This window comes from Borostomias antarcticus, assembly GCF_949987555.1.
Source record: "Borostomias antarcticus genome assembly, chromosome: 22".
Classification (NCBI taxonomy): Eukaryota; Metazoa; Chordata; class Actinopteri; order Stomiiformes; family Stomiidae; genus Borostomias; species Borostomias antarcticus.
The window spans coordinates 8,145,269-8,217,357 of NC_140255.1; the positions used below are offsets into that span (position 1 = coordinate 8,145,269).

General features: G+C 44.3%; 3 protein-coding genes and 1 long non-coding RNA gene across 4 annotated transcripts; 3 read left to right on the plus strand and 1 right to left on the minus strand.

Moving 5' to 3' along the window:
* Positions 1-5,088: 5,088 nt before the first annotated feature.
* On the plus strand, positions 5,089-20,745 carry mss51 (MSS51 mitochondrial translational activator; the record flags this gene model as incomplete). Its single annotated transcript, XM_084456022.1, has 6 exons — positions 5,089-5,246; positions 6,844-6,993; positions 13,522-13,646; positions 13,935-14,498; positions 17,594-17,687; positions 20,535-20,745. 6 exons carry the CDS (start codon positions 5,089-5,091, stop codon positions 20,743-20,745), a joined length of 1,302 nt encoding a protein of 433 aa, XP_084312148.1.
* An 872-nt stretch (positions 20,746-21,617) lies between these two features.
* Positions 21,618-25,089, plus strand: LOC311323992 (putative protein MSS51 homolog, mitochondrial). The gene is made up of 6 exons (XM_084456345.1): positions 21,618-21,745; positions 22,506-22,655; positions 22,784-22,908; positions 23,173-23,736; positions 23,940-24,033; positions 24,585-25,089. The coding sequence occupies exons 1-6, from the start codon at positions 21,729-21,731 to the stop codon at positions 24,787-24,789; spliced, it is 1,155 nt and encodes a 384-aa protein (XP_084312471.1). The 5' UTR covers positions 21,618-21,728; the 3' UTR covers positions 24,790-25,089.
* Positions 25,090-28,458: 3,369 nt separating this feature from the next.
* On the minus strand, positions 28,459-29,343 carry LOC311323725 (myeloid-associated differentiation marker-like protein 2; the record flags this gene model as incomplete). Its single annotated transcript, XM_084456023.1, has 1 exon — positions 28,459-29,343. The coding sequence occupies one exon, from the start codon at positions 29,341-29,343 to the stop codon at positions 28,459-28,461; it is 885 nt and encodes a 294-aa protein (XP_084312149.1).
* A 3,811-nt stretch (positions 29,344-33,154) lies between these two features.
* On the plus strand, positions 33,155-36,761 carry LOC311323994. Its single transcript, XR_014630971.1, has 3 exons — positions 33,155-33,289; positions 36,150-36,230; positions 36,412-36,761. It is a non-coding gene; the product is annotated as an uncharacterized lncRNA (long non-coding RNA).
* The last annotated feature ends 35,328 nt before the right edge of the window (positions 36,762-72,089 follow it).

The window sequence follows — 72,089 nt, forward strand, 5'->3', positions numbered from 1 at the left end:
GTGTGACGACCAAGAGACACGAGGTCATCATGTGACAGACCCCTCCGTCCTTGACTTCACATCCTCCTTCTCTCTCTCACTCCTTCCTCCCGCTCTCTCTCACTCCCTCCTCCCTCTCTCTCTCTCACTCCCTCCTCCCTCTTCTCCCTGGCCTCCCCGCCCTATTCTCCTCCTCAACCTGCCCCCCCGACCCTCTGCCCCCTCACCTCTCCATCCCCCCCCTTCTTCCTGAGTCAGATATTTGGCATCCAGCCTCGGCTCTGGGAAAGATTGGTTTCACTGACCCCACCCCAACCCTCGGGGGGCTGCTGGTCTGGGATCTGTCAGTCACAACACATACCCCCGTCTGTCAGACAAGAGAGAGAGAGAGACAGACAGAGAGGGAGGGAGAGAAAGAGAGAGACAGACAGACAGACAGACAGACATAGAGGGAGAGAGACAGTGGGAGAGACAGAGGGAGACAGTGAGAGAGACAGTGAGAGAAACAGGCAGAGAGAAACCCACTGAAGAACAAGGCTGTGGTCTCCAGAAGACATTTCTTCGCAGCGCCCCTGACCAGGTACTGTGGACAGAAGTTTTACTCATCAGAGTTGCTGAAAGAGATCCAGAGAGAGAGACGCGTTGCTTCGGGAGCGGTTGCCTTAATTTAGAACCGTTGGCAAGCTGCAGAGATGTGATAGCGCTGGAAGGAGACTTCTGATTCCAGACTTGCGTGGCGTATTGCGATCGACCTCTCTGGTCAGAAACTGAAAATTAAAACTTGCCCATCTTGAGGCGGTCTGTTCATTTCTAGTTTTACTCTCCATGTAAAGTTATGGAAGAACTATAAAACAGTCCTTTCACAATGTGTCTCCATTGAAGATGTCAAACTATTCTGAGAAGCTTGACTGAAATGTAAATGAATTATAAGCCTATGGGCTGTTGATCTTTTATCATGGGACTAAACTGACAAATTACTAGTAAGACATGTAGGCGTACTTGTTTTTTCATCGCTTGTCGTGAGCTGCCACCACCTCCATGTTGTATAAAAATAGAGTACTGAAGTTCAGGCTCACTGCATGTTTGGAATTTATATATCGCGGTAACTATAGCACATGCTAAGCACCGGGTGCCTGGGAGTATTTTGTCTTTAGAGCATTTCTGCATGCTTTGGGGGCGACCAGGCCCAGGTGGAGTTTCAGCAGCCCCGGTGCTGGTGCTTGGTGGGCCAAGTGGTCGACTCTCGGCCCTCACCCGAGCAAGGCTGGGAACCCGACGCCGTCGTGATGTTAGCATCCCTTATTCCCAGGTGGAGTGTGTGTGTCATCTAAAAAGCATCATTAACATTAAATCATGTCACTGCTGTACATTGGATCTGACTTGAACCGGCCCCCATCTGCCCCTCATCATCATCGAGGGCAGAGAACCAGACGCCTATTTCGGGAGCTGATGAGCCATCTCTCGCCCTCAATCGCCCCCCGGGCCCACATATCTCCCGCTGTGTCTGTGCCTGACAGCAGTGCTGAGAGGAAAGGCTTGGGATATGGATGTGTGAGACATGCAGGGGGAGACCAGTCAGAGGAAAGGCTTGGGATATGGATGTGTGAGACATGCAGGGGGAGACCAGTCAGAGGAAAGGCTTGGGATATGGATGTGTGAGACATGCAGGGGGAGACCAGTCAGAGGACAGGCTTGGGATATGGATGTGTGAGACATGCAGGGGGAGACCAGTCAGAGGAAAGGCTTGGGATATGGATGTGTGAGACATGCAGGGGGAGACCATGAGGACAGGCTTGGGATATGGATGTGTGAGACATGCAGGGGGAGACCAGTCAGAGGACAGGCTTGGGATATGGATGTGTGACGGTGCAAAGGGAGACCAGTCAGAGGAAAGGCTTGGGATATGGATGCGTGACGGTGCAGGGGGAGACCAGTCAGAGGAAAGGCTTGGGATATGGATGCGTGACGGTGCAGGGGGAGACCAGTCAGAGGACAGGCTTGGGATATGGATGTGTGAGACATGCAAGGGGAGACCAGTCAGAGGACAGGCTTGGGATATGGATGTGTGACGGTGCAAAGGGAGACCAGTCAGAGGACAGGCTTGGGATATGGGTGTGTGACGGTGCAGGGGGAGACCAGTGTCACACTGCTGGCCAGGCTGAGCTGGATCACTGCTGCTTACGCTTCTTGGGGGAGAGAGGAGAGATGTAGACCTTTAGGCTACTGAAAATTGTATTGTTGTGATATTGGAGAACGTCACATCCTGATGGCAAATGTTATATTATAGATTTTGTTACGTCATATTATAGATTTTGTTATGTTATATTATAGATTTTGTTATGTTATATTATAGATTTTGTTACGTCATATTATAGATTTTGTTATGTTATATTATAGATTTTGTTATGTTATATTATAGAGTTTATGTTATGGGTGGGCAAACTTTTTGACTCGCCGGGCCACAATGGGTTCTCAAATTTGACAGAGGGGCTGGGCCAGGAGCATTTGGATGGAGTGTTTGGGCCGGATATACTAAAGCGTTGTGTGTAGCGTGTGCAAACCTCATAGCACAGTAAGTTTACTTACATTGCTCTTAATTAACGCACTTCCAAATTTTCCATATGCATTTTTTTCATAACACAGTAGAAAAACTCATCAATTTCAGTGGGAACAGTGTTGTTGGTCTCCTTTTTTTGCCAGTGCATCAAAGTCTGGAGTTAGTTTTGTTGTGGCAATTCTCAGGATAGATCTGAGATGTTGGTCAGTTAACTTTGATCTGTGACGGGCTTTGTTGATGTTCATGACGCTGAACGTCTGCTCACACGTAGGTCGAGCCAAACAACGCCAGCATCTTCTGTGCCGTCCGCCGGAGGTTTGGAAACGTGGCTTCGTTAAGTGAAGCGTAAAAGTCATTCAGTTTAAGAGACTTGAACTTCTCTTTTGAGACGGAGTCGGACTGAAGATCGATCAGTTCCAATTGCAGCTCCTGCGGTGCTGTTTCGGGGTCTTGTGACAGGGGACAGGACACCAGCTGAAGTGACTTGTCAATTTTTTCAAAATCAGAGAACCGACGGCAGAATTCTCTGTGCAGGTCGTCCAGTGATTTGCAGTATTTCTTCGCGTTTCGGGCGGCCTCTTTCTGCATGGCTAGTGTGGGGAAATGAGCGAAAGATTTGTTTGACATTTGTCTGGAGAATAAAATCAGCTTGGATTTGAAGGCTCTCACATTTGTATACATGTCGTGCACAAACTGATCTTTCCCCTGCAGCTTCACGTTCAGCTCATTCATGTGTGAAAATATGTCCACAGCAAACGCAAAGTCACAAAGCCAGTTCGTGTCGCTCAGCTCAGGGAATTCGTCGGATTTCCCCATTAACTCCAAAAACGCGCGAATCTCCTCTTTGAGCTCCCACACTCGTTGAAACACTTTCCCCAAACTCAACCAGCGGACACGAGAGTGGTAAAGTAAGTCCTGGTGATCCGCATCGGTTTCCTCCAGGAACGTAATGAACTGACGATGATTAAGTCCCCTTGCTCGTATGAAGTTAACAAGTTTTACAACTGGATCCACGACATGATTAAGCTGCAATACAGACTTACACAGAGATTCCTGATGAATGATGCAGTGAAGAAAAATAACATCCTGGTCAGGGTTTTCTTCTTTCACTTTATCCTGGATTCTTTTCAGCAGCCCAACGTTTTTTCCTGTTAAATTTGGCGATCCATCCGTGGTGACATTGGCAAGTTTACTCCAAGGTAGCTTCATTCTGTCGATGACAGCAGACACCTGTTCATATAAGTCCTCTCCTCGCGTTTTCGATTCCATGCTCAAAAGCTCCTCCGTTATCTCAAAACTGTCGTTAATCCCTCGGATAAAAATCAGGAGCTGAGCAGTGTCTTTTATGTCGTTACTTTCATCCAGTGCTAGTGAATATAACTTAAAGCACTCCGCCTTTTTGTTTAACTCGCTGACTATATCTTCGTCAATCAGTTCCACACGGCGAGTCACTGTCCTGCGTGATAAACGGATTTTTTCAAACTTGCCTTTGCTCTCCGGACACAAGAGACCTGCTGTCTCTACCATGCATTCTTTCAAAAACTCGCCGTCGGAGAAAGGCTTGCTAGCCTTTGCTAATTTGAATGCCAGCAAAAAACTAGCCTTGGTACTTGACTCTTGAATCGCAGTTTGTCGGTGAAAAAAATTCTGCTGAGTTTGTAAATTAGCTGTCAACCTCTGAGCAGTAGCCGCCCGTTCTTGTGTTGACTGCTTGCTAGCGTAGTTTGCATGCTTCGTGGCAAAGTGACGGCTGATATTGTACTCTTTGAAAACCGCAACAGCTTCTTGGCAGACATACAGCCGTTGATTGGACTTCAGTGAAAAAATATTTTGTCGTCCACTCCTTATTAAACACTCGGCACTCACTGTCCACTTTCCTTTTCTTTGGTCCGCTCATTTTTACAGAAAGGCTCAAATGGCAACGGGAAAGTGAAAATTAAATAAAGAGTAATACGCTACACTCCAACATGTGTCTGGAGTGCGCCATCTATTGGGGAAACGCGGGCATTGCAGGGAAAAGGGAAAATGAATGAGGTTTTTACTATAATTTGGACAAGTTCGGCGGGCCGGATTAAAAAGCCTAACGGGCCGTATATGGCCCGCGGGCCGTAGTTCGCCCATGTCTGTGTTATACAGTATTACTGATGTTGTTATATTATAGATTTTGTTATGTTATATTATAGATGTTATGTTATATTATAGATGTTATGTTATACAGTATTATAGAGTTTATGTTATACAGTATTATAGATTTTGTTATGTTATATTATATATTTTATGTTATATTATAGATGTTATGTTATATTATAGATTTTGATATGTTATATTATAGATTTTGATATGTTATATTATAGATTGTGTTATGTTATATTATAGAGTTTATGTTATACAGTATTATAGATTTTGTTATGTTATATTATAGATTTTGTTATGTTATGTTATGTTATATATACAGCACATGTGGTTGGACAAAGCATTTCATAAATGACCATAAGTATCCCTCACTTTGTGTTGTTCCCCTGTCAGAACACAACGCAGCATCAACTTCCAAAATGGCTGGACAGATCCCGGAGCTCCCACAATCCTTTGCCCCGGGGACCGATGGCGTGTTCTCGGACCAGTTTGGGTTCTACTCTCTGGACACCCACGTCCCGGGTCTCTCCAGGGTCATCCTCAACAAACTCAACATGAAGGACTATGACGAGTACAGGTACATCAGTAATACCATATTTACACTATGCCTAATACATACAACAACAACAATAATAATAATTAATAATTAATAATTAATAATTAATAATTAATAATTAATAATTAATAATTAATAATTAATAATTATTAATAATAATAATAATAATATGATTAATCTCCAGATGCTCAAAGTGCTACATATTGGAACATCTGTGACCTGATACTGGTGGATGGTTAAACAAACTCCTGTTCAAAGTCAACTAAACCAACTTGTCCAACTCCAACCTGTTTTAGTCTTGTTCTATGTACTTACTCACCTCATCTTGTTCTATGTACTTACTCACCTCATCTTGTTCTATTTACACTTATGGTTAAAGAAGTGGTTCTACTGAGGGTCCATGGGTAAAGAAGTGTGTCTACTGAGGGTCCATGGTTAAAGAAGTGTGTCTACTGAGGGTCCATGGTTAAAGAAGTGGTTCTACTGACTGAGGGTCCATGGTTAAAGAAGTGGTTCTACTGAGGGTTCATGGGTAAAGAAGTGATTCTACTGATGGTCCATGGGTAAAGAAGAGGGTCTACTCTGTATACCTCTGTATACCCTCCACTACACCACTGGTGTTTGGTTACCATTTCATACCGGACATTATGGATGTATTGTGTATAGGCTTGTGTATATTCTTTAGTTCTTACATTTTTATTTGTGTTTTTATTAGGGCTGGGTTTAAAAAATCGTTTAATCGATTCTGTATCATTGATTCAGAATCGATTCATGAATCCCAAAATCGATCTTTTATTTAATGAATGAATGAATGAATACATGAAGGAATGAATAGTTCATTAATTCATGCAATGATTCATTCATTCATTCATTTTTGGAAATCAGTATCAATACCCAGCCCTAGTATTGAGGTGTTGCATAACTTGAAAAAAAATAAATAACATGTTTTAGTCACACAAACCGAATCGATATTGAATCGAATCGAATCGTGATAATCAATTCTGAACCTTGTGAATCGGAATCGAATCCATCCATCCATCTTCATCCGCTTATCCGGGGTCGGGTCGCGGAGGCAGCAGCTCCAGCAGGGGGCCCCAGACATCCCTTTCCCTAGCAGCATCAACCAGCTCTGCGTGGGGAATCTTTAGCCGCTCACAGGCCAGTGCGGAGATGTAGTCCCGCCACCTAGTCCTGGGTCTACCCTGCGGCCTCCTCCCAGCCGATTCGGAATCGAATCGATTCTTGAAATTCGACTCGATACCCAGCCCTAGTTTATATATATATATATGGATATATATCCATCTATCTTTCTCTCTCCTTCCTTCTCTCTCTCTCTCTCTCTCTCTATCTATCTCTCCCGCTATCTCTCTTTCTCCTTCCTTCTCTCTCTCCCTCTATCTATCTTTCTCTCTCTTTCCTTCTATCTCCCTCTATCTCTTTCTCTCTCCTTCCTTCTCTATCTCTCCCTCTCTCCTTCCTTCTCTCTCTTCCTCTATCTATCTTTCTGTCTTTCCTTCTCTCTCTCCCTCTATTTCTCTTTCTCTCTCCTTCCTTCTATCGCTCCCACTCCCTGTCTGTCTGTCTCTCTCTCTCTCTCTCTCTCTCTCTCTCTGACCAGGGCTGCGGTGGAGGGGAAGAACAAGGGGGTGTCTTTCCGGAACTACAAGGAGATGTTCCAGAAGATGGAGGAGACGTTCATGTTCTGTGCCGGTTGTAACAAGCTCCCGGACCACCTCTCCGAGGGACAGACCCTCAAACGCTGTGTCAAGTGAGCACCAATGCATTTCATTTCATGTCAATGAGCATTACATTGTACATGGTACCAGTATCTTGTACAAACTGTATGACAAATAAACATCCTTTGAGTCCTTCAGTATGGCTGATTCAAAGCTAATTTTTGGACACACTTTTTTTGAGTAGATGAAAAGAGTGTTAAGCATGTTGGACTACTGTACGCCACAGCATATTAAAGAAGCCGCTTGCTGCATCCAGACCGTGGTGATAGATGGCCTGTAGGTGCAGACAGACAGACAGGCGCAGGCTGGACCGTGGCCCAGGTCAAATACAGCCAGCTCTGGCTTTGGTAGAGCACCACATGCCCAACTCTAACCTGGAGTTGGGCGATTCTCTGAATTCGATGCACATTGGGTTGTCTGGGTTTGAAAAAAATACCACAAATAATTGTGTTTCTGAACATTGCATCTGATAAAGGACTATTTAAACCTCTGAGAAAATACTTTTCCCCACCTTAGGCATGAAATCCCAAACATTATTAGGCATTTCTTTGTCACCTAAGTTGTTTTAAATTCAACCCCGTAACGGACAACTTGATCCCTGTGTGAATATAATTCTAAAACATATTCAAACTAATTCTTGCAGAATATTGGTAATCATCTGTCCCTTGTTTAAAATGAAGTAGATTTTATTTTATTTTAAATATTAATAATATAATAATAATAATAATAATAATAATAATTACACAGTAGTTAAAAACACTTAATGTAAAGTGTTACCCAGTTCACATAAATCTCTCCAACTGAATTTACTTAAGAACTGTCCAACTTTCAACCACGTAACAATAATTCAACCCCGTAACAGTGTTTTTTGTTATGGTGTTGAATGTTACGGGGTTGAAGATTTTAGCTAAAAGTAGCCATAAGTCCATAATTAGCTAGGGTATGTTGCACCACTTGGCATTAGGAAATCATGAAATTAATATATTTTTCAACACTATTGTTTGTTTTTTCCTAAACAATAGTTAATTATCATTTATTTATGTAACAGTGTTGAAAGGTTGAGCTTGACGATGTCAATCTGGCAGTAAAAACAATGAAATATAGGTAAGAAAATATGCTAACACTTAACTCTCTTTACAGCATGACCTTGAAAAGACTTGAGTGATGTCACTTCCTGAATGCTGAGGATGTTGTACTGAACCATTATTTTTAAAAGGGGGGAAATTGGTATGCTGTTACGGGGTTGAACTAAACTGGGGGACATGATTATATAGTGCTATTTCATAAAGAGTTAATGTATTTTTTTCTGATTTCTTTTATTGTGGTTAAAGTAGACAGCCAAGTGATTATATTACCAGAAAAAACTTGGGTTTAATTGCAATTTTTATTTGTTTTATATTCAATGAAAAAGTAGCTTTGGTCAGTGGGGACATGCACATTTGGCTGTCATCTACTCCTAAGCAACCCATAAAAAAATTTGAAAACATATTTTATTTTTATTTTGTGTGTGTGTTATAATCTAAAGACACATGGATCTATCCATTTATTGCTTTAAAACGCATTTTATGGGTTACATTATTTTAAAACCTTTGAGGTAAACCTGCGGGACATAAAGTGCACCGACTTGATAATGCCATGTCAGCACCATCATATTCCTGGAGTTGATAATTAGCCTGGTATGACCATCCTGATCTAGCGAGCTCACTGCTTCGCTCCACAATATCGGTCTGGCCTTCGTCCCATAGAGAGCGATTATGTGGGAGGGGGTACTTGCCTTGACAGACAAACACCTTCAGCCAATCAGCATTCAGCAAACTTGCCAAATCCAGTCGGAAGAACGGCAAAAACGTCTTTTCCACCGAGAAACTCCGCTAGTGCATACTCTTGTTCTTGTTTAAGTGTTGTGATTAAGTCTATTTCTGCAATAACTGCACTTATAGCTGCGTTTATTCTTCTAACGTTAACGTTACCACTCGTTGCTTCGGGAGCCGCCATGTTTGTTTAGCGAGCGGCAGGGACACGAACCAATCAGGGGCTCTTTTCCAATGTGGGGCGGGACAGCAGTTAAAACGCAGTCCATGATTGGCCCGGTATGGTCTGGATTTTGGCATAATCCCACATAGCAAGCGGATGTGTAATGATTCTGGGCCATATATGGGCTGGAACTAAGCCACAAGGGCCAGATCTGGGGCCTCATTTATCAAAGAGCGTGTAAATTCTGGTGTAAAAGAGGGCGTACGACGAAAACGCGGAAAATGCACAATGTAGCGTACGACGAGAATATTTACACGCTTTTCGGATCTATCAAAAAGGTCGTATGCCCTTTTCTGCACGAGAAATCCAAGACAGGCGGAGAATAGAGCGTACGCGCACGCGCCCCGTGTTCCGCCCTCTCCACGCCCAAATCCAACCATATATGGTCAAAACTATGACAGCGTGTCGGGGATACCCCGGAAGGAACCGACATAATATAGCGTGGAGCATTAGGACAGACAAACGCGGAAAGAAGAGAAACCTTTCGGAGACGGAGGTGCATGTGCTTGTTGGTGAGGTCCACGCGAGGAAAGAAAATCATCTTCGGAAGGTAAGCTATTTGTACGAGCCTACATTTGTCTGATTGCTCCTAGTTTAGGTAGCCTACTGTATGTTCGTGCATCCTGTATGTGGCGTAGGCTACACGGACATGCTGTATTATGTGTGAGGAAAGCAAACATTCCACACATTCTGTGGTAGGCTATGATTGATTTAGGACCAAAAACAGGGAACGATAACACAGATGACAACTTCATAATGTTAGACCACATGAAACATTTTCCCCTCTGGGAAATGTAGACTCTCATCTAAATCACCCGGTAAATCACACTTAAGCATTTATTTGGCTGCCAACAGAAAAACATATCAATTGAATATGGCTACACAATGAAATGTTTAATGCATAATCAAGTTAACAGACAAACTCAAAGAAAATGACTGAAATTGTTTCTCCAGACTCTGACGTGGGGTGGGACTCAGAGGAGGGGGAGTCTGCAGTGGTCCTTGACCTGACGGTCGTGCCCCCGCCGGTTGCAGCCTCTACATCCAGCGCCACGACCTCCAGTGCCTCCACCTCCAGCGCACCGGCCTCCACCTCCAGTGCCATCTCCAGCGCCTCCGTCTCCGTCTCCACCGCCCACGCCTCCACCTCCGGCTGCCAGCGTCCCTGCCTCAAGGTTCCCTGAGGGCTGGGCTTCCTCTCAGACGCTGTGCTGGAGGCTCATGACCCTAGAGGCCCAGAGGGAAATGGCAGAAGGGATTGGGGCAGTTGTGGGGCAGTTGTGCAGCAGTTGGTGGAGGTCACCACACTACACCACCAGAGCCAACAGGACATCCTCACTGCACTTCATTCCCTCACACATGCTGTCACGGACCTCACACAGTCACTCACTACCACACTCACGGACCTCACACATTCACTCACAAACGCACTCACACACCTCACACAGTCACCCACCAACAGACAATTAAATGGTAGAAATGTGAACCTTACTTGTTTGTGTCTTCATAGCTGGCGCATGACCTCAGTGTGGGCCCTTTGGCCCCGCTGGTAAACCTCATGACGGGGAGGGGGCTGAGGGCTTGGGTCCTCATTTTGTGGTGGGGTCTTGACTGGTTCTCATTCTTATCAGCTTTGAATATACATCTTGGCAAACATAACAGAATGATGTACAAGGAGGGGACAGATACCTAGTGAAAGTACTATTGGTTGCTAGTAAAAAGACAATAATGAGGGCTTGGTATAAGGTGGAACCCCCAACCAAGGAGCAGTGGTGGGTGTTGTGGAGGAGATTTATGAGATTTATTTATGCATTGAGGATGCAGGAAGGAAGGTTTGAAGGGAGATGGGAAAAATGGATGGATTATAGAAGGAAGTGTGATGATACCACTAATATTACAATTGTCATATTTGAGTAAGAAAAAAAAGCTGCATGGATGGAAGTACCCATAAGCTGTTATTGTAAGTTTTTATGTTTTATTGTATTGTCGTTGTATGGATGGAAAATGCTAATAAAGATGAAAGTAAATAAGACAAAGAATATGTATCTTGGCTATGCATACACCAACAAGCCAGCCGTCACGCGCAGCGCCTGCCTCCAGTCTAGCCCCTACCCTGCTGTGCGCCAGGATGAATGAGTCATGCGTGGAGCCAGGCCACCGTGCCACTACACTTGTGATGAGCATGTCGGCGTCACATATGATTTGGGTATTTATAGTGTGCACATTTTTGCGATTCACATAGACGTATTCATTCAATGATGGTGCCCTTGTGTGGGTGCAGTCGCCATCGCCGTCACCTCTTTGGAGTTCTATCGAGTAGCGCCGGATTCATTTAGGCTCGCATTACGCACAGGAGGACTGTCATTTATATGCTTACCAAAGAGCAAACAGGTCCACATGATCACATATTAATGACAATCTAATTGGTCAATTATTGCCGTTTGATGGAGTGCCTGCATTAGGTGTGCGCATAGGTTAAGTTTGGGGAACAAATCCATATCGGACCATGAATGAGCCGGTTAGAGGACACGTCTAATCTTGCATTGCGATATATGTTAGTGCTGAATTGGGCTATTAGCCTACATGATTGTGCGTTCATGAACTGTCGCTCTTATTCTCTCCGTCAAACATAGTAATTCACCGACGCACCACCTGCGTCGCCAGTTCCCCCTGTGTTCAAGAAGGGCGTAGAACACCGTGTAAATCGGTACGCCAACTGGAGAGGTGTCCTACAAAAGCGCGGAGAAAGGCGACTAAATTTCCGCCCTTTCGGCTTGATAAATCGCAATGTGGGGGGGGCAAATGGCGTACGCCTGAACTCGCGAAAAAGACCGTGTAAAAGAAGGCGTACCTCAATGATAAATGAGGCCCCTGGCCTGTATATGGCCCAGATCCGCTTGCTATCTGGGATCGCTCTGGAGGAGGCGAAGGCCAGACCGTTCTGCGTTAGTGAAACAGAATGTGAGCTCGCGAGAACGGGATGGTCGTACCAGGCTAGTTGATAATGCCATGTCAGCACCATCATATTCCGGCGGAGGCATATTCAGAATGGAGGGATCTGATATATGTACACACACACACACTTGTCATGCAGGTTCTCTAGTATTGTTCTGTGGAGGGCTGTGGGAAGTTTGGTAGCATGTCTCTCGCTTGTTTTCCCATTTCACTGTAAATACACACATGCACACAACCCCCCCCCCCCCCCCCCCCCTCCCCAACCCACACACATACACCAGAGCAGCAGACAGAGCTGCTGACACTTGGCACCACTCGAATGTCAACCATTTAAGTGAAGAGGCGAGGCCTTTGGCATCTGAGAATTATCACCAGGACACCCTACTCCACGGCTCGTACCACATCCTTAATTGTCACTGCATAAAAGTGGGTTATATGAGCTCTCTAAAGGTTTCATTACTCCTGGGTAAAAAAAAATCATTACACTTTGCCTCACATCTTTCTCTGCTGTATGTATGGGTTTTTAAATGGCTTTAGAGATTTGATTCTCACACAGTCTTCCATATCATTACATCGAGGGAAGTACTTCACAGGGCTCTCTCTCTCCTCTGCCACTAGCTTGTTGTCTGATTTTGTCCAGTTCTGAGTCTTTGAGAGGGGTCCTACTAATCACCACAAAGAACCACAAAAGCACCACAAAGTACCCCAAAGGGTATACGTTGGTGCTCTTTGGGATATATTGGGGCACTTTGGGGTATTTTGTGGTACTTTGGGGTATTTTTTAGGGTACTTTGGGGTATTTCGGGGTATACTTTGGGGTACTTTGGGGTAGTTTGTGGTACTTTGTGGTTCTTTGTGGTACAGTACTTTGTGGAATCCCAGATATCACGGGGCACACCCCACTCATTCGTCCGTCCATCCAATCACCACAACCCCACATACTATAAACCCAGCCTACCGGAAAACACCACAACTGCTCGGCACCAGCACACACATACCAGCAGTTACGGACAACGCAAGCCAACTTTGTTGATATTATTCGTCAGACTTGACTCTGACTGGCGCCCTCGACTCAGTAGGCCGACCCGTTACATATGGTGATTAGTAGGACCCTTTGAGAGGTGCCTGGCGGACGAATCCCTGTATATCTGAACGGCCCCGAGGCTGAAGGTCAGGGCATTAGAGCCTCAGAGAGCGGAGCCAGGCCACTGCTCCATGATCTCACCACTTTAACAGGGCCATTGTAGTCAGACATATTCACTCATAAATTCCAGCCCAGTTTCTGGCTCTTAACACGGCTGTGTCTCACCAGCTGCTCTCTGAAACGGAATAGAAGTCTTTAATGTGTCGCGCATCGTCCATTCACAGTAGAGGTTAGATTTTGACAACTGCGTGACATGACTCCAGACTAATGCAATACTATTAATATACTGGCACAAACATGCCAGTCCCTAAAGAATCAACTTCCTTTGATGTCATACCGAACAAAGAATTCCTCCATGATTGTTCAACCTTGTCCTCCTTCTTTGACCTCTTTCCCTCTCCCTCTTGTCCCGGTCCCCCTCCCACAGGTGTCTGAATGTGTACTATTGCTCAAAGGAGTGCCAGAGGAAGGACTGGGCTCAGCATAAGAAAGTATGTAAGAAGTTGCGTCTGGTGGCTATCGACAGACTGGTGGAGTGGCTCATGTTTGCAGGTGAGAGATGTGCTGTGTTGAGACCTGACTCCTTTGATTATGTGAGAAAAGAAATGGTGATAATGCAGCTCTTGGTTCGTCGTAAAACATACCTGGAGCTGAGAGAAACAATAGTACTCACTGAAATACAATGTACAACGTTTGATAATCTTGAATTTTGCCTTTGCCATTAAAAACAACAAGACAGGAAATAAACTGAAGTCACTGATGTTTTCACTGAGGAGCCACTGTCATAACAGGCACCAAAAACTCAAAGTTCACTTCCTCTATCATCTCTCACCCTATCAGGAGATCTCCCGTTCCCCACAGAGAAGTGGTCCAAGCCAGCGTCTGAGGTAAACGGCTGGGACAGCTGGCTGGCCATGCAGGGGGACCTCACTCCCCGGCTGAACGCCGTTGTATCCTGCGGTAATATGGGAAACCTGTGGAAGAACACCAGCAGGCCTAGACCGGACGACGCAGACCTCAGAGAGTCTGTATGGAGAGTTGAGAGTGAGTTCCTGTCTCGAGTGCTAACTCTTGGCATGGCGATACAACGGTTTGGTCTAGACCCGTACTCCAAACCCCTCACCATCCACCTAGCTGGGGCTGCCCTCAGCGAAACCATGGGGGCCCGAGTGACGGACTACGACGAGCTGAACCGCATGTTCCCCGGGCACCAGGGTCTGGAGGTGGTGATGGTCGGGCCAGAGGTGGTGGACGGCCCCATCGTGAGGCCCCCTCTTAGGGCTTTCGGCCCCAGACAGAGGGTCTACATCAGCGCCTACAAGGGCCTCTACCACCAGTTCTGGGAGGATCTGGTGGAGAAAGAGGAGGCAGCCAAGCCTGACCTGGTGGTTGGATTTCACCCAGGTAAACAGATTATATACACAAGCAATTTTCATCATAGAATGTGTGTCTTAGCTCTTAAGAGGAAAGTTCCTGTAGCAAGTGTTTTGTTGGCACTAGCACAGATGCTGAGTTTCTTAGGCTGGGTCAAGCTGAAGTGGTCAGCTGCCTTGGAGAGTGAAAGGATTGCCTTCAGACAGAGCCAGGTTGCTGACCTCCCCTCTTCTTTTAAGGAGGGTGGGTTGTTTTAAGTGGGGAGGGGTATAACTCACCAGTTCGGGGAGCATTTTTGGGTGCCAGACATTTATTGAGCCCCTGGGTGATTCATGGCGACAGCTGCACCAAATCTGGCCGGCGGTTGGTGGACACAGCGCAGTCTCCACAGACTGCTCACTGTGAGGGGATGAGGAGAGTCTCAGGTTGCCCCTGGTTTCACTCTACCCCCCGCTCACAACCAGGCCAATGTTTCCCTTTAAAGGTCCCAATGCTCTATTTCATTAGTTGCGCCCGGACACTTTGCTTAGTGAGTAGAGATGCAGCGTTGGGCTGAGGCAGTCTTAAGGTGCCTGCAAAAGGCCCCAACCAACGGAAACAACTCCAAACACCCAACCTTCTAAAGTTGTCAGTTGTTGTTCGAATGTTGTAAGTTTAAAATTCCACAGAAAAATTCATCCAACTAACACCAACAGTCACCAACAAACATGGCACACCGATCCAACGTTGGTGTTGGTTGGCGTTGGTTAGGGCAGTGTGTAGACACAGTTAGAGAAGTCCATGAGCCCAGTCTCAGTGATTTTATCAGTGGCATCATTGAAGATCCCTTTTGCCTTCAGCTCACAACCAGTTTAATTCAATCTCTATTTATCACGAATCTTATTAAATGTAATCAGCGGACATGAAGGCCCTCGGCAGGGTGAGACAGATCCCTCCTCCAAACCCCTCCTCCCCTCAGCTGATCTGAAGTCAGTCCCTCTAACCTTCCAGGCCCCTCCTAGCCCAGCCTTAAACCCTGTCTCAGTTATCACCGCAGGGTCGCGAGGAGCTAAATATAAGTCATCTCATGTAAATCACATGAGTGCTTGGCCATATTTCATACTGTAAACATACTGCATTACGACTTCTATTAGAGCGATTGAGGAGGTAGGACAGATGAGGGGGCACGCCTTCAGTTACAGAGATTGGGGAGGGAACACGCGGGGGGTGGGGGGGGGGGACAAGGAAATACAGCAGGGGGGGGGCAGGGGGGATGGAGAGACAAGGACATACAGCAGAGCGTGATAAGATGCATTCTACTGAGGCGGTGTGACACTCTCCAAGTGTCTCCATTGTTAACAGGCCCCATAGACAAAACTGCAGACTGAAACAGAGAGCAGCGAGGTCTCAGGTGGCATATTTTTAGCACCATCGTAAAAAATTAAAAATGGCGGCCCCCGGCAGTTATTGCAGTCGTTAAGAGTCCCCATCGCCACACCCCCCCTGAGGGCCTAAACGCTTACTCGGTGTTAAACGTTTTACAGCACCTCTATTGGGATTGTTACCTTGGGGTGTGCATATCATAACATCCATTATTCACACACAGCTCCTCTTCCTTCTAAGGTTTGCGTTCTGTCGCCAGACACATGGGGGGGTTGAATATGACCCCCTCCTGGCGAGCCAACATTATCTTTAGATGGCAGATCGCACCACCTGTGATGTCCAGCTGTACACACACTCTCCACCCCAGCCTGGCTACAGTACACTCACACCCCTCCTCAGATAAGGTTCTGGATGTGTGACTGGGGGGGGGGGGGGGGGGGGGGGTAGAGTAGAGGCTAGCATTACATGAATACTAGCGTTGGCTCCCCAGGTCATTCCTCCATTAGCCTCCATTAGATTCTTTGAGAGTCTATGAGTTAGAAAACCTTTGGTGCGTGAAACACTGTTTGGATATCTGCCTCTGAGCAAAATGCTCTTCTATATATTACTAACTGTAGTCTTTTACTTGTGCCTCTATATCTTCATCTCTTCTGAGGCATAGTTTAGAGTAGTAATACTGGTTATAGATTCCTGTATACATTCAAGGCGTCCATCACTGGGTGCGTTAAGTAACTGAGCGGCTCAGCTTCGCTCAGAGCGTAGAACGCACTTAACGGGTTGCTCAGTTACGCTCAGAGCGCTACCATCAGTCTGAGCAAACACAAAAGAAGATGGATCCCAAAAGGATGCTCGTACACCTCTCCAGGGCTGATGGCACACTAAAGGCATCCGTTTTAGTGACCGAAGAGGAAATGATCGTTTGCCCGTTAACGTTATTTACAGCAAGCAACATCTCCTCCTCTTCCTCCTGGATATTATCCGCCCCTAGTACATTAATAAAATCATTTAGCCACTGCCTCCTCCACCAAAACATTGAATAACGCACCTACTACTGCTTTTTGCAGTAGCCATTTTCAGTGAATGTTTTTGGGTGCGTTAAGTAGCTGAGCGCTCAGTCAGCGATCAGTGATCAGAATTCACTTAACGGGTTGCTCAGTTACACTCTAACTGACACTGCACTACTGTCCCACCGTCGAGGCCAGGTCGAGCCACACGGACAAAACGATGTGATGAAACGTCCCAGCGGCCTCGGCACGCCTGACAGAGAGACGGGGGCAGCTGGGGACACGGGGACGAAGGATGAAGGGATGAGGACGGAGGGATGAAGGGATGACAGCAGCCAAAGCCTCCCCGGGACCCCCCCGGTCTCTGTCAGTCAATGTGAGAGACGGATGGGGGGGAGGGCAGTGTGATTGACAGAGAACAGGGGGATGGGGGGGGGCGGGGGCAGTGTGACTGACTGACAGAGCCTGAAGGTCCACTGAGAGGCCCAATTATTTAGGCCTAATCAAGGGCAGACTGATGAAGAGATGTGATGACGCTAGTTAATGTTGGGGGCTCTAACATTCCACAATGCACAGCCTGGCGGTGATCTCAATCTCTATTAGGCCTCCTCATCTTCATGTCCTGTCACTCAAGCGCTCCAGTTAACCATCTTCTATTTTTGGCCTTCACAGTATTAAGATCTTAGTGTTGAGATGTTGTGAACTCTAGAGTCACCTAGAGTTCCGGCGTTGTGTCTGTCGGTGCGTTTGCGTTCCCAGGGTTCCACGCGTCCCAGGGCCTGGGGGAGGGCTGGCTGCCCACGCTGCTGCTGCTAAGAGACTACCGCATCCCCTCGCTCTTCACCGTGTTCAAGTAAGGCCTCGCTGTCCAGTAATACATACTTCACTTGCCTGTCCTCGTCTCCACACCTCCCTCCCCTTCCTCTGTGTGCCCTGCGTGTCCCACACCTCCCTCCCCTTCCTCTGTGTGCCCTGCGTGTCCCACACCTCCCTCCTCTTCCTCTGTGTGCCCTGCGTGTCCCACACCTCCCTCCTCTTCCTCTGTGTGCCCTGCGTGTCCCACACCTCCCTCCCCTTCCTCTGTGTGCCCTGCGTGTCCCACACCTCCCTCCCCTTCCTCTGTGTGCCCTGCGTGTCCCACACCTCCCTCCTCTTCCTCTGTGTGCCCTGCGTGTCCCACACCTCCCTCCTCTTCCTCTGTGTGCCCTGCGTGTCCCATACCTCCCTCCTCTTCCTCTGTGTGCCCTGCGTGTCCCACACCTCCCTCCCCTTCCTCTGTGTGCCCTGCGTGTCCCACACCTCCCTCCTCTTCCTCTGTGTGCCCTGCGTGTCCCACACCTCCCTCCTCTTCCTCTGTGTGCCCTGCGTGTCCCACACCTCCCTCCTCTTCCTCTGTGTGCCCTGCGTGTCCCACACCTCCCTCCTCTTCCTCTGTGTGCCCTGCGTGTCCCACACCTCTCTCCCCTTCCTCTGTGTGCCCTGCGTGTCCCACACCTCCCTCCCCTTCCTCTGTGTGCCCTGCGTGTCCCATACCTCCCTCCTCTTCCTCTGTGTGCCCTGCGTGTCCCACACCTCCCTACCCTTCCTCTGTGTGCCCTGCGTGTCCCACACCTCCCTCCTCTTCCTCTGTGTGCCCTGCGTGTCCCACACCTCCCTCCCCTTCCTCTGTGTGCCCTGCGTGTCCCACACCTCCCTCCTCTTCCTCTGTGTGCCCTGCGTGTCCCACACCTCCCTCCTCTTCCTCTGTGTGCCCTGCGTGTCCCACACCTCCCTCCTCTTCCTCTGTGTGCCCTGCGTATCCCACGCACTCATATGCTATGCGCCTGGGTCCCACTCACCACACATTACATGACATTACAGTCATTTAGCTGACGCTTTTATCCAAAATGGCTTAGTACACAATGATTGCATTTAACGTAGGAAAAGCCAATGCACTACTACTTGCCAGAAGTGCATCTCCTTTCTAAAACACGTGTTACTTGACTAAGAGCATGATCTAGTGCCGAAGACAAAGTACAAGATTAGCAAACTAAAAAACCTAACAGCTTGTAATTGTATATTGTCTATAGTGCCTGCCTGGGTGGGAGGCATGCTATCCGGGGCACTGTTCAGCCTCAACACTCGCCAGCTGGCTGGAACTCGGTTTGAAGTCGGATTATAACCACATGGTTGACATGTAAGAGGAAAAAGCTTTAAAAAGTGAGTTAACCGTTTCAGACTGCAACATGCAGAAACCGCCAAGCCCCTTGTAAAACTGAACGAGCGTAACTAGGAGATCTCTGAGGTCCCGGCAGTGTGGCCCATCACCTGTAGAGGGCGCCCTCTCCCAGCAGCCATTCCTCTCAAGCTCTCACAATGAGTCGTCATCAGCCTGCACTCCCCCAAAAGCATGTTAATACGCCCACCATACAGACACAATTTACCACAACTTCCCCAACAAGCCAGTTGGTAACACTTTACAATAAGGTACATTAATAAGCATTAGTTAATGCATTATTAAGCATTAAGTAACAGTTAACTAATGTCTCTATTAACCATTTACTAATGTTATTTATGTTAACTAAGGTTAACTCACCTAACCCTAACCTTAACTAAGGTATTAATTAACATTAGTAACCTAACCTAACCCTAAATAAGCATTAGTTAACAGTTAACTAATGTTTTTTGCGACCCTTATTGTAAAGTGTGACCAGACAGTCAGTCAGCCAGTCAGTCAGTCAGTCAGTCAGTCAGTCAGTCAGTCAGTCAGTCAGTCAGTCAGTCAGCAAGTCAGTACCTCATTTAGCCAGCCAGTCAGTCAGTCAGTCAGTCAGTCAGTCAGCAAGTCAGTCAGCAAGTCAGTCAGTCAGCCAGCCAGCCAGTCAGTCAGTCAGTCAGTCAGTCAGTCAGTCAGTCAGTCAGTCAGTCAGTCAGTACCTCATTTAGTCAGTCAGTCAGTCAGTCAGTCAGTCAGTCAGTCAGTACCTCATTTAGTCAGTCAGTCAGTCAGTCAGTCAGTCAGTCAGTACCTCATTCAGTCACTCCAGACATTTGTGTTTATAGTGCTGGGCCCGCTGTTACAGTATGGTCCAGCCAAAAAGCTTACAACCGGAATCCTTATTTCTGTGCAGTTTGCACTACAGTAGTGACAATACGGGAACCGATAATTAGAGGCGACAAATGTCAAAAATATAGTGGTGGTGGATTATCAGCAGAATCACCTGCTAATGACGTCCACATGTTTCAACTCCCTTCCACTGCTTTGTGGACACAAAGAGGTGATACATGATTGGTGGGGGACATTTACTGTGCTTACAGATGGAGACGGTCACAAAATATACTCTGTTGAATGGCATAAAGCGCACTAAAGACTGAAAAGAAATGGTACTCAGTGCCTCCTTGCTTGACACTCAGCATCAAGGGTTGGATTGGGGGTCAGTCCCTGCGAGATACTAGCGTCATGTCCAGGGAGGAGGGTCACACTAAGGAGTCAGGAGATGGGCTCCTGCCCTATGGACCACTAGGCCCCAGAACCATTGGTTCTCAAGGCTACTTGCATAAAGAGCACTAGGCCTCATGCTAAAACAGATCTGTTTGTTTATATTCATCTGTGTGCTTACAGTGTGTGTGTGTGCGTGTGTGCGTGTGCGTGTGCGTGTGTGTGTGCGTGTGTGTGTGTGTGTGTGTGTGCTTGTGTGTGCGTGCGTGCTTATGTCTACAGTGAGATGGAGATGAGCAGCTCGTTAGAGATCCTGTTGGAGCTGGAGATGCACATCAAGGCCAGCGGACCCAACCCCTTCACGTCACTGAAGCCAGAGCAGGTCCAGGCGTGTCCCAACCAGCCGCCAGCCTACTGTAACTCACACTACCTCTGTTTCCAGGGCCTGCTGGAGCGAGAGGAGTTTGAGGAGGGGAGGGTGGAGGAGAACTAGAACAGATACAGACACAGTTAAAGGAATATTAAAGCCTGAAACGCCCATTGGGCTTGCAACATTCCCATTATATAGAAGACTGTTCATCTATTAGAGGATGATTGAGCAATTATTTATGGTTTTAAGTGTGTTGTGAGGTACAAATGTGATTAACCTGCTCAGCTTGTGATAATGTAAGTTTGCATGTCAAACATGTATTTACACAGGTTTGTTTGTAATAGGTGTGTAGTGAAAATCTATCTATCTATCTATCTATCTATCTATCTATCTATCTATCTATCTATCTATCTATCTATCTATCTATCTATCTATCTATCTATCTGTCTATCTATCAAAAAGAAAGACAATAAATATGAAGGGGAACATTGCCCTCTAGTGGACTAAAATTGTAAAAGCGCAGAACTTTATCCCTTGAAAAGTGGAAAGTAGCTTAAACTCCTGAAGAACTCTCATAAATGGAATGTAGTTGTAGGCTATAGCATTAAATTACATTACAGTTATTTAGCAGACGCCTTTATCCAAAGCGACGCACGTACAATAAGTTGTAATAGGCTAGTGTATGTTACAGTGTCAAAATAATATTTAGATATTAGGCTACTTGATAGGCTATAGCCTGAACATTACTATAATTAATGGAAGTCGGTGAGTTTAATAAAGGAGTACTTTGTGCAAGATTATTGTTGTTGTTGTTGTTGTTGTTATTATTCTTATTCTTATGATTATTATTGTTGTTATTATTTGTAGTAGTAGTAGTAGTAGTAGTAGTAGTAGTAGTAGTAGTAGTAGTAGTAATTATGTTATTGTGCAACAGAACTGCCAACAAGTTCGCTTAATTAGGCTACTCGGGAATAGTGTGGAGTTGTCAGACGGTTCTAGAAGTGGCAGAACAGGTGCTATAAGCGGCAGCCCCCTGGCCGAAGATCCGAATCAGAGGAACCACGCGAAGGGAAGCATTCACGACTTCACTCACCACCGAGTCCCGCATGACGGAATCAGAGAGGTAAGCGGTTTAACGATAGTTGTTTTCTGGCCATTCACTGTTGTCTCTTGTCCTGTCGGGTAGTTTTATTTTCACGTCAATGTGACTGAATGTACCCTGACTGAATGTACCTTGCATTTTAACGACAGGTTAGGTTAGGATAGCATTTTTGCGACACTGACAGCCTAGGCTAACTGTACATAGCTCACTTTAAATACCACAGGCAGAGTATACGCCATATGCATGCAGTTCTCTTCTGTAAAAAATATTTACATCACTTATTTTCGCTTTAAGGCAACCTTCGTGCTCTTTTAAACTTTTGATAGGCCCTAGCCTTGTGCCAACATTGTAATTATATAATTTTCATTGATCCATGCTTACTGAAACGTCGCCCATTCCTATCCTCTATATATGGTGGGCATGCCTCAGGCTAAGAATAGACTGGACTGATCACCAGCGGTCAGTAGGCCTACTAGTGATAGGACTAACTCCGGTTCAGTCTAGTCTAGGATAGTTTCATGTGGAGAATAACAGATTAGTCTCCCTGAATAGATTTTCCATATCATTCAATTTGAAACACAATTAACACAATGCCTCTCGAATGAATTGCACTTTGTGTTTTCAAACAAATTAACCGTCAGGTCTCTTCGATCAATATTATTTATCCAATTTGATTGTGAGCTATAGGACAAATTCCATATGAGACAAGTTTGTGTAGATTGTGTGTTGTTAATCTCTCCCTCTCTCTCACACTCCCCCCCCCCTCCCCCCCTCTATTTAGGCTTGCCCCAGAGGCTAAAGCCAAGGCAATGGGCTTCCGGTCTCAGAAAGAGATGTTTGAGAAGATGGAGGAATCGTATCAGTTCTGTGCTAGCTGTGAGAAGAGGCCTGTCCAGCTTCCGAAGCCACAGACCCTCAAGCGTTGTGTGAGGTGATTATATTAAGGAAAAGAGGTCCAGTTCAATTAACATGTTATGAACCTAGTTATAACCTGATTGCATTAAAGGCTTCAATCTTTTCTGTTTTCTCTGCTTCTCCGTTTCGTTCCCTGTCCTACAGATGTCTGAATGTGTATTACTGCAGCAAAGAATGCCAGAAGGCCGACTGGCCCAAGCACAAGAAGTTCTGCTCAGAGCTGCGCCTCGTGGCCATTGACAGACTTGTGGAATGGCTGGTGTTCAAAGGTGAAGGACATTACTAGATAGTGTGTGTTACTGTGTGTATACATTACTGATAGTGCTCTATGAGAGAATACACTGAAAAAAGCTAAAAAGGCTACATTTTAGGACCAATAGCTTTACAAGCCATTACTTTCTGACCAACTCATGGTGCTCAATTTGTATTGTCATAAGTTACACCTCAGGTTCTCTGAGATCCTGAAATGATGACTGATTGAGGCACAAACTGATCACATTCTCTCCTCATATCTCTCCCTCCTCCGCAACCAGGAGACCTCCCCATCCCCACAGAGAAGTGGTCGCGGCCGCAGTCGGAGGTCAAAGGCTGGGACGACTGGCTGGCCATGCAGGGGGACCTCACGCCCCGCCTGGACGCCGTCATGGAGGGCGCCAACATGACCGACATGTGGACCAAAGCCGGCAAGCCCAGGCCGGAGGACGACGACCTACGCCAGTCGCTGTGGCGGGTCTCGAGCGACTTCCTGTCTCGGCCGCTGACGATCGCCTTGGGCATGCGTGTCTTTGGCCTGAATCCATACTCCAGACCCCTCACCATCCACCTGGTGGGAGCAGGCCAGACCGAGACCACGGGGGCCCGAGTGACGGACTACGACGAGCTGAACCGCATGTTCCCCGGGCACCAGGGTCTGGAGGTGGTGATGGTCGGGCCAGAGGTGGTGGACGGCCCCATCGTGAGGCCCCCTCTCAGGGCTTTCGGCCCCAGACAGAGGGTCTACATCAGCGCCTACAAGGGCCTCTACCACGAGTTCTGGGAGGATCTGGTGGAGAAAGAGGAGGCAGCCAAGCCTGACCTGGTGGTTGGATTTCACCCAGGTGAGAATCTCTATTTTGTCCAACTGACACTCCTTTCAGACTACAGCTACAGCTACAGATAAAACTAAGCCTTTGAAGGCCTCTTGGCTTGGTCTAGGGGTTGATACACTACTAACAATGCGCTGAGTGCTAGTGAGAGTTTTAGTTCTAGTAGAGTTTTGTGTTTTGCCTGAGCTTTGCTGTTTGCTTGACTTTGCTTGTAGGGTTTGATGCCAGCCAAGGCCTGGATCAGGGCTGGCTACCAACACTGCTACTCCTCAGAGACTATGAGATCCCCTCCCTCTTCACTGCCCTGAAGTAAGCCTCAAACCCACTGAGAAGAAGTAGTCCAAGGCACTCCGAAATCCATTAACAAGCTTTTATTTCACTGGCATATAATTACATTACATTACATTACATTAGCAGATGCTTTTATCCAAAGCGACTTACAATAATCATCATGTACAGAAACGTTAAAAACAGGACCCAGCCTCAAACTCCTCAACATCCTTACAGTACATGTTATAACATCTCCTCAACATCCTTACATGTTATAACATCTCCTCAACATCCTTACATGTTATAACATCTCCTCAACATCCTCACATGTTATAACATCTCCTCAACATCCTCACATGTTATAACATCTCCTCAACATCCTCACATGTTATAACATCTCCTCCGCTTCCCTGGGGTTTACAACAACATCCCATTAAGCAGATAAACACATCAGATTCTTGTAACATTATGGTACAGACTTTTTTCTTCTTATCTGTTTGTCGGTGCGCTCCTATCCACAGTGATTGTCTTATAATAATCTGACAAAGATTTTCTCTTGTGTAACTTTGATATATTGTCTGTCCCCACAGTGAGACAGAGATGACCTACTCGCTGCAGATTCTGTCCGAGTTGGAGATGGACATGAAAGGAAATGGACACAACCCATTCGCTTCGCTCAAACCAGAACTGGTCGGGGCCTGTGCCAACAAACCACCCGTGTATTGCAACTCCCACTACTTCTGTTTCCAGGGGCTGCTGGAGACGGTGGAGTTTGAGGAACCGGAGGAGGACTGAGATATGTGAAGACGTTTGTTTGAGGAACAGGAGGACTCAGATACATGTGAAGGAGTCTAGGACATTTTCTCAGTCTAGGATTTGGTCTAATCCCCGTACAGAAAACGGTCTGTCTTACTGTTTACTGTCAATGCCACTGTGACGCCTCAGAGGACAACAGCATTATATCCCAACAGCAGCTACTGTATGTAACAACAGCTATAGTAGCTCTGTACATTTAATAGTACTGTAGCTCTACATCTAATTCTTATCAGCCAGTCAGGTGCCTTACTTTGTTCAGGAAGCATTTGCATCACCTATCTCGTCTCATTTCTATGGAAAGCAGAATTCAACTGCCTTTGAGATAACTCACAAAACAAAATTATCTTCATATTGTATTAACCTTTTCTTATTTTATAGAACGTAATGGGCCAGCTTTGGTCAGATTCATTTGTAATTGATGTAAAACTTAAGCAGTCATTTTGGTGCTATTAACTTAAAATAAATAAAGGCAAATACCTTTTCCATTCTTTGCATTTCATTCTAAACAAACACAAGTTTCATAACAGTGAATTCTAATTGAGTTGTTTTTTTATCCTATTCATATCAGTGAATTGCAATAGCCTACACATTTACCAATGGTCTGAATAGATTCGAACTCCAGATTTGAAGATTTACCTTCTAGCCTTGATGGATAATGCAAGATCCATAGACATGTCTATGGCAAGATCCATGATGTAGAGCAGGCTGAATCAGCCCGGTCTCATCTGCGTTCAAATGACACAGTTTGACACCCTGCTATACATACGCCAAACTGCTTTCTATTGAAGCAATAGGGAGGGAAAGTGAAAACATGCGCCCCTAGTGGATTTGTTCCTATCGGAGAGGAGTTTCAATGTAAACTCCCATAGACTGGATTTTCTAATAATTCCTACAAAGCCATTTCGATGAAGTTATCAAAACAAAAACTTGTGAGTGTCTTTACAGTAATAACCTATTAACTGTGAGAATTTCAAACAGTATTCCGCCTTCTTTAAATTTTTTGAAATTGCTCGTTTCATAAATGGACTACAAGCCGGGCGCGCTTGTAGCTACGTCACTCATGAGAAAAATGCTGTGCTTTGCGCCAGATTGCTCCCATCGGCATGAGACGAAAGGTGGCAAATTCTACTCATTTCCAAGAGATCCCAAAGAGCTGGAAAGATGGATACGAATAATACAGTAAGTTGAATTGCATATGGACTGCTACGTTGTGAAACGTCATAACCAAAGCCTTAACGTGAGCTGGTTAGGATGGCCGTTGTATTCAGACATAACTGGTACCTGTCAAGGATCACGGCCGAATGATGCAACCTCCCCTCCCAAGATGGAGGTTTATGGCGCGTTCGTTTATAACTGGGAGGTGGCAAATTGCGACTTGCTACTAGGAATGATTAAATAAAACGCTGCATGAACTCGCACTTCCTCGTCGCAAATTCGGATATGTTTCTCAGCCTCCAGTTGCCGGCTGATGTCAATATCATATCATCATCGTATCATTCGCTATAGCTCGAATGCACACAGGTCGGAGGTGGGTATTTTGCCACTTGCGACCACAAACGAACGCACCATCATCAGCTGGGCTGGAGTTCTGTCTCGTCGCTAACCAGCTGCTGCTATCTTGGGCTTATGCTAGCTACATCGTAAATTCGTCAAACTGAATAATTACCAAACATTAACAAAAAAAACTACCGATAGCTAGTTTAATCATGGTGTAATATCTGCAACAACAAAAAAATCCGTCGACAGATTTAGCTAGAAATGTCCGCAAACCTTTAAGATAGGTCGCCAAATTACTGTCGCCTCAAAGTCCATTGTTGATAAATTACTGAGCGGGCCTCTTGGGGAGCGGCTAGCGGTCTGACGGGACAGACACCTGTACACAACAAAACTTTTCATAACCGCATTGTCTGCACCGGTATCGGGGGGTGGGAGCCGTTCGCGGTGATTTAGAGCCGCCGGCGGTGAAGACAGAGAGGTGGAGTCTTGGGCTGTTAGGCCCAGAGGTTTATCTGTGTAACTTGGCCGCTCTCCACCGGTTGGGGGCGCTCCTACAGCCAAGGTTCGCGCTCCGGGTCGACATCCCCCACACGCTCTCCGTTACACGAGCCAGGTCGGCGGTGCTTCTGCAGACCCCCGGGGGAGGAGGGGGGGGTCTCGTCACCTGGCGAGTTAAGTCATTTTAATGCAACACGGTCTATGTTTAATGTTGTGTGTCTTGTCTTGTGTTAGGGGTAGGCTAATGGTTACAGGGATTTTAATAAATAAAAACGTTAGCAGGGGCGCACGGCGCAACCCGCCACCTTATAGTCTGGAACGGCCTACCAGGGGAGAGGGGTCCTAGTCACCCGTGTGGGCAGTGAGCCGTGGTTACCGGGCAGAGTCCCCTATATCTTTGTGTTAGGCCGGTGTGGCAGGCCGTTTGTTTTGGAGTTTTGGTTTTACACGTGCATGTTTCGTTTGCAGTGAGAGTGCAGTTATATTCTTTTGTAGTGCAGTTTACATTATTTTGCAGTGTTATAATTTAAGCCTGGAGCGCCTGGGGGGTGGGGCAGCTATAGGGGGTTTGGGGAGCGTCCCGAGCCATGCTGATGTGTGCATTTTAAATGAAATGATTAATAAAGCCATGTCCTTTTTCTAACGCCTGTGTGTGTGTGTGTGTGTGTGGGAGGGGGGGTGCAGTTCTGTTCAGTTCTTTACCCTAAGACCTCAAAATCCACCTCTTCACTAAAGCTTTCTGTTGACCATTCTCCCATGTCATCTTTATCTTTTATGTGTAATGTAATGCTTGCATCATGTGTTTATTATTTTTACTATTGTATATTGTATATTTTTATTATTGTACTACCTATTATTGTGCTAATGTGTAATGGATGTGGAGCCTGGATGAATGTACTACATTACTGTTTTAAACCTTTGTTTTATAGCACTTTGAGATTTCTCGGAATGTAAAGCGCACTGCAAATAACATTTCTTATTATTTATTATTTACCCTCCACCACTGCGAGGGCTGAGAGGACGATGATACAGAGCACTCGCCATCCTTCCTTTCTTTGGCCAAGACGAATATGGCGGCCAACGCGAGGCAACAGCAGTTCGAGTCACACATCTTCAACGTCAGAGTTCATTCGACTTTGAAGATGTGCACAATTGTGGATCCACAGGTACAGCTTTATCAGGCCATCCAAGACTTTCCCCAAAAAATGCCAAGAAAGTTTTTGTAACTGTACTACAAGAGCTGACACTCCTCCTTCATCTCTTTATTTGTGGTGATGTCCCTTGTTCATTGCTGACAAACTTTTCTTGTTCTCAGATGGAGCAAAACCATATAGTGTTCAAGATACACTTGACCCTCCTTGTTATTCAAATAGAGTACCTGGATGAATTGAATTGAACAGACTGTTTTGCATAAGTGCCTGCTAGACTGCCAGTAATGAGAGACTGGGTCTGTCCTGAACATATCTTGATGAAAAATGTGTATGTATGTGTATGTAATATATTTTGCTTCTCAGTAATGGTATTTCAGCAGCCAAAAAGGTAGCAAGTATTCTTTGTTAAATGGATTTATTCAACTTCAGCAAACTAAAACTGGCAAGGTTCCCACACCCGTAAAGAGATGCAGAATGAGTATGATACAGAAACATGTGAAAGCTATGTGCGTTTGAAGCCACATGTTCCAAGCAGGGTAAAAACCATGTCCATAATAAAGAGTATCAGATTGACGTATGTCAGGAAGGCCACCATGAATTGAACGGCCCAGACGCAGAAGCTGGGAGGACAGTCACTCGGACGAGGATTATTCCGGAAGCTGTAGATGGGCCAGAGAACGGCAGCGCAGGCATAGAGCAACACAGAGACGACCAGGAACACAAACACATATCGGTCCAGGTTAAACGGCAAACAGTTCTTGAGTGATTTGAGGATATTGGTGGCAATGATGAGGGGGATGATGGGAAACGGAACGGCGTAAGCCACGATGCACAGCAGCAGCGCTGGTTTCCCATCGTAACCTGTGAGACACAGGAAAATCATACAGCTGACGAAAGCTTCCATGACTTTCCAGAAGCCGGGCAGGGCCGCAAGGTAGCTCCCTTTCTTCCTGTCCAGACACTTGTCTTTAATCACCTCCATGGCGTACAACACGCCGCAGAGCAATGCGCAGGCGATTATCAGCCAGGAGTAGAAGCAGACGCGGCACGCGTAGAAGTTGGCGTAGAAGATGAAGACGGACACCATCATCAGGGAAGAAGACATGGCGATGCCGGTGGTGAAGTCGTCCCAGTCCATGCATGACTTCAGGAAGACGTGGAGGCCGAACGTCTCGATGAGAGTGATGCCGAAGGTGAGAACAGGGCAAAACGCCCAAGTGAACATGGCGTAGTTCCAGAAGGTGTGCAGGGTCTCACCCTGGAAGGCTGCCAGGATGAAGGTGACCAGGCACAGAACTATCTGAGACATGTGCAGACCACCCCGTCTAGACCTCAGAGAAGAGGGGTCAAACACAGCCTCGGACAGAGCAGACTTCACACGATCCATCCTCTCTGAGCCTGATGTGAAACGCTCTCTCCTTTGGGAAATGCTGATACAGCAGCTTTGGTCCAGGAGTGAGAGGTGCACCTGGGCTGGTTTCTTATCTGTTCCTCTTACTGGTGCTCACGTTTTGCATGATATCCCTGAACTGGGCTGTCTACATTGAGGTCTTCAATGCTCCAGTGAGCACAGTGGTAGACACTGCATTCGCGCATACTGTAGAAACTCTTAATTTTTAATGGGGTACTTTTCTTTGTTTGCATTGCATTCTCTATAGTTAACGTATGTGGCTTTGACTGTTTGGCTGAGCCAGGTCTCTTTTATATGTGCCCTGTGTTACACAAAAACATGTAGTCAAAAATAAAATACAAAAGAATAAAATACAAAAGGAGCGCATAAAGGACATAAAACAGCAGCAATGTGAAGGCACGTTTTATCTTCACCTGTACCATGCACCTTGGGCTGGGAAAAATAACCATGTGACAAAATCTGGCCAGATTATCACTAACAGCACAACATGTATCTTCTATCATTAGGGGCACAAATCAACCCACCAACCTGATTTTAGAAAAACATTGCAGTTAGTGAGTGAATATTTTTCTCATTTTTTAAATCTCTAGAACAAGCCAGCCACCACATCAGATGATTTGATGTATGAATATGAAGAATCCCCATCTGCAGCTCTATTTATAGCAGGGGTGGGTAACCTCCGGCCTCCGGGCCGTATGCGGCCCACCAGACTATTTGATCCAGCCCGCGAGGCAATTCATAAAAATAAACAAAAGCAACCTCAAAAACACCACCCCCCAAATGTTTTTCCAGACAGCGATTATTTTTTCCTCTGGGATAAAACGGACAGCTGTCTGTCTGTCTGTGTCACGTTCAGGGTCAGTGAACACCAGTGGCGTCTGGTCGGTCCTAGAACCGGGTAAGCCAGGAACAACCAAGCACGCACGCGCAGTGCACACAATTTTTTGGGGGGTGCGCTTTCAAAACATGCCTTGATGGGAGGTTTCACAGCACCAGAAGGGTGCTGAGCATTGGCATTTTTATGTAAAAACATACAGGAAAACTACAGTAGCCTAGGCTACTGATGTTTTTTAACACGTCAACAAAGGCCAATAATTTGAGAACGAGCGAATAAGAGGGCAATATTTAGGCCGAAACAACCAGGCTTTTAGGGACACACTAAATAAACTACACAGCCATTATATGACAATAATGGCCAAGCACCACAAAGAAGAATGACAGGACGATAAAATACACACCCTTAGAGCACAGCACTCACTAGCCTACTGTTAGTGTGAAAATAACGAGGCTGGAGACAAGAGCATAAGTCTACTGTGTGTCTGTATTCAAACTCCACGCCTCCACATGACATAACGTAACTCTACCAATACCGCTGGGACGTACCATTATAACGTAACTCTAGTGGGGGGTTCTAACACAACAGTCCCATAACACCTACTCCCCTACTTCACTAATCAGTGTTTAGGCTACTAGCCTACTAGGCCTATTAGCCCACCGCTCCAGGAAGTTCACGCTCTCCAGTTCTGATTAAATCTAGGCAAAGCAAAACGCACAGCCATAACAACTGGTAATTAATCAGTAAAGACCAACCTCATAGGTAAACCAAACTCGTTTAATCCACTTAATTTTGGAATCAACTTTCAACAAATACTCAAGATCTCTGTTTTGTACATTGATGCTGCCAGTAGCTGAAGTGGGTAACGTCACGTGATTGACAGGTGACGTGAATGACGGGACAGTCATGACAAGTTTTGATTGGATAAACCGTCCCAATGTTAAAATGTCAATGGGAATTCCAATGTAAGCACTTTGAGAATTGGCTTACCCTACGCCCACTTTTAAGAATTTAAACGAATTACAGATTAGGTTACATTTCGACTGATGACGACATTGTTCGCTGTTTTGTATGTGTGGGCTAATTTGATTGGTTGATTTTTCATTTGGTCTTGATTTCCGTAAGCCAGAATCCTTTTAACTGGCCTACAATGTTAAAGGGGAACGCCACTGTCATAGCAAGTTTAGCTCAAATGTCCATGAAATGTCATTGTCCTCAATGAAAACGATCCGTACACACCAACATTTAACCGATCCGTGCAGTAGCCAGCTCCTTTTTCTTTTGTGCGAACACCCCCTTTATAATGGAGGTCTATGGGCCTCTGCTAAAAACTATGATAAACATGCATTTTCAAGCAATCGCCACAGCACGTGCATAACCCTTCACTGTGTTCAGACATTCACCATGAAAGGGGTGAGAAGACACAAATACTGTAGCTGTAAACTGAGCCGCATGGAATCTATCTGAACAATAAAGCATAAACGTAGAAAAATCGGTACCAACGTGTGAATGGGTTATTACATTTTTTACAGAAATCAACCTAATGTAATTTAAGAATAAAACATCTCAAATAAAATCCATTACATTGCAGCTGACTCAGATCTTTGGATGTTGTGTACTTATAATAATTATTTTAATAATTATTAATTATTAAAATCAAAGCCATTGTAGGGTTGAATGTAACCCAGAGGAAGAACTACAAGTGCATGCACACAACATTCAACACACACATGCACACACTCAAGACACACACACACACACACACACACCCAACACGAAGTAATAATTAGCCCCGATGTGACCCCAGAGATACGCTGTCGCTCCTCTAATCTGGGGACACGTATATAAGGATATAGAAAAGGGTGACCTGCAGGGGCGGACTGGGGAAATAATTCAGCCTGGGAAATGTAGCCCCAGTCAGGCCACAAGCCGACGCGGTGGGATGGAACACTTTCAGTTTCATGCTGCAGCAGCACAGGTAAAATTAGCGCGAACCAAGTTCTAACTGTAGCTAGTGGTTGTTGTAGTGGCTGTAACAGTGACTAGAGAAGGGTTGTGTGTAACATGTTGGCTGCGCCATCCATGGAGGTATAATATAAACTGGAGACGGCATTGAAAATGGCTACCTATTCATTTCAATGAAAGTTGCTCAACGGCGCATGAAGCCATTTGACGTAGTGGCCAAAGCTCGGTATTGCAAGTCACGTGACGGCATGCGGCCCAAGACCCTTATTTCCCATGATTTGTGGATTATGATAGATAGGGCTAGAAAAGGAAAACAAAAATTTTCTGGGTATCATTCAGCATCAGAGACCAATCTAATCAGTATTAACTTTTAACTCAATGTGTTTTTTTTGTTTTTGAAGCTACCAATACCTGTATCGAGCCCATTTGAGAAACATGCTGTGAATGAGCCTCGGGGCACTGGGCGCGCATCCTGCGAACTCGGCGGAAAACCATAGGAAGACCCGCACTACTCGGCCTCTGATTGGATAGTTTTAAGGAGGTCATATGTAATGACTTTGGCTAACATTTGCTATGCTTTTAGCAATCAAGCTGCTATGATCATGCAAATCATAGGTATGAACGTATATGTCTATAATGCAAATGATCATGAAATCGTTGGAAAAGATCTAGAGGGTAAGTGGGTCAATGTTGAATAACTTGGCTAACATTACCTAATGTTACATTTCCTTATATCAACGTCAACTATATTGTTCATGTCCCACGTTTTTCTGGAGGGACTGATTAGCCTAATATGCACTGCTTACTGCCGTCGGCCATGACAGCTGTCCTGAAAATTTAGCTGAACAGTGACGTAACATCCGGAATAGCATGCTCTGGACTTTGCTACGTTTTTCGCTGTTTTTTTCGACAATATAGCATGCGAGAATAGCAGGCGAGAGGTAGCAGGCACATTTTTGAAGTAGCATGCTACTTCTCGCCTGCTATATAGCAAGTAGCAGGCATTTCGGACACGGCCTGACTGACCCAAACCTGGAAAACTATCTGCGAGTAGCATCATCAACACTACCATCTGACACCAAACACCTCGCCAAAGAGAAACAGTTCCAGCCATCGCATCAGGTGAGTCCAATATATGTGTTCAATAATTTTGTATGGCCCTCGAAGGATGTTCGAAAAATCGAAATGGCCCTTGACAGGAAAAAGGTTCCCCACCCCTGATTTAAAGTGTCATCCTAAGGTAAGATAGGATTTTTTCCCCAAATCCTAAATGGCATCCTAAACTGAGATTCTTTGCTTCTCTCGCAAAGAATAATAGGCCTACTAGTCGCTTGAACTGTCAAAATACGAACCAGAACACGATTCAGCTCATGCCCTTATTTTGAAAGACTTATTGAGGCGGTGACATCATATCCGAGGAACAATAGAGGGTTGTATTTTTTAGATTTGCACGAGGAGACAGCGGAACTGTAGTCCACTACAAATAGCATACGTTCCACATGTCATGAAATCATGATGAGTTTGTTTGCGGATTTCAAATCTATTTTTATAGAATGGGTAGTTCCGGTCGTTGATTCTGTTTGGCTGGAATCCATTGTATAATACTCTAACCACACACCTGTGACCGCATACCAAATATTTTTAGTTTACCTTAACCCTAAAAGGCTTCTGCATTAATGGGATATAGCCTTTAACATGACAGTAGCCTGCTGGTCCAGTTCGACATCCAGGCCGTTGATTACTATTGAGCCATAATTGAGTAATACTATATTCAATGTTCTAATGGTTGCTTTGCTTCAAGGTCTTAATGTTTTCATGAGTACAATTTCGTTTAAATTACATCAGCTCGGAATCTTTATTTATATTTAAACTATAATCATGCAATTCAAATGGAATTCGAATTGTAAACTGAATTCACTCCAACTCTGTTACACATGAACACGGAAAGTGCATGCTGTATGTAGTTCAGGATAAGGCCAGCAGAGAGCAGCACAGGGAAAGTCCATGCTGTATGTAGTTCAGGATAAGGCCAGCAGAGAGCAGCACAGGGAAAGTCCATGCTGTATGTAGTTCAGTATAAGGCCAGCAGAGAGCAGCACAGGGAAAGTCCATGCTGTATGTAGTTCAGTATAAGGCCAGCAGAGAGCAGCACAGGGAAAGTCCATGCTGTATGTAGTTCAGTATAAGGCCAGCATGGAATGTTGTCTTAGAATATGTGTTTTGAAACATGGAGTAGCTCCAAGAGAGACGTCCCTATTGGTATAACTGTCAGCTTGTCCGTCTCACAAGCGGGAGAGCTTGTCGAACATAGTTTTGAATCCCACCCTGGACAAGCCCTTAACATCGGTCGAACTGTTGAACACAATGCAGACGAGAGACCTATACGGTTACACTCTCATCCCTGTCTTTAGGCACTGCCATACTGGTGTGTAGTATATGTCAATTACATCATAATGCTGGTGTGTAATAACTGTCTATTGTTGACTTTCGTTGTCTTTTATTATTGTCCTTATTCAGCTCTGCGTTGTGTTTTGATTTCAATAAAAGACGGCCCCCAATCTCACACAATACCACACAGTCCAGAGTCCCTTTTCCAGGTGTATTCCAAACGAATCTCTACAACACGGGATTTGAGCAACAATAAAAAGCTGTTTTATTACAGAAGGTTTAGCATGCAAAAGACGATGGCACATAGTTTAATGTTCAGCTGACCTGTCTGTATGGCTGTCTAACCCAAATGAAAGCATCTGAGCTCGAGCACGGTTCTTATGGTTCGCCCCCCCCCCCCCCCATCAGACTGGTCTGGTCTCTCCTGTGGCTTCTGGCCTCGTAGCGAGATAACTGTCCGATGGTCCTGCGCCCAGGTCTCTATTTCTAACCACAATGGTACCAACCATGGAATGTCATCTTTATCTCATATGGGATGTTTGTCTATGCGAAGGGAGACAGTTTCTTACAGAAACTGCGGCCGACAGCCACACTCAGGGGTCAACATCATAATTAGAAACAGGATCAGGTTAAACCATGACATTTCTCTGAAAATAGCCATTTTCATCAACCCCCCCAGATTATGTGAACACGCAAAATCATAATGATCAAGACAAATGTTGACTTCCCACAACCTAAACCTGAACAGCCATTATGCAGAAAGAAAAAGAAGCAAACATGGAAACATGCCTAAGCTAAAACAGGTTACTGTCTAAACCATAACATAATCATACCCTCCTCTAGCATGATTACAATTGTAAAGCAAAGCAAAAATATTTATCTATCAGATCACTTCATGTATTGCTGTGTGAATTTCTGCTGTGAAAGGAAAATTACTCCAAATTCGAGCGTCCCCGACCCAGAGATAAAAACCTTTTTAACAAACTACACTTCACAATACCCCTGTCTCCGTTTTAATGAGTATATCTCAAGTGCAACCTGGAGTTTTATTTACAGTATGACAGTGACCCACACCCTTCACAATTACTGGCATCGACTTACTGTCCCTGACCAGCAAGCTGTGAATGGAGGATGAAAAGGTTGTTGTGTGGTGTGAAAGTTCAAATGTCCCCGTCTTGGTCGTCAGCGTCTCCACCCGTCAACGTCTCCACCCATGTGTAAGGGAGGCCTTATACTGGATATCATACTGATAGGCTGCTAGTATAAGGGCCCATCTCTGCAGTCTTGCTGCCGCTAATGTGGGAACTCCTGTCTTAGGTCCTACAATTTTGACCAGTGGCTGATGGTCTGTACAAAGGGTACATTTAAGACCATATAAATACTCATGAAACCTCTGTACTCCAAAGATGATACTGAGCGCCTCCTTTTCTATTTGAGCATAATTGACCTCTTACTCGAGGGTTGTGGTATATGGCCGATATACCACGGCTTGTGCTGGTCGACGGCACTCGGCTGCACCTCGTGTCTATGACTGCAACACAACCCGTCATATATTGGCAATATACCACAATCCTCTCATGAGTTATTGCTTCAGTATGTCCCCCAGGGCCGTCCACCCTGGAAGAACCTCATTGGCTGTCCTCTGGAGTGAGGCCTGGCTGAGGGTCCAGATCAGGTACTGTACTGAATCAAGGCTGAGAGAGAGACTGGCAATGTGTTCACTACTCTGCTTTTCTTTGGATGAAGGTGAAAGTCTCTGCCAACATAAACATATGATCATGAATGTGTTGTATTTGTCACATGTTCATGCTTTATGACAGGTTTGTGAGTGCAGATTTCTGTGGTGATGTTTTCAGGTGCTAGAAGGATGGAGGAGAGCTTCCTGTGGTGGAACTGCCTGGACATGACTGGGAAGCAAGTCATATGACACACGCATGCTGAACACAAACCACACACACACACACACATGCTCAGGGGTGCACATGCACACACGTGTACACACGGCACACGCACACGCACATGTTCCAGTATGCACACACACAAGCACGCATGCACACACACACACACACACACACATACGCATGTTCCAGTATGCACACACGCACACACACACACACACACACACACACACACAAACACATACAACATTTAGTGTTAATAAAAAGGGACCGACCATTAATGCAGCCTCTTTGCATAATGTGTATGTGGAGTGTGTAGAATTTATTCAATTCAGTTCAATACAATTGAATTCAAAGAAATCGATTCATCCCACAAGGTAAATTTTAAGTAATTTATTTTAAGCAGATCACTCGTATTTTAAGCATGTTTATAGTATTTCACATTTGTGCATTTATATTTGAATTTAGCTTTTATACATGAGCAGTGTTTTCTAGTATTACCTGTTTTTTAATAAATGCCTTTTTCATCATTGAGAATGTGGTGTCTGCTTAATGTTCAGAGAGAGAGAGAGATGAGAGAGGTGGGGAGAGCTGAACATGGTTGTTTTCTTTGTAGGCAGAGAGACAACAGTACTCAGAGAGGCCTGCTATTGGCTAAAGATATCATGAGGATGGGGTGTAGATACAGTTGGAGGTTAGGAGGCAGACTAACCCGGGTTCTCCATGTTGGGGGTTAGGGTTAGGGTTCTCCATGTTGGGGGTTAGAGTTAGGGTTCTCCATGTTGGGGGTTAGGGTTAGGGTTCTCCATGCTGGGGGTTAGAGTTAGGGTTCTCCATGTTGGGGGTTAGAGTTAGGGTTCTCCATGTTGGGGGTTAGAGTTAGGATTCTCCATGTTGGGTGTTAGGGTTAGGATTCTCCATGTTGGGTGTTAGGGTTAGGATTCTCCATGTTGGGGGTTTAGGGTTAAGGTCTTCAGGTAAGCGTTGGGTGTGAGATAAGTATTACCCCAACAATGATCACGATTTGTTGACAACAATAAGCTTGTCTGACCAACGCCTAAGAGCTGATGTCGCAACCACTAAGGCTATGTCTCAGTCCTTCCTGTGTGAAATTGTCACCCACGCCTTCCCACAGAACTCAGTGGTCTGGGTTTATGACGACTACGCAGATCTATCAAGTCTTGTGTGTCATATTTGTAAATGTATTCAATTGCATAGACTAGTTCAATAGTTGTTCATAAAAATGTATATACATTTAGACCCCTCTATCTGAATCAAGACTCTACACCCTGAATCAATTCTCAACCGTCTTTCAACTGCTTTTTCCCTCTTCCTCCTCCTCTCTCCCTCCTCCTCTTCATGCTGCATTCTCCTATCTCTCATTCGCACTCCCCTCCTCCTCAATCCTCCTCTCTCTCCTCCTCCTCCCCACTCTCCTTGTCCCTACTCGTCTCCTCCTCTCCTCTCCCCCTCCATCTCCCCCTCCTCCTTCCTCCCTCTCTAAAATCATGTGTGTTTATGTCCATATGTCTATGAACCCAGATGGCCCGTTAGAACCGTGATCTCTCATCTCTGATGTCACATCTCTCCAAATGAGAAGTTGGACAGGAAAGAAACCATTCTGTAATACCTTCACATCTAATGGTTCTCACTGTAGCCTCTTCTTTCTTTCTTTCTTTCTTTCTTTCTTTCTTTCTTTCTTTCTTTCTTTCTTTCTTTCTTTCTTTCTTTCTTTCTTTCTTTCTTTCTTTCTTTCTTTCTTTCTTTCTCTCTCTCTTTCTCCAGTATTTCTACTGTATCTCTCTTACCCCTCCTCTCCTTCCCTTTTTCAAGCTGCAGAGGCGCCTCATCTTCTAGGAAAGGGAAGTGCAGGTCAGAATAGACACTGGTTCAGAGGCACACATTCCCATCATCAGGAGAGGATGGTCTGCTCCTGGCCTTCTGCCTTGCTCTGTGAGTACTAAGACTCTGTGTTTGACGCCGTGTGTGTGTGTGTGTGGTGTGTGTGTCTGTACGTTTGGCGTGTGTGTGTGTGTGTGTGTGGTGTGTGTGTCTGTACGTTTGGCGTGTGTGTGTGTGTGTGTGTTGGGGGGGGGGGTATTCGTGTTGTGTGTGTGTGTTGTAATAGATTTAACTGATCTAGTCAAAAAGGATTTACCAAGATTCGCTCAAACAGGTTAAGTCTGGTTTATTGAGAAAACATACGAAGGTTGAGGGAGGTGGTGAATTACAAAAGGAGAGAGAGAACAAAGGTTTTAAAGTGTTTGGAATAGCAAAAGGCAGGGGACTGGATCAATAGGTTTTAAGAACAAAAGCTGAGATCTGAAAGGTTGCAGAGGCCAGTTGTAAATTCTATGACAGTGTGTGTATTGTAAAAATAACCCATAGTACTCAGCCATAGAATACAATGCAATACAATAACATATTAAGAGGCATGGAAAAGCACAGTAGGGCAACATACAGTATACACAATACAGCAAATACAGGGTGTGCAAAAGGTACAAAAGGGTGTTTTTTAGCCCTTTTGTGTGTCCAGTGGACAGTTTGAAGGCTGGACTGCTTCTTTTCTGGACTTCCTGTTTGGCTGTGAGTTGCTCTGCCAAACGTTTGTTTTAATCCAGTTTTACACCATATCTTTGCGATTGCTTTTTAGATATTGGTGGTTTCCATCTGTTCATTTTAACGTAGTAATTATTTTAACAATCTGACGTTCGGATTTCTCGAGGAGTTTCGAGTCTCGGTCGGGAATGAATGGACACAGGTCCTAGTGCTATGGCTACAGAGACACTGCTAACAAAACCGGCTATGGTGACGCTGACGGTCTAGTCTGGGGAAGATCAGAAACAGGACGCTATCACCGCTGTCCTGTGCCATCTCTGCTTTAAACGTGCTTATCAGAGGTCATTCCACTGCAGCAGGACCACTCGTTGGACCATGACACAGTGTGCAGCTACTGTATCATATCTACTCTCCACCGTGGACTCCCGTTATGGACACCTCATGACCTTCCCCTATACTGGCCTGTTTAGCATCCCTTTATCCAGTCCAGAGCTTAAGTCCAGAGCTCACCTGAGCCTGTTGCTGGCCAGTTGTTATCTTATCTTCCAGCATGCCGGATGGCTCCACTAACTGAAGCTGTTCTTGGGACCCCCCAAGTTTCTTTCTCCCTCTTGGGAATCCCACCTGCTGCTCCCAGTGTGACTGGAGGATCGACAGGATTGCTGCACTGGAGGGGGAGGTGAACCGGCTGAAGGAGATGCTGTTGACCTACATGTACATGGACCTAGCCTGTGGTCAAGCAAGAGAAATCTCTGACTTGAAGCTCGACCTAACCGACGCCGGCAGTGAGCTGAACCAGCTGTCTCACACGAGTGAGCCCTTCCCTCCAGCCCCGGTTGCCTGCTCCATCCCGGCCACCTCCTCACGGAGAACCACTTCCTGGTTCCAGCCCTGGGAGAATGTGAAAGGAGCACGAAAGGGAAGTAGAACCAACTTCCTCCCACCACAGGCCAATAGGTAAAATAGACCCCTGGCAACAACTGACATGAGGAACGAGCATTCTGGAGACTGTGTGCTTAGTGAGGGAGCTGACATCACCATGCGGCCTGGCGCCGACGCACCCGGAGACGGAGATGACATCACCACGCAGCCTGGAGACAGCGCGCCGGGGGCAGGAAATGACATCACCACGCAGCCTCCCAGAGCCGCACCCCCAAGCACACACACAGCCCCCTTCCCAGCCCCCTGCCTCATGCCCCTCCTTTCGGCCGGCTCCTCCTCGCCTGCTCCTCCCCCCTGACTCGACCACCTCCACCATTATTATTGGCAGCTCTATAGTCAGAGACATTTACTTCTCTCCCTTATCTGGAGGCTCCTACAGAGTTCACTGTTTCCCGGGAGCTCGAGTCTGTGATCTCCATCCTGGCCGGCTACACCAAGGCCAAATCCATCATGATTATTTTTAAGCTTTGATAAATACCCTGCTAGACACTGGAAAATGGATCCTCATCTGTGGGCCCCTCCCTACATACGGAAGGGATGCTGAGTTATGGTCCAGACTGTTCTGGCTTCACACTTGGCTACAAAACTATTGTGCTTCCCTGGGAGTCCCCTTCATCTCCAACTCCGACCTGTTCTGGGAGAGGCCTAGCCTACTGAAACTTGATGGTCTCCTCCTGTAGGCCAGGCTGCTCTCTGAGAACATGGTTTCTTCCGTCAGGCGGTTTTCGTGTAAAAATTCGCTAAGTTCTTGAACAGTAGTTAAAATAATTCAGAGTCCAATAAGAAAGGCACTTGAAGTACGCAGAGTCTGATGTAACAGGCTTTATTGCTTTCTTCAATGAATACAGAAGTAAAACCGGTGGGTTCTCGAGAAGACACATTTCTATCATCAGGGCACTGCCTTATATACCCATGACAAGTACATGTCCTCACTTGACCCCTTAAAAAACAGACAAACTAAGGGACTTTCCATCAATGTGCACCTGTTTGTCTCTCTCTCTCTCTTTCCCTCTCTCTCTCTGTCCCTGTCTCTGTCTCTCTGGCAGCTAAAAGCAGACAGACAGGGAGAGGGATGCCTAGTGAATAGATCTGGTATCTTTCTAAGCAGACATCCTTGTTTTTAACATCAGAGTTTTGCCACATCAGTATTTGCTGACTAGGTAGTTTATACAATACAATGAGATGATTAAATACAAGGGAGCTGAATCACATTAAATCACAACACGGTGACATAGTTTAGAAAATTCTACCGATCCATCTCCCCTAGCTCCCGACACAGTGCGCACAAATGGATCTGGTGGGATTTTTGACATAGTAACTACCACTGATTGGTCAGTTTTTAGTGATCCTATTGTTTCTAGTGGTAGGCCTATAAACACGATTACACAATGCCTTTCTTTTTCAAGATCCTACAGAGACAGTCACAGACCAAATGGAGTATCGACAATATGATATCTGTGCTCCTCTAACAAAGTGTAGCTTGAGTCAGTCCCCCTGTCCAGAGAATATATCAGTTTTCCTCAGCATTTCCTTTGATGGATTTGCCTCCTTTGAATGTCATGCTGTAATTTTTAAGTGCCAGCCGCCAGTTGACAGTTATAGTGTATAGGCCACCCAAGCAATGTCCAACCTTCTTAGCAGATTTTTCTGAACTCCTGCCCATTATTCTCACACACTATGATAAGATAATCATCACAGGCTATTTTAATCTGCATGTTGATAATGAGGGTGATTCAAAGGTCAGGGACTTTATCAACCTCTTGAACTCCATGGACTTTAGTCAGCACGTTACTGGACCCACTCACCACCCAGGCCACACCCGTGACCTTGTGATCACTAAGGATCTTGCAACTTCTGCATCTTCTATCAGTGATCTTGCCGTTTCTGACCACTTCTGTATTTTATTTATAGCATTGATACTCAAAAATTAGATTAGCACACAACACTTTGTTAAGAAACACTTTCTGAACTCTGTGGCAGCCGATGGAATGCTGGAATCTTTGTCTATTTTTATCTATCCATCTACCGGTATCTATTTTTATCTATCCTCTATCTCCCCACCCTGTGCACCATCATGATTGTTTGTGCTGTCCCTGGGTGCTTATCGATGAGATGACAACAAGTCATTATTTAGTTTTCCTACTGTGTTGGATTTAGAGAAACAGTGGACCGCGTTTTTGGTGAGCCGTGGTGGAGCAGTCTGGAAACATACCTTCATATGCTGTGCTCATTCATTAAATTCTGCCAGAAAGCCATGGGTTTTGCACAACGTCTATGTCTTGTAGCTGGAGCAGTACCCTCTCTCCCTCCACTTCAGCCTCTCCCTGATGCCCAGAGCCTAGAGATCGATCATGTAAGTTACTTGCTAATGATAAAGTAAATGTTCCACGTTTATTGTTAACCTCACCTTTTTCTAAAGAAATCTAACATTGTTAGCTTGCCAACTCAGTGCTTTGTAGCTGCTTAGCAGCCTAATAATGTTAGCGCTAGCTAGTATGGTTAGAACTAGCTGTGGCTAACTAATTCTCCTAATGGATAGAAAAGCATTTTGGAACTCACCATTCAGTGATCGATTAAAATGCATTATTTGGAGATGGCAGGGCTTCTACTGTATTTCTGCATCCTCTGAGAATTGAGTATCTGACGGCTCATATACGGCTGGACTTTTAGTTGCTGTGCATAGTGCGTTGCTAGTTTTGATGATATTGTTTGTCATTGGCGGATCAAAATGTCAATCAAATCCTGATCTGACGCGCCCACACATTCCTGAGAAATGGTCTAGAGAGCAAAATGAGCCGTTTTTGAACACTTTTTTCGAATGGTTCTGAACGTTTATTTTAACTCAGATTTTTGTGGATGCTTAAAGAGACACTAACATTTGATATCATATATGCATTTTTACTATTTCAAGCCAAGTTTCCAGAGGCTTTAAGATTATTTTATTAGTTTACAAAGCACTCCATAGTCATGCACCGGAATACATGTCAGACATGTTTTTACGTTATACATCAAGTAGGTTCTGAGGTCCTCTGGCACGTTCCTGGAGCCAGGACCAAGAGACATGGGGTGACAGTGTTCAGTTTCTTTGCCCCCATCCTTAAGACATACCCTTTTAAGCTCGCTTTTATTATGTCGTTTTTCCTGTTTTAACTAAATCCTGTCAATAGAAATTTTTTATTCGCATTTTACATTTTTTACTGCTTCATATTTTCTGTTCTCTTTTACCATATACAATCCGTCCTGTTTATTTTCTTACTTTCTTAATACAATCTACTAATAAACTTTTTTTTTCTTTTTTAATGTAAAACACTATGTGCTACAATTGCTTGTATGAGCTTGTGCTATATAAATAAAATTGACTTTGACTTTGTGTGACTGGGATTAGTGTGGTGTGTGTCTGTAGTCCTCAGATGTGTAAATGTGGTTAGTGTTTTTGCCAAAATAAAATATAGATTGATGAGACTGTCGTATATTCATTAATTCATTAATGGATCATTGAGAACACATGACAGAGTATCCCCATGATACTGTATCTGTTGGGTATTTGTCCTAATGAGATTCTCTCTGTCTTGTTTTAGTGCTGAGTGCTCTGTTCTACTCTGGACACACTCAAGGTAATGGTTGATGTACTGTGCAATACTGACTAGATGCTCCCTCACTAGATCAATGCTAGTAGCCCTGCCTGCGAGTGACAGGTAGAATACTGTAGGCCTACATATTTAGTCAAACAGTTAGATGTGATATTATTTGTCAGGGTTCTATGATAGGAACGATTCTAGTGCACAAGAAATAGGCATCGAAAGGTGTAGGAAAAAAAGGTTTTCTCTTTAAATAATTTGCTTTGTTTGAACAAATTATTTATAGTTTAAAACTAGTAAAAGCGTTAATTAATAGGTAATAAGGACCTTATAAGTCCTTATAAGCATCTTATAAGGACTTATAAGGTCCTTATTACCTATTAATTAACGCTTATTACGGATGGTTACTATAAAGCGCTTCCATCATTGGTAATCTGAAAATGACAGGTTTCTCTTTAGAACCGATCTCAGTGACAATCCTGCTGCTAGGATTTCCTTCTGACCCCGTCTTTGTCTCATGTTATGCTCACCAGAATGTCTTCTGACCCTGTCTTTGTCTCATGTTATGCTCACCAGAATGTCTTCTGACCCCGTCTTTGTCTCATGCTATGCTCACCAGAATGTCTTCTGATCCCGTCTTTGTCTCATGTTATGCTCACCAGAATGTCTTCTGACCCCGTCTTTGTCTCATGCTATGCTCACCAGAATGTCTTCTGACCCTGTCTTTGTCTCCTGTTATGCTCACCAGAATGTCTTCTGACCCTGTCTTTGTCTCGTTATGCTCACCAGAATGTCCTGACCCTGTCTTTGTCTCTTGCTATGCTCACCAGAATGTCTTCTGACCCTGTCTTTGTCTCATGTTATGCTCACCAGAATGTCCTGACCCTGTCTTTGTCTCTTGCTCTGCTCACCAGAATGTCCTGACCGTGTCTTTGTCTCATGTTATGCTCACCAGAATGTCTTCTGACCTTGTCATTGTCTCCTGCTATGCTCACCAGAATGTCTTCTGACCCCGTCTTTGTCTCTTGCTATGCTCACCAGGGTGTCCTCCTGTGAAGGTAGATGTAGCTTTTCTGCTGGATGGATCGGGCAGTGTAACCACTATTGATTTTAACAGAATGAAATCCTTTGTGAAAGAGCTGATTGAACCACTAGTAGAAAGGGGTTCTAAGGTAAGTTCTGTTTCTTCACCTGTATAAAAGAGTAACTTAAAAGCTGCACCATTTACCTCAACTCATGAGAAGTACATAGTTTTTATAATGTATATCCTTTGGTCATTTAATACCTTCACGTTGTGCATTATTTTCAGAAAATTGCCAGCAATGTTTTATGCATTTCTCTCAAAAATATCAATCCCAGGACCTTTGTAGTTTTTGCCACAATAGAGCACTCAAAGACATGTCTAAAACCCTGTTCTTTCTCTCTTTACAGTTTGCTGTTGTTCAGTACTCACAAACAACCTCCATTCATTTTGATTTCAATACTTTCAATATTCACGATTGGCAAAAACAAGTTGATCAAATTACTCAGCTCCAAGGAGCAACCAAAACAGCAGCTGGGATCCAGAGAGTTCTGTAAGGATGGACAAACTACAGTATGAAGAGATGGGTCAAATACGAACATCAAATACTTGAACATTCGCTGACCTTAGACAATGTACTGTTACATTGATGTCATTGATGTGGCTTAATCATTGAATCCTACTTAAGCAATAAACCACAAGAGGCCGTGTGTTATAGTGATAACTTTATACAACGGTTAGTTCTGGTTCTTGATTCTGATTGGCTGGAAGCCGTGTTAAAATACTTTGTAACACACACCTGGGACCGCATATCATTCCATTTTCAGTATTAATGCGCTTCCCATTTGATCCAATGCATTGTAGTTGTTGTTGTTGCTTGGCAACCCTTTTGTTAGGGGAACTATTTTGTTCGGCGGAATTGAGGGAATGATGCTTCATTTTGAATAAATCTTAATATTTTACATTGCTGTGTGTTTATTTTACACTAATAGATGTAGTAACCGTTGTATAAAAGCAATAAACCACGAGAGGCTGTGTGTTATAGTGATTTTATAACAGCTAGGGGGCGTTGTTAGGCACGACGCGAAGCGGGCCTCTCGTGGTTTATTGCTTTTATACAACGGTTACTACAGCTATTAGTGTAAAATAAACACACAGCAATGTTAAATATTAACATTTATTCAAAACGAAGCATCATTCCCTCAATTCCGCCGAGCAAAATAGTTCCCCTAACAAAAGGTTTGCCAAGCAACAACAACAACTACAATGCATTGGATCAAATGGGAGGCACATTAATACTGAAAATGGAATGATATGCGGTCCCAGGTGTGTGTTACAAAGTATTTTAACACGGCTTCCAACCAATCAGAATCAAGAACCAGAACTAACCGTTGTATAATCAAGCATTTAACAGTATTTGCAGTTTTTGACCAAGGTCTGTTTTTATCCCCAGTGATGATGTGTTTTCAGCAAGTGGAGGACTGAGGCCAGAAGTGAAGAAGATTCTTATAGTCATTACTGATGGGCAGTCACATGACAGAGATAAGCTTCCCAGTGTAGCCATGAACGCCAACAGAAAATCTGTTGTTCGATTTGCAATTGGGGTAAGATGTTAGCCTCTGTGTTTAATAACAAAGTGATCATTGTGAACATTGATTACATGATATTGTTCTCATGTTGCTTAGGTGGATCTGTGACCTTCCAAGCTAGATTTACATGTTCTTCTGGTTTCCTTGGTGCTGTGAATTCTTCACTTTCAATCTCAGTGGTTTGGATTAAAATACAGTTGGTCACATATGTGTATACTGTAGATACTTTATCATATCTGAATTTGACTCTGGGATGTGTAAGTAATGAATTGCACTTTTAATATCCAATTTTGTACCACAAGTTGAACAACGGTGGCCAGCCAGTTTCACTTATAATAAATATCCCCTTCTATAGGTAGGCAGTGCCTTCACAAACGCTGGAGCCAAAGCAGAGTTGGACACTATTGCATCTACTCCACCAGACAAGCACGTGTTCCAAGTGGATAACTTTGCAGCACTTGATGAAACCAGGAACACATTGCAGGAAAGCATCTTCAGTATTGAGGGTAAAGTTACTATGACTGAAATCTCCCAGCAGGTCCTGTAAAGGCCACCTCTCCAGAAGGTCTACCTATAGACCACCTCCCCAGCAGGTCTACCTATAGACCACCTCCCCAGCAGGTCTACCTATAGACCACCTCTCCAGAAGGTCTACCTATAGACCACCTCCCCAGCAGGTCTACCTATAGACCACCTCTCCAGAAGGTCTACCTATAGACCACCTCCCCAGCAGGTCTACCTGCAGACCACCTTCCCAGCAGATCTGATACAGACCACCTTCCTAGTAGATCTGATACAGACCACCTTCCTAGTAGATCTGATACAGACCACCTTCCTAGTAGATCTGATACAGACCACCTTCCTAGTAGATCTGATACAGACCACCTTCCCAGCAGATCTGATACAGACCACCTTCCTAGTAGATCTGATACAGACCACCTTCCTAGTAGATCTGATACAGACCACCTTCCTAGTAGATCTGATACAGACCACCTTCCTAGTAGATCTGATACAGACCACCTTCCTAGTAGATCTGATACAGACCACCTTCCTAGTAGATCTGATACAGACCACCTTTCCAACAGATCTGATACAGACCACCGTTGAGGTGCTGTGTGCAATCACTTTGCCCAGGCAGCATAGGCAAGAAGTTAAGGCATATACCTTGGCTTTGAACCCAAACTGGATATATCAAGATTCAAGATCTGTTTAATACCCATGTAATTGTTCACACATACTAGGAATTTGTTTAGAGTAATGGCATACGCTGTGCAGACGACATAGGGCAGGGTGCAGGAGGGGACAGGACAGTGCTAAGACATGACAGTGCAAAAACATTGCAAATACAAAATACAAATAACAGTGCAACAAAATACAGTGCATTGTACAAATAATGATATACTGTTAAAAAAGGGGAGGCACAAATGCAATATATGTACTATATACTGTACTGCATGGAGTGTGATGAGTGTATGTACAGTACAGTGTGTGTGCAGAGTGTAGTCTGTATGTGGATGAGCGGATGCAATGTGGATGCAATGTGTGTGCCGTTGAGGCGTGTGGAACAATCAGAGGAATATCTGTGGAATTTATATACTAATTTATTCTATCCAGCAGAGTTGTTCCCAGGACTTCTGACAGGATGCTGGCTAAATCTATGACAGAGATCCATGTGATGGTGGGTTTATCTGTTCATTTCGACCTGCTCTTCAATTCCTGAGATTAGTATTTTCAATAGCTTTAGAAAGGTTACCATAGCTACCATAGTGGCGGACAGCTAAAGGGGAAGTTTAAGCAGGTCAAAATGAACAGATGAAGCCAAATCGTCTGTACCTATGCTAGGACAGATACCTTGATTAAGAATAAACAAAGTTAACATTATCTCCATCTTTATCATCAATCTCATGGTTTCTCTGGCCATCCCTCTCTACTTCTCCCCATTCTCTGTCTCTCTCTTTCTCCTACTCTCTCTTTCTCCTGCTCTCTATATCTCAGGTACAACCATCTCTCCATCATGTTCATCAGCGTTTCCATTAACCGGTAATTACAGTTTTTTGTCCAGGAAAATCTGTTGAGGTCCATCATATTTAAATCTCTCTGGTCATCATATCATGTCCGGTGAATAAAAATCTCTCTAAGCACAATTTGAATTGTATTAAAATATTCTCAAATTAAATGTCCACATATTATGATTCCTTCTGTATAAAAAACATATATTAATTTTTAAAAAAAATATGTGTGTCGGCTATGCAATGAAGGAAACAGCCGTCACATAGTCCGCCTAGCAGACCACCATGGAGCGAGCGAGAGGGCAGGCTAGCATAACGTGTATAGCCATAATGTTATAAATCTAGACTAGATGCATTGTGGTATTTCTTTATATAGCCCAGGCTGCCAATCAATTGTTTTTCAATAAACAGTTATGTCCTCCTCATCCTCACCTTCCAAGTTGGAATAGTTAGGCTATGATTTGACAGGCAGGTACTGTACACTAAATGACTTAGCAATCAACGAGACGCATGGGCGGTTCTAGGGGGTGCCAAATGGTGTCAGCTGCCACGCCTGAAGAAAATTATTTTCTCATGGTTTTTCTATGTCCATCCCTCTCTACTTCTCCCCATTCTCTCTATAATGTGTCTATTTCCCCCATTGATCTCGGTGAACATTTTAGTCTCTGAATACTGGCTGACCGTGTGTGCGTGTGTGTGTGTGTGTGTGCGTGTGTGTGTGTGTGTGTGCTCCAGGGATCATAGGGGTGTGTGTGAGCCTGGCTCTGCTGGTGCTGTCAGTCTTATTGGTCGTCCTCTACCGGCGTATGAGCAGCAATACCCAAGGTGAGAGACTAGTACACACACACACACACATTGTCAAAAGATCTGGATCTTCTGGAAAGGGATGAGGCCTCCTGGCGCTGAGTCTACTCCAGGCACTGACTCCCCTGTTCAAACTGACTTTCCTGTTCAAACTGACTCCCCTGTTCAAACTGACTTTCCTGTTCAAACTGACTTTTCTGTTCAAACTGACTCCCCTGTTCAAACTGACTTTCCTGTTCAAACTGACTCCCCTGTTCAAACTGACTCCCCTGTTCAAACTGACTTTTTTGTTCAAACTGACTCCCCTGTTCAAACTGACTCCCCTGTTCAAACTGACTCCCCTGTTCAAACTGACTTCCCTGTTCAAACTGACTCTCCTGATCAAACTGACTCTCCAGTTCAAACTGACTCTCCTGTTCAAACTGACTCCTGTTCATGGATGTATTAATAGAACTGGATAGGGTCACTCCATTCACTGACTGCTCGAAGACGTGAAGCCCTATAGGACCGCGCCATCTTTGAAAACCTCTTTGCAGAAACGCAGGGCAGCCCACATAATTTGCTCTGATGTAAGAGCACGGCCACTATGTGATTTGTGTAGTCTAATAATAGCGATTTCAGGTCGGAAAATGTTATTTAGTAGTTACATACTGGAGTTTGCGGAAAAACGGTAACGTTATTATAATCCTCGGGGAATGATAGGGCATCCCATCGCAGTCTTAAAATCCTCTCCCGGTGAAACATGCATGCATTTAAAACTTCACGAAGTAGGCCTAATGCGCTTCTTCATCTGGTAGGGAGAGACGGGGAGACAGTCTGGGTTTTTAGAGTGCCTGCTAGCAAGCAGGGTTGGTTCCCAGAGTGAGTTACCATGCTGACCCATGCTGTCAGTGAACTCTCTTCCTGGAACGGGTTTGACTTGCCCTGCTTTCTCGAGTTTGACTTAACTGTCTTCCTGGAACGGAAGAAAGGGCTTAATACTATTGACTGATTAATCAGATGTATTAATGAAAATGACCACAGCACAACATCCTATGCATAATAGTCTAATCATGCATTTTATGTATATAGCGCTTTTCACAATAGTCACTCAAAATAGTTGTGGGGTTGGTGATAAAACTTGAGTGAGTGATCATTTGACAGAAATGATTTGCCTTTTCCAGAAATGGACAGAGACTTGATATTTTGTAAATAACCGGAATTAACTTTATTCACGTACATGGAAATGAGTTGATGTGTAGGCATAAAGATTAAATGATAAACTGTCATTCAGCAATTCCACTATAATTAGTTACATCCATGGTTGGATGGTACATCCATGACTCTCCTGTTCAAATTGACTCTCCTGTTCAAACGCCTGAAGCACAGGCAGTCAAAGGGAGTAGCGATGACAATAATAATGATGAGGGGTCTGAAATGTGTTCTAATCCAATCCTGGTATCCTGAGTGAGGGACAGTGGCAATGGAGATGAGGACGTGGTGGTACTGTACCAGCCGTGAAACAACAAGGCCAACGTAGATTCAACATCAATCCCAGAAGTGGGGACCATTAAAGACCAGTAAAGGACAGAAACAGCAGTTGGCCCCCACCACACTGAAAGGTACTAGAAATGAGGAGCAGATACGTCCGCTGTCAACTACTGGTAAGCAAAAGAGCAAAACAAAGAACATTATTGCCCAATTAGGACGTTCAATGCATCTGTTGCCAAGCAGAAAAATGCACAGAGACAAGCAGAGCATTCAATGCCATCGGTTGCTGAGCAAACAAAGGAACAGAGAGAGGTGAGGTCAGCCACAAGTCCTGGAGCTCCTGCTGAGACCCCTGAGAGTCCTAAATCTGAGGAGAGACTGACCCTCCTGAGAGTCCTGAACCTGAGGAGAGACCAACCCTCCTGAGAGTCCTGAACCTGAGGAGAGACTGACCCTCCTGAGAGTCCTGAACCTGAGGAGAGACTGACCCTCCTGAGAGCCCTCAACCTGAGGAGAGACTGACCCTCCTGAGAGTCCTGAACCTGAGGAGAGACTGGCCCTCCTGAGAGTCCTGAACCTGAGGAGAGACCAACCCTCCTGAGAGTCCTGAACCTGAGGAGAGACCAACCCTCCGGAGAGTCCTGAACCTCCTGAGAGTCCTGAACCTGAGGAAAGACCGACCCTCCGGAGAGTCCTGAACCTGAGGAGAGACCGACCCTCCTGAGAGTCCTGAACCTCAGGAGAGACTGACCCTCCTGAGAGTCCTGACCCTCCTGAGAGTCCTGGGCTGAGTTTCCCAGAGGCATCGTAGCGCTACGTTCATCGTAGCGCTATGATGAACGCCATAGCTTACGATGAACGTAGCGCTACGATGCCTCTGGGAAACTCAGCCCTGAACCTCAGGAGAGACCGGCCCTCCTGAGAGTCCTGAACCTGAGGAGAGATCACTCACAGACTACTCACCACCAGCCTCACAGAGGAGAAACTCACCACCAGCCTCACAGAGGAGAGACTCACCACCAGCCTCACAGAGGAGAAACTCACCACCAGCCTCACAGAGGAGAAACTCACCACCAGCCTCACAGAGGAGAGACTCACCACCAACCCAACAGAGGAGAGACTCACCACCAACCCAACAGAGGAGAGACTCACCACCAACCTAACAGAGGAGAGACTCACCACCAACCTCACAGAGGAGAGACTCACCACCAACCTAACAGAGGAGAGACTCACCACCAACCCAACAGAGGAGAGACTCACCACCAACCTAACAGAGGAGAGACTCACCACCAACCTAACAGAGGAGAGACTCACCACCAACCTAACAGAGGAGAGACTCACCACCAACCTAACAGAGGAGAGACTCACCACCAACCTAACAGAGGAGAGACTCACCACCAACCCAACAGAGGAGAGAACCTAACAGAGGAGAGACTCACCACCAACCTAACAGAGGGTCTCACCAGCGACCTGTTCCCCACTGGTTCCCGAGGAGCTGCACGCCCAGGAGAGAGTACGCACCCCCACAACATCAAGGAGGGAACAGGGAGGGCCGGACTGCTCAAAGAGGATCCTGGGAGTCGAGGGGGGGATTTCTCAAGGTTCCGTCAGCAATATCTCCTACCTAAGAACCCGAGGATGGATGATCGAGGGCCTAGGGGAACACCTGACAAGTGGGAGCGCTATCAGTCATTCAGGCGTCTGAGGGGCATAGGTCTGATGTAGATCGGTGAGGGATATCAACAGCATACATAAAAATACTGGCACTGAAATGTTAATAATCTAACTAAAGCAAGTATCTACTTTAATAAGAATGGCATACGAAATGTATTTTTTAGATCAATAAGGAGGATTAGTGCATGTTTTGCTTGCTGTAACTTAATCAAAGTTAGGACCATGCCTGCATAAATGTGGAAGTAGAAAACTGCTGAATCATGATGAGTGCTGATGTGCGTGACTGAGAGCAGCTACTGTATGTCTACATTGTGCATGACGGGGAGGAGGGGAGGAACTATGAAATTTAGCGCTAGAGCCGAGCGGTGTACCGGGCCTGGAGGGTTAGCAGACTGGGGGTCAGCTGAACAGGCCACAGTCTGGTAACAGAGAAGTGGTGACTGTATTGAACCAGCAATGAATCAGAGTTGAGTTGTCTCTCTCTGCTACAATTTGGGGGTTGAAACCATTTCTCCAGTGACGTGGGAGAAAATGGGATGTTCATGAGTTCCTCTGTCAAACACATTCACTCAGTCTACAATTCTGTTACCCAGAGACACAAGCACCCGGGAGAAGCTGATTGGAACGCAGTGATTGAGTAATCTCCCTTCTGAGTCACAACACTGGAACCCAAGGGACGCCATCTAAGATCAAAAACTGGGTATATAATACTTCCCTTTTGTCGACCAAAGACCAATGTAGCCACAGCAACCGGGGAGCGGCAGATTGACAGAAGCCCACTCGATGTCGATGGTAAAAAGGGAAGTGAATTGCTCAAAAACGCAATCTAAGCATTTCGGAACCAGAAAGGCTCTGAAACAAGTCTGATCAGAGTAAAGAACACAACAATTGTATTTAAATGTGACCTATGCACCCAACAGTGGTATGAGTTGAGAACAACTCCTGGAGAAAAGTACCTAAAATAAGGTATCTCTCATTCGGTAATGGGAGAACTTTTGCTTTTTGATAAAATGAGGAAAAGTGAGGAAAAGAGGAAGTCACGCTCGAATGAACACTTGGCGTTGGCCAGACAGTCAAAGCTTGTCACGTGTCACTAAAATAATTATCTCTCAGATGACGTCCATTTGGTCCGATAGGTAAGAAACACTGATATAGAGTTTTATGTAGGATAGGCCATCTTTATAGAATCTCTTTCCAACCATGCTACCAATTATTGTGATTGATTTGATTTGATAGAACCCTTCACATTGCATAATTCTGCCTCTAGCATGTGTCCTTCTATTCTAAAAAAATCATATTGATTATAAAACGTTAAAATTATCTCTTTGAAAAAATATCTCTTATGTGAAATGTTAGGTGATGCATGCATTATTATTCTTATAGGTTGCCCTGGTTTGTAAATGGCAAACACTTGCCGCTAAAGTATACTAGCTGCTAAAACTAGCAACCACATCTACAGGTATCTTTTTTTAGAAAAGAGCAGTCGTGTATCAGATGTGGCTCCTATGCTGTATCCCTCTCACAAGAGGGGTAGAGGGGTGTAGCTGGGGCTTAAGCAGGGTTGGCTCTGGGAACGATAGACTGTTAGTAGCTAGAAAAATCTTCTTGACACCTGCCTAAACTATCTATCAGAGATCCATATCAGCGTGAAGTCGATGGGCTGGTAAGTTCCCGTTACAGGACGGTAGGACCGTATAGGGGTACCGCAGAGACAACATACACACGCATGCACACGCACGCATGCACGCACGCACACACACACATGCACGCACACAAACACACACAGATACATAGACACAAAGACACACATGCACACACACATATACACACACACACAAAAAAACACACACAGATACACATACACATACACATGCATTTTCTCTCTCTCTCTCTCTCTCTCTCTCTCTCTCTCTCTCTCTCTCTCTATTTTGAATAATTGTCCTGCGACTGTAATTGACTCAACTTCAACTGTGAGACTTATTTCAAGTTTAGATTTTGAACTGGTGAAATTGTAAAAGTCTTGATCCCACGCCTGTGTTAGTACTAGTTTATAGAAAGACATATTTTGTCTTTTATAGAGATAGTTCCTCTGTTATACAATCTTCCTGTCTCCTTATACTGTAGACCTATTTCCTAAGAGAGGTGAGATCGGACAAGAGAAGAGGTTCCCCCTGCTGTCTGTTACTAGAATGACATCACCTCAGTCTATGAACCACACACATTCACACGTATATAAATATCACGGTTCTCTAGTTATAGTAGTGTGTGTTCCACAGAGCCAGTCTCCTCCGGTACTCAGAGCTCCAGCAGACTGAACACACACACAGGAAACTCTGGAGAGGTGAGAACAGAGATGATATGATTTTTGGTGGGGAAGTTCACTTGTAACCCCCCAACCTCCTCCTAACCGTTCCATTATCAGACTTGGACCCCCCCCACACACACTGTGTCACTTGTCACTTTACATTTGCTAGATTTTATAATTTCAGAGACATTCATAGTTCATACTAGTGGGTATTTATAGTAGTTTTCATAGTTCTTTCTTTTCATAGTTCTTTCATAGTTTCATGTGTCTATTGTTATTGTTGTATTGGTGCACTATGTTTGGTATGTTTATGACTGATATGATTTTATTCTCCACCTGTTATTTCTGCTGCTGAAATGTTCGAATTTCCCCCCTAGGGATTATTAACATCTATGTTATCTTGTCTTATCTTATCCATCTGTACAATAATTATTTGTTTTATTCTTTCAGGTGAATCAGGATTATGAGAATGACCCTGCTGTTAACGTTGTGGTGTTCGATCATAAGAGCGATGCTGTCTATAAAAACCTGCACCCCCAAACTACCAATCAGGACTCTCTCTACCAAAGTCTGGACCCCCAAACCACCAATCAGGACTCTCTCTACCAAAGTCTGGACCCCCAATCTACCAATCAGGACTCTCTCTACCAAAGCCTGGACCCCCAAACCACCAATCAGGACTCTCTATACCAAAGTCTGGACCCCCAAACCACCAATCAGGGCTCTCTCTACCAAAGCCTGGACCCCCAAACTACCAATCAGGACTCTCTCTACCAAAGTCTGCACCCCCGAACTGGACCCTGAAGTAAGATTTGACTGTCATACTGGTGCTGATATGACGCCAGGGTAGAACATATTATATACTGCTCTGTTTTTTGTTCACTTAAAGACTTTATATTCTTTACTTTTATATCTTTCCCACCTCAGTCAGACAGATGTCAGGTAGAGTGGAAGACAGAGTAGGGGGAGGACAGCAGAGTTGATCCCAGGACTGGGTTTAACACCGGCCTGTAGGCTCAGGTAGTTACTGTGCTTGATAGGGAAACAGCTGACTGTAGCTTTGGACCACAGTCTGGTACCTGTATCTCAGAGTTCACCTGTGGATCTACTGCATTGTGTGTTCATTGATAGGCTGGGTGCATTTATGTCATGAGTGTGTATGTTTGTGGTTTGAATTTAGACTTGTGATCAAGATCACGGCAGGGACTTGTGTATTTTGGATTGTGGAATAACTGATTTACACCAAAATAAACCAGAACGCGTTTAGATTTCCTGTGGAAGACGACTGTCCGTAGCTGTCTTGCTATGAACAGGACAGTTGGACTCCAGCCTCCCCTCAAACTCATTATGTTGTGTTGTTGTCCACAGCCAAAACCCCTGAAGAGGATTGAAGAGCTGAAGTCCCAGTCCAGACCAGATCATCCACATCAGCAAGCTGGACTGTGAGCTCAGCATTGATTTTTGCATTTTTAAAGCCTTGCTTATGATATGAGTTTCCTGAGTTTAATGTTAAGATATTGTAATTTGATAGATTAATGCATTAATATGAGTTTACTGGATTTAAGGTTAAGATAATGTAGTGTGATAAATGATCATTAATGAGTTTCCAGAGTTTAATATTAAGATAATGTAATGTGACACTTGTTCATTAATATGAATTTCCAGATTTTAATATTAAAGGACCATACCGGTCTAGATATGAATGAGATGTATTATCTGTAAATCACTTTGTATGACTGGATCACAGTATTATCTGTAAATATAATCACTTCATATGACTGGAACATAGTATTATCTGTAAATATAATCACTTCGTATGACTTGGTTGCAAATTTCAAGGAATTTCATTAACCGATAACTGTTAACCTTAACAAACGATAGTCGATTAATTGATAAGAACGTCCCGCGCCGGACTGCGCTTTGCTCGCTTCATTTTTTTGTCTTCTTCTGCTGTGTCGTTGAAATTTCCTGGCATCCCAATTAGCCTTCACTACATGGCGTGGCGCCCTCATGTGCAGTCAGACCTTAAATCATGATTATATTTCACGCAACTCCCATTGATAATGTTCATTCCCCCCAAAAAAGTTATGTTCCATTAACAAGCAATTAATCGAGTAACCAAATCTTACTCGAGTAAATTCTTATCGGCAATTAATCGATAGTCAATTAACTATTAACATCCCTAACTGGAACATAGTATTATCTGTAAATATAATCACTTTGTATGACTGGAACATAGTATTATCTGTAAATATAATCACTTTGTATAACTGGAACATAGTATTATCTGTAAATACAATCACACAAGCCACCTGCAACAACATACAGTAAATGACATACAACATACTGTATTTGGACTTTAATACAGGCTCAGATGGACGTGATCATGATGGGGTCATGATTCAACCACATCAGATGATTTGATCTTGTTCTCATACTCTGAATCTGTGCAATATGATGTCACACCACTAGAGGGAAGAAAACACCCAACTACTTACTGAACGATTGATTCATTATTACCATGGATCGGTATTGGGATTGATCAAGGGCAAATGTGAAATAGCAGCCACGAACTCAGCGGGTTATCCGAGATGCGGTAGCAGCGGCCAAAGCTCCTGCTGGCGGGGAGTGAACCTCTTCAACTCGCCGGTCACTGGCTCCCTGGAGGAATTTAGCCTGGCTGCAATAACGTTATCGCGAAAGGAATGAAAACCATTTACTAGCAAACAAAACATGTTCAGTTATAATTAACCTGTTAAAACTAAGACGCCTGGATAAAAAAAAAATGTCTCTAATGGATATATTTGACAAAAACAGGTTAATATGCAAGCCGGTTTTCATTTCATTGCATTTCACATAAACGTGAACTTGTTAGTGGACGCGCGTAGGACAGAAAAGCACAACTGCGGAAGTACAAAAGTCACCGGAAATAGCCAAATGACTACAAATTTGCCAAGATGGCACGGTTCAATAGGGCTTCACTTTAGATTTCGAATCCTGGGGGCCTGGTTCAAAAGTGCCTTTGATGTCATGGTGACGACCTTTGACATTTGAATACCAAAATCTAATCCAATTAATCTAATTAAGTCCAACTGGACATTTTTGCCAAATATGTACAAATTCTGTCAAGCCTTTCTTGAGATATTGTGTTCATCAGGCCAAAAAACATACTTTGTGAGGTCACAGTGACCTTGAACTTTGACCTTTGACCCCCACGATCTAAGCAGTTCATCATTGAGTGCCAATGAACATTTCTACCAAAAGGGAAGAAATTCCGTCAATGCGTTCCAGAGATATTGAATTAACAAACATCGGATGGACGGACGGCCGTACAACCCGCTATCGCCTGGCGGAGGCATAATAACCTCTTCTTGGTATTGTCTAGAACACATTTTATATACGTTGTAGAATTTTGTCATTTTATATTTTTGAATTAAATGAAGTGATTGTGTGGTTTGAAGATTTGTCTTTGTAGGAGGAAATAGGCTACTTCAGTATTTCAAAGTTCAGTAATATATCAGTCAATTGGGACACTTCAACGTCAACTACTACTAACTATAATAAAGTGCAATATTTCTGAAAATGTCATTTTTCATTTCCATAACTGGACTCACAACTCAGTCTCTAAATGTTGCAAGACTATTCCATAACTAACATTTTCATCATACAATTCCAAACCAGTTTCCATTCATTTTAATATATTTTAACAGTTAGTACTGCAAATCATTTTTCCTTACTTTTATTTTATCTTGAATAGCCTACATTTGTACTTTATTCTGTTTTAGCTGCAAGATGCATCACTACTGTAACTCTGCCCTGATCCTGTACATGCATTTAAGTTAAGTTCAAGTTTGTTTCCATTTCTTACCAGACACTTGTATAGGGGAGAGTGGGGTCAAGTGTAACACTTTTTACTCTTTTCCAGATTACTTTGAGACTAATTCAAATAGATTAGTCATGTTTTGCTATATTATAGTTACACATGTCTATTAATTTGTCATATCATGTAAAAGTCCCCATAAATTACATAAAGAGTATGAGAAGTCAGATGTTACAGTTGACCCCACGGATTGACCCGCACCTCCTGAACCTAACATCTGAAAGCATTAAGTGGAAAAACAGCAACATTACATTTTTTGAATTTATTAACTTCAGTCAAATTCTGTTTTACAACATAATTGAACAAATATTGTAATGACTTTTGAACAAAGAACTATGACAAAGTGCTATAACATCTGCACAGAAATAATGTCAGTGAGTGTGCGTCCATCTGAAAGGGAGTAGCTCTGAGATGCATCAGGGGCAGTATGTAGTCCTGGCGGTATTCCAAGGGGATTAATTAGGATGATGTGTTGGGCTATTCAGGAGACGGAAGTATTGGGAAAGGAGTAACTCAGATTTGGCTGGTGGCAGTACAAGGTGTTAGGGTTTTCTGGGGCGCAGTCTGTGGTGTTGGGACGATTCCAGGGGGCAGCGAGTGTTGTGGGGAAGGAGAAGAAGGAGGACTGCAACTCCAAAGCACAGGATTTGAGAGCGCAGTGATGTTGCCTAAAGATAAAGAGTGGGAAATAAATGAAGAAATCAAAATTCAATAATATCATTATAGTGTAGAGAAGGGGGAGGGGGGGGGGGGTTCCCATGGACCCTATAGATATATTTTTCTAACCTAGCCTTTTGTAATCCTTAATTGGTCTAGTAAAGAAAAATGTATGTTCCCAACTTTAAAATATTGCCCCATGTATGTATTATTTTATTTTACCATCTGTGTGGTCATCCTTGAGAGTCCAGAGGAGAGGAAGAGGGAGAGAGGGGGTGAGGAGGAAGAGAGAAAATCCAGGGGTGAGGAGGGGTAGGAGGAGAGATTCCAGGGGAGAAAAAGAGAGAGAGAGAGTTCTCTGGCCCAATTATACCTATTATTTATACTTTTCTCCTACGTGTTTATGTTTTAAAGTTTGAATGTACCATACATCATGTTAAAATCATGATAATAACCACCTCCATATATTCCTCATGCCAAAACAGAAAATGGTGGCATGTCTCTATATGATGACTAGTTCAAAAGTTGTAGATTTAAACATTTAGTTTTACACTTTCGGAAATCCAGGATGGCCACAAAGATTATAAAAAAAAAACACATCATACATGGTAGAATACTGTATTTCAAGTTAGGAACATCAAGATCCACCCCCCCCCCCCCCATGGTGGATGGGAACGAGCAACCGATTAAGTAATACTAACACACTGCAGATCTCCATTACCTATTGCAGATGAAATAATATATGTATATAGTATACATAGTACAATATAGTATGATTCAGATTTACCTGTCAGATGGGCCATTTTTGTTATGTCACTGGTCCTCAAAGGCCTCCTGCTGATACCTGTGTTGTTTGAGCCCAGAGACCCCCAGCAACCTCTGAATGTCTTCCATCACCAGGGCAGGGTTGGAGTGAAGGGTTGACTGAAGCCAGTCACTATGTGCAGTTGGACATACCACAGACACACAAATCACAATACTGGGATACTGCTTGAGAGAGAGAGACAGAGAGAGAGAGAATACCTGTTTTGGGCTGGCAGTGGTGAATCCACGTACCACGTACATTACTGCTGAAACATGAAAATGCAAATATCTTTAAACATGAGCTTTGCCTCGGTAAATGGATCGAAGTTGTTTGATATATGTAGAGTGACAAGTTAATAATGGAGATCAAATCATACATAATACATACATAGACAGATACTGTATGGTCCTTTTAAGGCCACATTTTAGCAGCATGATGAATTCTCTTGGGGAGGTCCTGCTGTCACCACCTGGTTGAATAGATGGTGGATGGTCGTAGGGTCCTGGTGAGCTTGCTGGTGCAGTACGGGCAACATACAGGTGAAAGCTGACACAGAAGTCAAAGGTCAACACATCTGTTAGGGTCGCAATGTATGTAAATATGGGTAATTGTGGGTCGTACCTGGTACTAGGTCAGCAGGGATGAGCATGGCCAGAGATATATTTAGAGAGTGGAACTGAGCCCTGCTTTTTGCTTCATGGGTGGTATTCATAATAGCACCGCATGAACAATATGATCTATCAAACATACAAACAATGGGCCTCATTCACCAATATCGTCTTAAGTTCTGTTCTTAAATTTCTTCCTAAGAACGTTTCTAAGGTAGGATCCCGTCTGATTCACGATGTGTTCGTAAAACGCTGGAAGAGTTCGCACCTGCCTGCGAATCTCATGGTTTCTCAAGTTCAAAGCTCGTGGCCGCTCACATGAATTAGTATAGGTAAACTCCCCATATAAGGATATGCAACTCCAGGGTCGTGCGCAGATGTCACTTCTCTGAATGAATATCAGTCATTCACGCACACGACTCGCCAGCTTTTCGATAGCATAATGGTTTAGGTGGGGTTGTGAAGAATCTAGGGAGAAATGTCTCTAACATCTACAGAGTATTACTGCTATGTATTTGATTTAATGTGTTTGTTTGTTTTCACGTGGACACTGTAGTCGATAGAGTGAGGGAGACAGCTGATGCTGCTGCTGCTGTGGCCGTTCGGGGTAGTGAGTGTCAAGAAGTCACACTTAGGCCACAGGGGAGCCTCTCCTCTTGGGTATCAATGGCACATCTCTATGGGACACTATCAACAGACACCACCCAGACTGACAACCAATGGTGATTAAGATATCAAGTTAGGGTGACAGGCGACACATCTGTATGGTCACTCCTCCACCAATCTAGCTTCACTAGGCCCTAAACGGGCAGGCTTAGGCGTGGGAGGTGGGCCGAGAGAGCACTATTTAACGTCTCAACCAAACCTTGAGACTTCGATTTGGAAACGGTAGGCAACTCAGCCGGACAGATTCGCTGCTCCCAGCAGGCAGACACGCTGATAACACCATGCGGAGAGGGAAGTCAAAGGCCACGACTTCGCGCCACAGCCGCAGCCAGCAGAGAAGCAGGGAGAGAGAGAGACTAGGGAAACATCCCAGTGTTCCATGTGATTGTATCTTTGTACAATAAATCTATCATCTGTCGCCGCTTCCAATCCCTTGTTGGGTGATTTCATCAATGACTATCAAAATAAGAAGGCTATTAACATCGTGGTTCATAATAAGATGGTGCTGCAACTCTAATCAAGGCTTACAAAAAAATACACAACGCAGAGCAACAGCAGAAGAACGCCAAAAGCCAACAATTTGGTGCCGTGACCCGGATGAAGACAGAGCTGAACACCAACCAAATACCAGCCAAACAAAGACCAGACGGGTGGGGGACGCCTTGCCTGAACTGACCTGGGTTTCGAGCCATTCAGAGCCAAACAACTTGGTGGTGAGTGGTCTGTCTCTCAACAAAGAACCAATCTAATAGACCACACACATAGCCTCCAACACGTTAAACTATGATTAAATGTCTAGACATATCTATAACATCAAAGGTATACCTGTAATAATTTATGAATGCATTCTGATGAGATCTCCAATTGTTATGTGCACACCTATACCTATCTAGTAGATCAGGTGTCCAGCAGTTTTCTCAACTGCAGATTTACAGCTTATCTAGTTTCAGCTTGAGTGTTTTTGGCAAAACCGAGCGGTGTAGGAGCTGTTCAGGAGTGTTGAAACCGGACCCGCGACCAAGTGCGCAAACACACACTTCGGTCCAACCACAAAAAAGGACCAAAACCTTTATTCTCATCCGCTCACTGAGCGGTAGGCTACCTCTCTCCTCTTTAGCCCAACAACAGGGATATCGCTTGGTTCATATCTCTTACATTCCTCAAGGCGACCTTGAGGGTGCTTTTTACCACACACACTTCACTCCCAGTCTCCAGAAAGGCTCAAGATCTTTATTTCCTTAAAGGGCTTGGCACAACATTCTGTCACATAATGTCTCCCAGTCCACCTAAGCAGATCCCAGATTCGGATGCTGCGGGGGAGCCCAGCGCCCCCCAAAATGACAACAGAGGAAAGTGGCAAAGAAACGCCCAATGTCACTTTAAGGCAAATAAATAACGATATGTCACAGGCTATCTGGGAAAGGCTTAACTTAATCAAGTTACAGGATGAGGTGGTGGCTAAATATGATATTCAAGGGGGAGGGGGGATGGCCTTGAGCCGACATCAAAAGGGCCTGGGGGAAGACTACTCGTCTCCCCGGAGACTCACATGAACGCCTCCAATGGTGTTCCCTGATTCTTAGCAGATCAGAATATGAGTCTCAGATTTAGAAAATCCAGTCAGAAAGAATGAGGCCCCCCCCCCCGGGGCCTTCGCTTGTGACGCCGTCCGACTCCCCGGGGGAAATTCACAGTCGGCGGCGCTCCAGACCCAGTCTGAGCGAGCAGCAGCACCTGTAGCGGTAGAGCCGCTACTGGAAATGCAGAAGGAGAGCGGTGCCCAGGATACTCCTATGTCCCCTCTACAGCTACCTAAAAGAAGCAACCAGCCTCTCCTCCTAGCACTGGAAAAGCTCCCACTCTCTTGCTATCTTCACGCTGGCAGCCCTAAGCAGCATGTGAACGCACCCAGTCCCTGAGCCCCAGCCGCTAGACAGAACGCTCACCCGGCCAACGAAAATACACTCCCAATAATTCCCTTTTGAGGAGTTCCATCTCCCCGCCGCGCTGGGCGTGTACAGGTGTATGCAATCCTCAATCAGTCAGTCACTCGCAGTTCTTAGGGAGACCGCTCCTCCCCTAGCTGTCTCACTACAATACCATCTACTAGCAAACAAAACATGTTCAGCTATAATTAACCTGTTAAAATGCCTGGATAAAAGATGCCTGGATAAAAAAATAATGTCTCCAATGGATATATTTGACAAAAACAGGTTAATATACAAGCCGGGTTTCATTGCTAAAGCAAAGCAGGGAGAGCCGAGAACATGCGTCTACATTTCACATAAACGTGAACCTGTTCGTGGACGCGCGTAGGCCAGAAAAGCACCACTGCGCAAGTAGAAAAGGCACCGGTAGGCCAGAAAAGCACAACTGCGCAAGTACAAAAGGCACCGGAAGAACCACAATTTTGCCAAGATGGCGCGGTTCAATAGGGCTTCACTTTAGATTTCGAATCCTGGGGGCCTGGTGTATTCGCTCGCTTTCTCCGTCTTCCTCTGGCTGTCCCTTTCTCTGTCTCCCAGGCCTCTGGAAAGGCATCCTGCAGTTGCCTGGGAAACCTGACTCCCCCTCTTGAGAACACAATACCCAGAGTGCAGTGTGGCTCTTTCACATATACAATGGAACCACGCTATCGGGTGACACAGCCTCTTTCTGTCCCGCTGCACTGAGTTAAGCCTTTGTTTGTGTGAATGGCAACTCTAAGGGAGCGGAGACTCTGAGTAGACTACGGGATGGAGGAACTATAGATACACAGAATAGCACAAGCACATTTAGTGGTAGTTAGCCGACCCATTACTTCTCTAGAAGCTGCATGTGACATGTGTTGAGAATGAGGCTGCATGTGACTGGTTGAACAGGCCAGGTGCAGCAGTAAACATGTTGCATGCTCATACGTGGAAATGAAGGAGTGGAAACGTGAGGAATGTCGAAATCTGAATCACAGACAGAAATATATGAAATGGTTTAAGTACTATTAATTTTACCTCCATGGTATTTAACTACTGGAGTTCTAAACTCAGGGCCCCTGAGCAGCACTTAAAGTTTTAGAAATCCAGGAAACCACAATGAAATGTCCCAGCCATGAATGCGGTTATGGCTGGTGGGGCGGGGGGGGGGTGGGGAGAGCTGAACATGGCTGTTTCCTTTGTGGGCAGAGAGGCAACAGTACTCAGAGAGGCCTGCTATTGGTTAAATTAGGATGGGGGTGTAGGTACGGTTGGAGGGTAGGAGGCAGACTAACCCGGGTTCTCCATGTTTGGGTTAAGGTTAGGGGCTTCCAGGTTGAGGGTTAGGTTCGTCTAGGTTGGGGGCCGGGTGTGAGATTAGTAGTACCCCACCAATTATCCCTTTTTTTCTTCCTATTAATGCGCTAATATTTCAACATGTTATATTGATTGGGGTAAATTCTACTATTAAAGTTGAAATAACTTTTTTTTTACCAAGTTGAAGGATAAAAAGGAACCACAGATGTGCACGTTTTTTATACATATTCTGATCCTTATCTACACTCAAATGCTATTTCTGCCAGCCAAGGAGAAATCGTCTAAACAGAGTCGTGTCTCAGTCCTTCCTGTGTGAAACTGTCACCCTTTCCTTTCCTCAGAACTCGGTGGACTGGGTTCATGACGACGATGTCACAGGTTTCACTGCGTCGCTCGTCAGTATGGCTGCCACCCACACTTGCCCACGCTGGGGGAGGGGGAGTATTTATACTGAGGAGCTGTAAAGGCAATACCACGAATCCAAACATGCCTTGAGACCCCAGATATGATGCATGCAGTTAGACGCGCTTGTGATTGCTTTCCAAAGAAATAAAAAGGATCAGACGAAAAACTATACAAAAATATAAGTGATTTATTTTGATGGCAAAAATATTACAACCGCCCCAATAGCTGTGTGTAACTAGAAAACAACGAAACTATAAGTTTATATATTAGTAAATTAAGCAATACAATTTATTACGGTCAAAACTGTGTGATAGCGCTCTTGCCTGAGGCCTGCCTGTGCTCTGATTCCCTGTATTATAGGAGAGGTAACAGGGAAACATGGGAAAAAGGGCGTATACCCAGGCAAGATTCCATATTGAGTACCAAAAGTAATACAAATAATAATGATAATATTAATAAGCCTAATAATAAACCCATTTACCAAACCGAGAGACAATTTTCACAAATAAGAAAAAAGGAATTTGGCTCCTATAGGAGCTTAAACAATTCAACTGGGTTACGTCTTGTTTGTCATGCAATTTGTAAGTTATATCCAATTGCATAGAGTAGTTGAGTTTTTCATGAAAAAACGTTTCAATCTGTAAATTTGCACTGCTTTGCCTAAATCAAGTCGCTACACCCTGAATCAGTCCCCACCTCCTTTCAACCTCTTATTCCCACTTCCTCCCACTTCCTTCTCCTCTCTTCCTCCTCTTCACCCCCCAATAAACCCCTTCTCCTATCCTCCCCTCTCCTCCCCCTCCTGTCCTCCCCTCTCCTCCCCTCTCCTCCTCCCCCTGTCCTCTCCCCTCATACCTACTCGTCCCCCTTCTCTCCTCCTCGTCCCTCCTCATAGGCTCAGAAATAGTTTGGGAGAAGATCATTGGACGACCGTGATGCTTGGGTATGAGTCTGATATGTGAGGAAAAGCAGAAGAGCAGCTCTTCCTCAGGTGACTGAGAATGTCAGTGCAGGATGTGATCAGACAGGAACAGTCTGTTGACATCTGCCCAGAGGGTAGGGGTGCAGTGCACAAACACCTCACTACAAAGACAAATGCACATTTGAGAGTTCAGTGTTGCAAAAAAGGTCAGATGAGTAATCCTTGACATTCTTATGATGCATGACTTGCACCATCGTGTATTATAACTATTGTCTAATAAACTAAACTCAAAAATACTGTTACATCTAATGTTTCTCACAGTAACTCGCTTTCTTTCTTTCTCTATCTCTCTCTCTCTCTTACCCCCATCTCTATTTTCTTCTTTCCTGTTTCAAGGTGCAGAAGTGTGAACTGCTCATCCTACTGTATATGAAGAGGAAGTGCAGGTCAGAATAAACACTGTGGTTCAGAGACGGACACACATTCTCATCACCGGGAGAGGATGGAGCACACTTGGCCTTGTGTTCTACTATGTGAGTACTGATACTCTGTTTATGGGTCAAAGATGTGACGCTTGTTTTTTTGTGTCCCTTTGGTTAAGTTTAAATTTTTTAGGTTAAAAATTTAAAATAAACTTAAAGATTACTTGCATACTTTCTTTTCTGACAACCTGCCCTAAAAAGTTGTGGTTTTAATTTATTTCGAGAGAAATGGCAAAAATGTCTAAGTGGTGTAACTATAAAAACTGAGTACAGAAAAATTCAAATTGCTCAAAAGAGCTGAAAGTCTAAAACAACAAACGTATAAACTAGTTTGGCATAATCTTACATAAGAACTATTTTAAAATTAATAAAAGAAGTGGAACTATATTGTTCTGGATATTATAAATAATCCGGGGAATCATGTCAGCCTCAGGTCAACTTACATAAGTGTCTAGATAAGAAGTTTTTTTTTTTTTTTACAAGAAGACAATTTTGGTGGGAAATGTATCACAGAGAAGGACCACTCTCTGCTCTTCATGGTTGCATGTCAAGGTTAGTAACTCTCTTAGAAATATTGAGATAATTTGACATTTTAGGGTATGGTCAGGTATGATTAGGTTTACATGTCAAATGGTGTAACCAGTGGAAAATGGTGTAACCAGTGAAAGACATTGATTATTGATCTTTATCATAAAAACAAGTATTTACTTTAAAAAGTATGTTTGAAAGTAGCTAGGTCAACTAGCTAGCTTACATGGGAGTCCATGTAAATGCCTGACAAATTTGATTTTTAATGTAAATGTCAAATGGTGTAACCAGTTACACCATTTGCCTCAAATATGACTCCTATTATAAGTCTTTCTGTTTGATGCTATTTTAGGCAAGGGCCAATATTTTATGATGCAGCACAAGGACAACTAGCCATCTTAAGAAGAAATATTTAGTTTATTAGTCAGTTTTATTTATTTTCCAAGTATTCTTTCGAGAAAAGGGGAATTGTCATTTACATCATAGCCTACATGTTATTTGGCCAGACATTCTATGTTGTGTTGAGACTCAGAGATGGCCTGCCTAATAAGTCTTATGTAATACTTGTCTGCCATTTCATCATTAATACAATATAATCAATTTGGTAAATGTAGATGGTTACACCAATTGACACTGGGTTGTGTCAAATGGTGTAACCAGTGTTTGTTCATGAAAATATGAAATTATACAGGAATATTAATTATATTCATATTCCTATCCAAGCATTATATTCTACTGTAGTGTAACAACATCTTTTTAGCCATTTTGACATACATTTCCATAGATTATAACAAAAACCAAGGTGTTTTCAGCATACCATATGACCCGCTCGATGTTGCAAAACTGGTGAAATATTAACATTTGAGATCATCCTGATAAAATCTATTCTTGGGTAACATGTTGCAATTGATTATTATTATGAGTACACCTACATACACTCTAGATTGATAAAATATAGAATATTTACCACTTTTCTCTGGTTACACCACTTAACATTTTCAGGCGCATTTGGTCTTACTTTTTGAAATAAAATGTGCAAATGTAATTTAAAATGACATAAAACCAACATAAATACAAAATCCACATATTAACACACCTGATGCATGCTTTTAAAACAGTATTTCCCCCAAATTTTTTTATTTTTTATATTTTTTATCTTTCCCACCCTTATTTGTCACTGACCCTTATTTTGTCTACCTGTGTGTGTGTGTTTGTCTAAGAGAGAGCAAGAGAGAGAGAGAGAGACTTACAGTAGAGTAAGGGAGTGTGTGTAAATTAAGCAATTGACCACGAGAGGCAGTGGGTTACAGGGGATTTTACCACAGCCACGGGGCGTTGTTAGGCCCGACGCGATAGCGGAGGTCCTAAAACCCCCGTAGCTGTGATAAAATCCCCTGTAACCCATTGCCTCTCGTGGTCAATTGCTTTTCTACAACGGTTACTACATGTATATATTCACAAAAACACTCAGTAGTAACATTCAATTATTTATTAACCGATCATTCTTATCATTTTAGTATTTCCAACGCGATGGGCTATACAGTAGTTCTGAATTAAATGGTTGCCAGGCAACATAGGCTATCTCGCCTATTTGGGTTGGCCTTGTTCACATGAGCCATAAGGCATGATTCGGGTGGTTCACGTTTATTTGAATATTTACAGCTATGGTGCAGTTATTAAAACAGTTCTCCAGAGCACTCTTTTTAGCTGGTAGGTGTGTGGAAGTGTTGGAGTCGGACTGATGAGTGCGTTTTTGTAATAGGATACGAAAAAGGCGAGGTTGCTGCGAGTGGTTGCTACCCAAAGCATAGCCTACCGCTTGATTTTATCAATGGCCTCGGCAATGAGATTGACGGCGCATCAATACTAATTGTTATGCGGTCGCAGCAGTGGGTTACAGAGTATTTTACCACGGCTGCTAGCCAATCAGAATCAAGTATCCAAACTCTCCGTTGTAGAATATATATGTTAAGCCTTTAGAACTGACAGATAAAGAATTTGGAAGCGTCGTCCAAAGCAGACTCTGTGTAAATGTGATTAGTGTGGTGTGTGTTTGCCAAAGTAAAATCTCTGGTATTTCAGCTCGGTGTCAGTAATCTGATTGTTTGATTGATTTATTGACTGACTGACTGTCATTTATTAATTACGTAAATCATGAATTGGTCATTGATAACACATGACAGAGAGCTGTATCACCATGGTTCTGTATCTGTTGGGTATTTGTCCTAATGAGATGCTTCTCTGTCTTGTTTTAGTGCTGAGCGCTCTGTTCTACTCTGGACACACTCAAGGTAATGGTTGATGTACTGTGCATTACTGACTAGATGCTCCCTCACTAGATCAGATCTATAACTCTAATCTCTTACTCTGATTGGTCCTAGCACATGACTTTCTCCACCTACATTTATTTACGTGTTCATCGCAGAAATAATGTCAATATGTTTCAGTTACAGTAACGTGTGTGTTCACTCGTGTATGTTCACATTCAGGTAGACTGTCTGTGAATCCATAAGCTTTGTGAGGTGATTGTACATTGTTGTTTGTGGTTGTGTACAGGGACACTAAAGGCTGTGTTGACCCTATAACAGGGTGCTCATATTCTGTATGATTGATGATCCCACTCTGTATATGTGAACTGAAACAGACTAACCCTACAGTAGGTCTTGATATCCACTGAAACGTATTCATAGCAGCAGTGAAGCACTAACTGTTGTTATACTGTCATGTTTCTTATGTCTCTTCAGCTCTGCCCACAGCAAAAGTGAGACAAAATTCTCGTTTTGCTGGTCCTCTCTACTCTGGAGACAGAGTCACTCTGCAGTGTGACATATCACAGTATGGAGACTGGAGCTACGGGTGGTACAGAAACAACCAAGAGATTCCCAGTGAGACCAGGAGAACCATTACCCTCAGCCTGACTAGAGGTACAGTCAGGTACTTCTGTAATGGGTTCAGAAGAGGTCGACCCAGTATGTCGTTCATGAGTGCTGCACACTATATAACTGCTAGAGGTGAGTTACTACTGACAACATCCAGTAACACATCAACAACTAGACCTTCTGAACCTCCTGCCTTTAGGTCACCATCACATTTCACATTACATATATACTTACTTATAGGCTGTGAATCTGCAGTTCTACTGTACGATGTGATCATGCATTGAAAGTAAAAATCTATAGTTTTTCAGTGTTTCCACAGTTCAGTCAGGCAGAGTTAAGTATTAGTTTAAGTTTTTTATAAGACCAATCTGAGCATGTCATCTTTGGCAATATGGTTGAACTTCAGAAAACTCTCTGCCTGGGAATGCATGTGCTCTACATGATCAACAACCATGACACAGTATCCATCATTCCTCTGACAGATAGTTGGGCTCATAGGACTTGATTTTACAATCCTTTATGATAATCGGTACTTCCTTGATGTCTTGACTGGAGGTAGGGGTAATCACTTCTTTGGGGTCATCAGGTGGGCACCCTCCCTCTGCTTCATTGATGATAGGCCCACAACACCTCAAGATGGCTCAATGGCGACACCTAGCATCCCAGGTGACCCCCTCCACTTTGACCCCTCCTGCTGGCTGATGGTCACCTTGCAGCCCAGTTGGGATCCTTTCTTTTCAGCCTCCAGTTGCTGATTGGCTCGGCAGCCTCGGACAGCGACTTGACGGCTTGTCGGAGGGCCTGTCCTCGCACTCCCATCCCTTTCAGCAGCCTGGTGGTTGATGAGGCTACAAAACCTCTGCAGCCGACTTCCACCAGGAGCAGCTGCGTTCTCCAGCCCCGTTGTGCTGCCTCGGCTGCTCTGTCCGAGTACTTCAGCCTTTTGCCTTCATATGCTTCCCCAACTGCAGCCTCCTATGGTCCAGTTAGTTCCACAATGTACAGAGATTCCTGCTAGGTTGACCCTAGGATCAGGTCTGGCCTAAGATTGGTTGATAGAATATAAACTCAGGGTCCATGTTGGAGTGGTGGAGTTTTTCACTAAGCAGAAGCAATGGTACTGTGTTTTCTATGTCTATTTAACACGTTAATTAGATCAATTAATTATGCAAAAATGAATGTGTTAACTTAATTAACGCAAATTAATCAGAATGTTTTTTGTGTTTTTGTATTAATCAATTTTGCCCAGCGGATTAGGTTACAGAGAGCAGGCAGCCAGAAATAATACATGTAATTTATTCGATTATTTTTTAAATCGAATAACAGCCCTAGTCGTAGCACATTACTTTCTCCAACTATATTTCTTTACATTTGTTCATTGCAGAAAATAATATTGAAATGTTTCAGTTACAGAAACGTGTATGTGTGTTAGCACGTGTGTGTTCACAGTACATTCATGCAGATTTCTGTACATCGATAAGCTTTGTGCGGTGATTGTACATTGTTGTTTGTGGTTGTGTATAGGGACACCAAAGGCTGTGTTGACCCTATAACAGGGTGCTCATATTCTGTATGATTGATGATCCCACTCTATGTGAACTGAAACAGACTAACCCTAGGTCTTGATTAGGGATGCACCGATGCATTGGCCGAACATCGGCATCGGCCGATGTTGGCCTTGTTGACTGCCATCGGCCCATCGGCAAATAAAATGACATTCACCGATGGTAGTGGCCGATGTTACAGTATGTCGCAACAATTACGCCTTTTTTTGTTGCAAAACATAGCCTACCCAGCTGCAGATTTGGAGAAGATCCGTGATATACTGTAACGCCGCAAACGCACGTGTAGTTTGCTTTCAAATTAAAGTGAAATAAAAATCGACGTTTTGGAACCAAACACTTCATTTCTTATTTCCATGGCACAAAAGGGGGAATAAAAATTTAATAAAATAAACATCGGCCATCGGCATCGGCCATCGGCTGGATTGTTATTTTAAACATCGGCATCGGCCCAGAATTTTGTAATCGGTGCATCCCTAGTCTTGATATCCACTGTACGCCAGCATACAGGAACACATCGGCAACAAGACCTTTTGAATCTCCTGCCTTTTGGAGGTCATGATCACATTTCACATTACAGTTCTATTCTTGTGTTTTACTTACTGTTGGCTCGGCAGCCTCGGACAGCGACTTGACGGCTTAACAGCAGTGAAGCACTAACTGTTGTTATACTGTCATGTTTCTAATGTCTCCTCAGCTCTGCCCACAGCAACAGTGAGACAGATCTCTAGTCCTGCTGGTCCTCTCTACTCTGGAGACAAAGTCACTCTGCAGTGTGACATATCACAGTATGAAGACTGGAGCTACAGGTGGTACAGAAACGACCAAAATATTTTCAGTGAGACCAGGAGAACCATCTCCTTCATCCTGACTGATACAGTCCAGTACAACTGTGATGGGTTCAGAAGAGGTCAACCCAGTCTGTCGTACTTCAGTGCTGAACACTCCATAACTGCTAGAGGTGAGTTACTACTGACAGCATCCAGTAACACATCAACAACTAGACCTTCTGAACCTCCTGCCTT

Coding starts and splice junctions, on each gene's coding strand:
- LOC311323992 (XM_084456345.1), top strand. Junction 22,909..23,172: donor GGAATGGCTGGTGTTCAAAG/GTGAAGGACATT, acceptor CTCCGCAACCAG/GAGACCTCCCCATCCCCACA. Junction 24,034..24,584: donor TCCCTCTTCACTGCCCTGAA/GTAAGCCTCAAA, acceptor CTGTCCCCACAG/TGAGACAGAGATGACCTACT.